General features: G+C 47.8%; 1 long non-coding RNA gene across 1 annotated transcript; it reads left to right on the top strand.

The window, feature by feature from the left end:
* Positions 1-18,126: 18,126 nt before the first annotated feature.
* Positions 18,127-66,637, top strand: LOC138526514 (uncharacterized). Its single transcript, XR_011283598.1, has 3 exons — positions 18,127-18,402; positions 23,593-23,667; positions 65,554-66,637. It is a non-coding gene; the product is annotated as an uncharacterized lncRNA (long non-coding RNA).
* Positions 66,638-72,089: the final 5,452 nt, after the last annotated feature.

The following is a 72,089-nucleotide window of genomic DNA, read 5'->3' as shown; positions in this document are numbered from 1 at the left end:
GGGGGTTGGGGTGCAGGGGGACATGGGTGGGACATGAGTGGGGGCCTGCTGGCAGGTGCCCCGCACTGTTGGGGGGTGGGGGTGCAAGGGGACATGAGTGGGGGCCTGCTGGCAGGTGCCCCTCAGTGCTGGGGGTGCAAGGGGACATGAGTGGGGGCCTGCTGGCAGGTGACCCTCAGTGCTGGGGGGTGGGGGTGTAAGGGGACATGTGTGGGGGCCTGGTGGTAGGTGCCCTGCACTGCTGAGGGTGGGGGTGCAAGGGGACATGGGTGGGACATGAGTGGGGGCCTGCTGGCAGGTGCCCCACACTGCTGGGGGGTGGGGTGCAAGGGGACATGAGTGGGACATGAGTGGGGGCCTGCTGGCAGGTGCCCCACACTGCTGGGGGTGGGGGTGCAAGGGGACATGAGTGGGGACCTGCTGGCAGGTGCCCCTCAGTGCTGGGGGTGGGGGTGCAAGGGGACATGAGTGGGGGCCTGCTGGCAGGTGCCCCTCAGTGCTGGGGGTACAAGGGGACATGAGTGGGGTCCTGTTGGCAGGTGCCCCACACTGCTGGGAGGTGGGTGTGCAAGGGAACATGAGTGGGGGCCTGCTGGCAGGTGCCCTACACTGCTGGGGGTGGTGGTGCAAGGGGACATAAGTGGGACATGAGTGGGGGCCTGCTGGCAGGTGCCCCGCACAGCTGGGGGGTGGGTGTGCAAGGGAACATGAGTGGGGGCCTGCTGGCAGGTGCCCTACACTGCTGGGGGTAGTGGTGCAAGGGGACATAAGTGGGACATGAGTGGGGGCCTGCTGGCAGGTGCCCCGCACAGCTGGGGGGTGGGTGTGCAAGGGGACATGAGTGTGGGCCTGCTGGCAGGTGCCCCTCAGTGCTGGGGGGTGGGGGTGCAAGGGGACATGAGTGGGGGCCTGCTGGCAGGTGCCCCTCAGTGCTGGGGGTGCAAGGGGACATGAGTGGGGGCCTGTTGGCAGGTGCCCCACACTGCTGGGGGTTGGGTGTGCAAGGGGACATGAGTGGGGGCCTGCTGGCAGGTGCCCCTCAGTGCTGGGGGTGCAAGGGGACATGAGTGGGGGCCTGTTGGCAGGTGCCCTGCACTGCTGGGGGTGGGGGTACAGGGGGACATGAGTGGGACAGGAGTGGGGGCCTGCTGGCATGTGCCCCGCACTGCTGGGGGGTGGATGTGCAAGGGGACATGAGTGGGGGCCTGCTGGCAGGTGCCCCTCAGTGCTGGGGGGTGGGGGTGCAAGGGGACATGAGTGGGGGCCTGCTGGCAGGTGCCCCTCAGTGCTGGGCGTGCAAGGGGACATGAGTGGGGGCCTGGTGGTAGGTGCCCTGCACTGCTGAGGGTGGGGGTGCAAGGGGACATGGGTGGGACATGAGTGGGGGCCTGCTGGCAGGTGCCCCACACTGCTGGGGGGTGGGGTGCAAGGGGACATGAGTGGGACATGAGTGGGGGCCTGCTGGCAGGTGCCCCACACTGCTGGGGGTGGGGGTACAAGGGGACATGAGTGGGGGCCTGCTGGCAGGTGCCCCTCAGTGCTGGGGGTGGGGGTGCAAGGGGACATGAGTGGGGGCCTGCTGGCAGGTGCCCCTCAGTGCTGGGGGTACAAGGGGACATGAGTGGGGTCCTGTTGGCAGGTGCCCCACACTGCTGGGAGGTGGGTGTGCAAGGGAACATGAGTGGGGGCCTGCTGGCAGGTGCCCTACACTGCTGGGGGTGGTGGTGCAAGGGGACATAAGTGGGACATGAGTGGGGGCCTGCTGGCAGGTGCCCCGCACAGCTGGGGGGTGGGTGTGCAAGGGAACATGAGTGGGGGCCTGCTGGCAGGTGCCCTACACTGCTGGGGGTAGTGGTGCAAGGGGACATAAGTGGGACATGAGTGGGGGCCTGCTGGCAGGTGCCCCGCACAGCTGGGGGGTGGGTGTGCAAGGGGACATGAGTGTGGGCCTGCTGGCAGGTGCCCCTCAGTGCTGGGGGGTGGGGGTGCAAGGGGACATGAGTGGGGGCCTGCTGGCAGGTGCCCCTCAGTGCTGGGGGTGCAAGGGGACATGAGTGGGGGCCTGTTGGCAGGTGCCCCACACTGCTGGGGGTTGGGTGTGCAAGGGGACATGAGTGGGGGCCTGCTGGCAGGTGCCCCTCAGTGCTGGGGGTGCAAGGGGACATGAGTGGGGGCCTGTTGGCAGGTGCCCTGCACTGCTGGGGGTGGGGGTACAGGGGGACATGAGTGGGACAGGAGTGGGGGCCTGCTGGCATGTGCCCCGCACTGCTGGGGGGTGGATGTGCAAGGGGACATGAGTGGGGGCCTGCTGGCAGGTGCCCCTCAGTGCTGGGGGGTGGGGGTGCAAGGGGACATGAGTGGGGGCCTGCTGGCAGGTGCCCCTCAGTGCTGGGCGTGCAAGGGGACATGAGTGGGGGCCTGTTGGCAGGTGCTCTGCACTGCTGGGGGGTGGGGGTACAGGGGGACATGAGTGGGACATGAGTGGGGGCCTGCTGGCAGGTGGCCTGCACTGCTGGGGGTGGTGCTGCAAGGTGACATGAGTTGGGGCTTGCTGCCAGGTGCCCCTGACTGCTGGGGGGTGGGGGTGCAAGGGGACATGAGTGGTACATGAGTGGGGGCCTGCTGGCTGGTGCCCTGCACTGCTGGGGGGGTGTGCAAGGGGACATGAGTGGGGGCCTGCTGGCAGGTGCCCTGCACTGCTGGGGGGTGGGGTGCAAGGGAACATGGGTGGGACATGAGTGGGGGCCTGCTGGCAGGTGCCCCACACTGCTGGGGGGTGGGGGTGCTGGGGGAGATGAGTGTGTGCCTGCTGGCAGGTGCCCTGCACTGCCGTGTGGTGGTGGTCTAAGGGGTAAAGCGTTGGTGATCACTAGTGCAAGGTGACATGTGGCTGCCTGTGGGACATGACCAGGGGTGCAGGGTAGTCCCCTGTGGTGTGGTCTGCCTGCAGGGGCCGTGGAGGGTGTAGACGGCACACCTGGGAGGACCCACACTGCCAATTCACGTGTAGGACTCCCCTGCACCCCCGGAATACAAGTACCCCACTCGCACAGGGCCTATCGCGTGTGAAACTTGCCCGCACCCCAGTAATACACGTACCCTGCTGTAATCACGTGTGGAACTTCCCGCGCACCCCAGTAATACAGGTACCCTGCTGAAATTGCGTGTGAAACTTCCCCGCATCCCAGAATACACACCCTGCTGTAATCGCGTGCGGGACTTCCTGCGCACCCCAGTAATACAGGTACCCTGCTGTGATCGCGTGTTACACTTCCACGCACCCCAGAAATACACGTACCCTGCTGTAATCGCGTGTGAAACTTCCCCGCACCCCAGAAATACACGTACCCTGCTGGAATGCGTGTGGAACTTCCCACGCACCCCTGTAATACACGTACCCTGCTGTAATCGCGTGTTGAACTTCCCTATACCCCAGAAATGCACGTACCCTGCTGAAATCGCGTGTGCAACTTCCCTCGCACCCCTATAATACACGTGCCCTGCTGAAATCGCGTGTCAAACTTCCCCGCATCCCAGAAATGCACGTACCCTGCTGAAATTGCGTGTGTAACTTCCCGCGCACACCAGTAAGATACCTACCCTGCTGAAATTGCGTGTTAACCTTCCCCGCACCCCAGAAATACACGTACCCTGCTGAATTTGCGTGTGCAACTTCCCGCGCACCCCAGTAATACAGGTACCCTGCTGAAATCGCGTGTAAAAGTTCCACGCACCCCAGAAATACACGTACCATGCTTAAATCGCGTATGGAACTTCCCACGCACCCCTGTAATACTGGTACCCTGCTGAAATTGCGTGTAAAAATTCCCCGCACCCCAGAAATACACGTACCCTGCTGTAATCATGTGTGGAACTTCCCGTGCACCCCTGTAATACACGTACCCTGCTGTAATCACGTGTTGAACTTCCCCGCACCCCAGAAATACACGTACCCTGCTGAAATCGCGTGTGGAACTTCCCGCGCACCCCAGTTATACACGTTCCCCGCTCGCCATTTGCTGTTTGGCAGCCCTGTATACTGGTCCCGGGTTGGCGCAGCCCTTTGCGATGAATTGTGAATTTTGATGGCTTTTCCTTGGTGTGGTGTTCTTGGGGGCGTAACTGGCGCAGCTGCAGGGTCACTGCGCCACTCTGTGCCACAGCTGGTTTTGGAGGCTGAAATCCATGAATACGCTGTGCGCGGATATCAATTTTAGCGCACGCGGCTGGCGCAGACATTCGCACGCGCACACTGTGCGCCAGCCGCGTGCGCCACTTTTGTGCGAAATTCTATGAATTACCCTGTATGTCTTCTCAACCTTTTCTCAATATTCCTCACACAATTGTGGCTCTTCGACACCTTAATTTACCACAGATACACAAACAGACAAACTAGTCGACTCTGCACATTAATCCTCAGTGATCACTCTATTTTTCCGCCCCTAACAATACCCTTCAACTAAAGTGTATAACAATTTCTTCTGAACGCCCTTTGGTTAGGACTCCCAGGCTTTATCTCCCGATCTCTCGTTACACAAAAAAAATCACTTGTTACTTTTCCTGTTACTTTCTAAACTACCCATTACTTTCCCTGTTACTTTCTAAACTACCTGTTACTTTCCCCTCAGTTTGCCATTCCCCTTAGTCTACTCACCATTTTTTCATTCAGCGCGACATCTTCAGTATCGAGCCCCCCCTCCAATCGACCACTTTTGCCTTCTGTCCGTAAAGCGCCAGTGTGAACAAGAAGGGATTTTTCAAAGAGGTACCCGTCCCACCGTCCCGATTTGCTTGCAAAAATTCTATATCGGCCGTTCTCCACAGAAACCTTGCGATCTTCCAGCTAGATGGCAGAGGGTGCCCCATCGTCCGAAGTACTAGAGTTTACTAGTCGATGGGTCTTTCTTCTGAACCATCCAACATGCTACCAAGTGAACCCTAATGGTTCTTTTAATTAAAGTAACACATCAGATGCAGAATAACTCTTTTATCAATAAGAACAGTGACTCAGGGAGTTGGCAAATTGTCTGTTTTATTTTCTGTTATCTAAAACAAGGAGTTACCACAGACATCAACAGACATCGCACAGCATGTCTCAACTCATTTCATAAAAAACAATACTTTTACAGCAAAAACTCATCATACGTGACTTCATACTACGTGACAAGCTAAGAAAACCTATGCAAGATTGTGATAGGACTAAGGGGAGTATCTAAGTATACTTTCTATAAGGGATCAGATTGTGATGGGGTCTCTATAGTCAGGTGGGCAACTTATGCCCTCCCTTAGTGCAAGTCATCTTCAACGGTTATTAAGTACACAGCATATCATTGGCTCCCAAACTATAGGGCCCTTCATTATATGGCCTTCTACAATTGGCTGGCATGCTTGCACCCTTCTGGAACATTTGATTCTCTAGCAGCATGTAAGCTGGTACCCCAGGTGCTGGTGGGTGGACTTCACCGTACCTCCACACCCAATTAGCCCAACATCTCTCATGCCTTCTACCATTCAGCTTGTCCTTGAACTTGGCCTTGTAATTGGTTTTCTTCTCTGGGGATATAAGGGAGTGTGAGCATGTTCTTATCAATGTTCAGGTCTACATGCCCACTTCTGTTTTCATCCTGGAATCACGTGACAGGAGACCGTGAATAGGCCCATTGTATAGCACTTAATTGTCTTAAATAAAGAAACTTGGCACTCATGGTGTTCTCTCTTTGCAACTTAACAAGGGATGCCTAGGCGTCTCACACTGTTCTTCAAGGACTGATAACCAGTTTCGGCTGGCCTAGCCGTTGATACCAGGCCAAACAGTCTTCCTTTGGTCCATCTTCGAGCCTTGGCTTAATTCTTAGCTGCGACACACACAGCTATCAATCCTCCTTTCTCCGCGAGTTGAGCTTACTAATATTGTGACATCAAATGTCCAGAATATATATATATATATGTATATTATATATACATATATATATATAGGCGGCACCGCCTGCAGTCTATTCACTGCGTATAGCCAGCCTTCATGATTAGTCTACTTGCGTTACAGCATCTGTACAGTTATAAAACGGCTTGCATGTACTGCAGTGTTTTTCACAAGTGCAATCTTCATTACGCACATTAACGTTTTCTCGATTATTTACTTCGCCATCAGATTCTATATGGTTTATGCATTCTCTTCTTTGGTCATCCTTCTCAGTGCGTCACACTCATTTCTTGTGATGTCACCAGCCTCTCCTGTTCACATCTACACACTTCTTCGGGGGGGGGGGTCTCTCAGGAGTCCATCATCTATTCGGGGATACATCACATAGGGTTTTCTCAGCGTATACCTTGTCTCAAAGGCTTTTCGTGTAATCAGCACCATTACTGGCGTTGCACATGTTGCAATTTCCGGTTTCCAGCATATAGGCAGAATGGGGGTGGGACTTCCTGCATAGGCATTCAGCTGCTCTACACAGGCATGTCCAGTTCCAGGCCCTTCCCTTTGGTCTGAAGACAGCTCCCAGGGTATTTACAAAGGTGTAGGGTCCGGTGGTAGCACTCCTTCATGCTAGAGGGATACAGGTGTTTCTGTGCTTGGACGAATGGTTACTCAAGGTTTCCTCCAGGCAGCTGATGGGGGAGCAGATAGCCATTGTCTGTGTAGTGTTGAAATATCTGGTGTTCTTGATAAATTGGAACAAATCTTGATTGGAGTCTTCACAGGATCTACAGAATATAGGGGCCCATTTCTGGACCGTGCAGGGGCGGGTTCTGCTGGCACTGGACTGGCCAGTCCATTTGCAGCAGCTTTTGGGGCTTTTGCTGTGCAAGGACTGGGATACGACTTGGGAATTTCTCCGGGTACAAGGTCACATGGCAGCAAGTTTCTTTATTTTCTTTATTATTTGTTATAGTTGTGTTACAACTTTTCACATTTCAATACATATAAATAACAATTATATACAAAACACAATGATATTCAATCTTACAAGGCTAAAAGACAACACATTCTTGCAATACCCATATTATCACATAATTAATAACAATTAATTTTATACAGATAATCACACAAATTCATACTATTTACAAGGATTCCACATAAAAGCTACTTGACTCAACTTTACTTCTTTCAACCAACCAGTTACCTAATAGCCTTTTAGATAATACATTACCCGTTATACGCCTCTAACCCAGGGAGCACAATTTGAAAGAATTGCACTATGGCGATCTGAATTGTCAGACGGGTACTAGAAAACAGCTCATGCCATCTTTCATCACTCTCCATTGGTCTTTGTACTACCTGGGTATGTGAAAAACATCTGGTTCGTACATTGAAGAGTGCTACACATTCCACAAGCAGATGTTGTAGGGTCTCTCTTTGTTCTGGCACAATACAATATCTACAGTAATTTTGTTCTTTTGCCAACTGTTTCCTTTTACAAAGGACATCCCTTGTGTACCATAGGTTTAACCGGAATCTTAGATATCCCATTCTTTCTTTAGGAGAAGGACTTTTCAACAAGTAGTATGACATCAGACAATATTTTTTTATACCAAATAAGAAGATGTCAAAGTCCTTGTATTGGGAGCACCTTGTCATGTTTGCTACCCAATCAGCCAGATATACTTTTTCCTTTGCTCTAACAGGCTTTGATAATATGAACTATTGTGGTATCAGCATGGGCTAATTCATTATATACATGTTTCCTCCATTTATCAGTGAAGGGATTTACAGATTTCAGCAAATGATGCGCAATCACTTTCAATATAATATTACTTCCTTTTTCCAGGAGACATTTGCGTAACAAAGCACACTGTTTCCAGGATACTTGAGCGTACATGGATGTCAATCCCGGTTCATAATGCAAAATAGCCATCGGCACAGAGTTAGGCAGGCATAGGATCTGTTTCAAGTAACTTGACTCTAGTTGATCCCAGTAGCCCTTTTCTCTTGGCAAGAACCCTTCGATGCCGTACAACAATATTGGGAGAACCTTCACTTTATAAAATAAAACAACATGTTTTATGGAAAACTTCCTGATCAACAATCGTGATTGCAAAACAAGCTGTTGCATGTTATTCTTCCTTACTAGGTCTTCCGCTTGTTTGCATATTACATTGTTGATTAACAATGGTTGTAGTCTCTACGCTTTCATTCTGAATTTTCCAGGGAAAGATATTACTCCTAATGGTTTGCTGTTTTCCACACTTTAGGATTTGGGTCTTTGCAATGTTAATTTCCAACCGATTAGCTTGCACATAAGGGCCCAACTTTGTCAACATATTTTGAAGGCCTTGTGGTGTTTGTGACAATAATACAAGGTTGTCGGCATATAGCAAATAAGCAATTTTTTGGCCTCCTAGTTTTGGCGGGTCACCAGTACAATTATTACATTCGAGCCCAGATCTAAAATAAATAAATTGAATAGAAGAGCCACAAGTGAACACCCTTGCTTTAAGCCTCGTTCTGTTTTAATTACGGGAGTTAATTTGCCATCAAGGGACATCCTGACTCTCACTGATGTGTTTGAGTGAAGTAAAATTATCAGTGAGAGAAGGGAATCTGGGCAATCATGTTTCTTCAATTTTTCATACAGCAAATCTCTATCCACTGAATCAAATGCAGCTCGAAAATCTATAAACCCCAGATATAGTGGATTATTTTGTTTTATTTGTTGGGCTTGAATCATATATATCGAAATAATATTCGGGATAGTACCTAGCCCAGCCATGAAACCTGCTTGAAAAGGGTCAATCATCCCTTTTTCTCTCACTCAAGTCTGCTACTGCTTAAGGAGGATTTTAGCAAATAGTTCCCCCGGAATGTCTAAAAGGGAGATGGGTCTATAGCTCGAAGGTGTCACTCTCTCTCCCTTTTTATATATCGGGACTATAATTGCTCGAGTCCAGGACTCGAGTAGGGACTGAGTCAAATTCACTGTGGAGAAGATCTTAAACAGAATTGACGTCCAAATATCTGGATTCTCTTTTAGGTGGAAATTGGACAACCCATCAGGACCACTAGCTTTTGAATTACTTGCAGATTTAATGAGATTTAAAATTTCCAACCATTCAAATTCTAAGCGGAAAGGGGGGAGTAATTTCATACTATCTATTAATATCTCTCCCTTCACCGGAGCATACAGTATGCTAAAATGTTTAACCCATAGTTGTGATGAAACCGCCGCCGACTGTCTAACTAACTATGGGGAAGAGATGGATTGATTTATCATATCCCACATTCTCGCGATATTCTTGCTGGCTAGCGTTTTTAACATACTAGATCCGTACTCTTGTAGCATGGAAGCTTGGTGCGACTTTAGCCAAAGGTGCGACTTTGGCCAATTTCTGTAGCGCATTTTATGAGTGTTTGTTAATTGCTGACATTGAGGTGAGGGCGCATTTCACAAATGACTAAAATCAGCTCGGAGTTGAGCTTTACGGACCTTGATTTCAGGGTCAAAATAGTTTAGATGGACGCGCTTCGGAGTTACTTTAGCTCTATGCTGTTTCATAGCTTGAATAACGTCAGTGTAGACATATTTCGAATTGCCCGACCATGTGTCAGGCTGCTCAGACATATATCTTAGCTTGCTGTCTAATTGCACGAACTCTGAATCTGACCATCAGAGGCGGTTCCCCCTCATATTCACCACACTAGTGCCCTGCATTAGATCTATTTTTGCCGCTTCCGCTATGCTCATCCTCCATTCAGTTTCTTTATAGTTTCTTTATAATCCCATGGGTAAGTCTGCACATGCAACCACTGTGTCCCATTTGCATCGCTCTTGGAGGGCGGATTACCAGATGTACGAGTCACAGATTGCCACTCTCCCAGATCTGAGGGTTCAGCTACAGCGGTGGGTGGATCTGGAGAATCTGTAGCAGTGTTTTCTGTTGGCTCATCCCTTACTGAACATTGTTACTTCTGATGCCAGTGGCCTCTGGTGGAGAGCAGTGTTTTGGGCCCAGACTGCTGAGGGGTGCTGGACGCTGATGCAGGAATCGCAGTCATCCAATTGGAGGAATCTGGCGGCAATATTCCTGGCTCTACAAACATTTTCCTGTGCCATCCGGGGGTCGGCTGTTCTGGACCGGACAAAGAATACGTCGACATTGGCGTATGTCAATCAACAGGGTGGTATGAAGTCACGCTGCCTGGAGTCTCTGGCATTCCAGTTGGGATGTTGGGATGTTGGGCGGAGGACAATCTGCTGTTTTTTCAAGCAGTTCATGTCAGAAGAGTAGACAACGTTCAGGCGGATGGCTTGAGCAGGATTTTCCCGCCATCCGAGTGGATCTTGCGCAAGTCAGTGCTTCGCGTGATCTCTCAGAAGTTCGAGTAACCAGTGCAAGCCCTGCTTGCATCGCCAATGGATGGGTCTGGATGCCATGACACTGGAATGGCCACAGTGGCTTTTGTATGCCTTCCCTCCAATCCCACTGATTGCCAGAGGGATGCTGAAGATTCAGGACTCAGGATCAGAGGTGATTCAGGTGGTGCCAGTGTGGCCAAGGCACTCTTGGTACCCTCTTCTTCTCGACCTGGCTGTAGCTGTGGGATGGTTCCTGCCCTTGTTCCCATGCCCACTCTGGATAGGGTAGGGTCTGCCTGCCGCTCGGATTCCGACTTGGAGGGTTTGGCGGTTGAGGGGCAGGACTACGCAGACCGGACTTAACTCCACAATTGGCATTTGCTATTCAGAAGTCCAGGTGTCCATCTGAGGCAGAAGGAGCATGAGGCACATTCGAAGAACTTCACTAGGTTGTGCGCTAGGAAGTCGGTGTGCACCCTGAACGGTTCTGTCCCTTTGAATTGGCAGTTTCTTAAAGATTGCTAGGACTTGGGACCTGCAATGTCTTCTCTTAGAGCCCAATGGGTGGCCATCCGGGCATTCAGGGAGCCCTGGGTGCTCAATTCTGGGGTGTGAGCCATAGTCTGCCGGCTGTTGAAAAGTTTCCTCTTGTCTAAACCCATGGTGTGCGCTGGTATTCCTCCTTGTTACCATCCCTTGGTTTTGTGTGCTTCGCAGGACTCTCCCTTTGCACCAGTGCAGTTCATTGATATTAGGTTTCTCACGTGAAAATCAGTGTTCTTGGTGGCCATTACCCCGGCAAAGAGACTGGGTGAAATTGGAGCATTGCTATGTACAGCTCCATTCCTGCGAGTTCTCCCAGATTCTCTGGTTCTTACATGTGATCCGAGTTTCCTTCCTAAAGTCCTTTCGAAGTCCCATCAGGCGCAGGATATTGTGTTGCCGTTCTTCTTTCCTAGTCCCATCTCACCTGATGAGGAGGGGTGGCATACATTGGACATGAGACAGGCCGGGATACCTACATTTCACTGAATCAAATTTCACCTAATGAGAAATCTTCAAATTTTATTTTCTACGAATTTGGTTAGATAAGTGGGTACATTTCAAACATAGATGGGGTGTGTGGTAAGGGGATAGGATAAAATGGGTGGAGGTGGGGGTCTCCCCCCGCATAATAAAATGAAAGATTTCACTTTTAGGTGAGGTAAATTCAGTGAAATCACAGACATTCAGACGAGCCATCTTGGCCTACCTAGAATGAGCAGTACTACTACAAAAAAATTGCATGCCTTCAAAGCGAATCCAAAAATGTTTCATTTTTAAAGCCCCATTTCACTGCATAGTTACTTGTGGGGATGGGTTAAGTTGATAATAAATGTGGGGGTTCGGGAGAATAACATAGCTCTCAACCATTTGCCTCGCAAAGGCGGGTGAAATCACCCGATTTTGTTTTTGGCGGGTGAGACGCCCATTTGAATGAATGGGAGTGCAGGAGGCTTGGCGGGTGAGTCAGCCCTTTGCAAGGCAGGTGACACCCGCCAAAAGCGTGTGAGTTGAGAGCTATGGAATAAGAGGTGACGGCTGTGGGGGGTCTCCCCCCGCATATACAAGTGGTGAAATGGGGTAAAAGAAAAAAAAAATCTTTATTTTCGGATTCAAAGTGTTTTATTCGATACTAGTTTCACATAGATCCATTCTGTCTGCATGTTTTTAGCAGTGTAACACGTGTTTGTGACATTTGGTGGTTTGAAGCCTGGCCTGAAGGCATCCATAGCTCCCAATTTTGGCGGGTGTCACCCGCCATGTAAACAGCTGACTCACCCACCAAGCCTCCTGCACGCCCATTCATTTCAATGGGCCGCCATATCTCCCAACCTTTTTTGTCAAAAAGGCGGGTGAAAACACCCGATTTTCTTTTTGGCGGGTGAGAGGCCCATAGAAGTGAATGGGCGTATGAGGGACTTGGCGGGTGACTCACCTGCTTTCAAGGTGGGTGACACCCGCCAAAAGCGGGTGAGTTGAGAGCTATGGGCCTCTCACCCGCCAAAATTAAAATCGGGTGTTTTCACCCACCTTTGCAACACAAATGGTTGAGAGCTATGAGGCATCAGTGACTATGATTAGCTGTTGGATTAGGGTATGGTAAGTAACATCTTAGTCGGAGGCCAGGGCCAATTCTGGAGATCTGCAAGGCAGCTACCTGTACAGACCTGAATATGCTTACCAGACACCATTGCCTCAATTTGCACATGCAAGAGTTTTCCTCCTTTGGGGAGTGTGTTGAATGTCGGGACTGCAACTCATGGGCACTTTGTTGTGGTGTTCTGGAATAAAGTTGGCGACAGGGTGTTGCCCTTGCACACTGATTTGTCTATGTTTTTTGTTTCTCATGGATCGATTTTTCACCACTGTCTCGTATGCCTCATTAGTAAGTACTGCGACGAGGAAGAGGGACGTGGAGGTAATGAAGGTTACCCGTAAGTAACTAGGTAATTTCTGGTCATTGCATTTAACGGCCTTCAAACACAACATTTAACGTGTGTCACGTATGTGAACTAGTTGAGAACTTGGCATGATTTCACCTAGCTATCAACGCCGTCGTGTAAAAACGTTCCTGTAACTTGAACAAAAAAGCATTACCTCCACGTCCACTCTTCCTCGTCCCAGTACTTAATTCATGAGGCACCCGCCTCCGACACAGGACCTTCTTCTATTTCTTTAAATCCCTATAACTCCTCCCCCACATCCATGTCACTCAGTTTAAATTTTTCCTGCCTCCGGCAGGTTGGACTTTTTCTTCCCGGTGCGGTGCGCCAGGGAGCACCGATTGCTGGCCCCCTGGGGGGGCTGTGTGGCGGGGCCCTCGGCTCCCTCAGGTGCGGCACTGCTCCTGGGCCCCCTGCGGGGCTTGGGGTCACAGTTGAGCTGGATTGCCTCGCTCGGTTCTTTGCTGGGCTCCGGACCGCAGCGTGAGCATTGTGTCCCGGGTCCTGCACGGCCCGGGGGAAGGTAAGGAGAGGGGAGGACTGGGCTTGGTGTTTTCCCCTCTCCTCCTGTTTTGGCCATCTTGATTCGACTTGGCAGTGTGGGCTAGCCTTCCCTTTTGTTGTGGGCCTCTCTGCTTCTTGTCGTGGGGTGACAGTGGCAGAGAGTCTTTGGGAGTGCGGGGGCTCTGTTCTGTCGCTGGCATGTCACACCCGCTCCTCAGACACACACAGCACAGGATGCACCGGATGTTGGCTGCATTATCTGGGGGAAGGTAAGGAGAGGGGAGGACTGTGCTTGATGTTTTCCCCTCTCTTGCTGGTATGGCCATCTTGACTCCTTTGAAAGGCCGTTACCTCGTGCTCTGTGTACACATCTTTATTGGAAATGATGGCAAGCACTTGGCAGTGTGGGCTAGCCTTCCTTTTTTGTTGTGAGGACTCTCTGCTTCTTGTCGTGGGGTGACTGTGACAGAGTATTTGAAAGTGCGGGGCTCTGTTCTGTCACAGACATGTCACATACCACCAGCTCCTCAGACACACACAGCCCAGTATGCACCGGATGTTGGCTGCATCCCTTGCGTGCTGCCTGTGAATACGGCGCAGATTTTGGACACATCTGCAAGCGGCCGGAAGGGTACCGGCCTGGCATAGTCTACACTTCGGGTTCGGGTCTCAGCGGTGCTGACTCGGTCCTTCATCCTTCCTAGACCGATGCATTGGAACGATTTAGAGCATGGGGCTACCAGCTACTGGATACAGGGCTCAAACCACCTCTCAGTCATGTGGTGTGTTAGTGGTGTGTTTGGGTCTGTGCTAGCTATGGACGCAGACTCCTTGTCCTGTCCTCTTCCTCTAAACTGCGCAAGGGAAAGTCAAAGGAGTTGATTTGCTTTTCCCTTGTCCGGCATGGGATTATGGAAAATGATCATGGAAGTAACGGCCATGCAGGGGGTTCCCAGTGTCTCTTCTTTTAGGCCCTAGGTCCTCCGGTGCTGACGTGTTGCTTTCACGCCTCCTCTCAGACTTGTGGGAAGTGATAGGGCACATGGTGGCGCATGTCTGTGCTTGGAGGGGTTCTCAGAGCCCCTGGTGCTGGTGGAGGGGGATGTCACTTCAGTGGGTTTTCCAGTATAGGCATACCTCAGGTAGGGGGTTGCCTTTGATGTCGGCTATCCGGGATGGATTGCTTTGCCCCGCTTTGTGACAGTACTCTGCCCTTTTGACGCCAGCCTGGTGGCTCCTCTGTCGGCTGAGGGGGCCATAGTCTGCTGGACTTCTGGCCTGTCCAGTATCTTCCTTTTGATAGGTCAAATCTTTTTGTGGGCTGACAAGCATGCTGTTATATTGTGGCGCAGGCCTGTTTCAACGTCCTGTGATTTCCCTCTGGTGCAAGTGCAGTGACTGGCGGTTTTCCCTGGCTCCTCGTCTCTATCTTCTCGGAGGTGTATGGGACCGGTGGGGTTCGGCTTCCTGGGTAATGGGCTCCTTCTGGAGGGGGTATCAGTTGCCGTTCCTGTCTCCTCCTGTCCAGGTTTGCATGGTTAGGACTTTGGTACCCAGCTCACGGTCCAAGTAGTTGCCCATGGGATCCGTTCTCTCCGAACGGTTGTTGTGGGTTATCGTCTTGCCCGTTCCTCTCCCTGTTCAGGGTCAAGTTTTCTACTTGCGGGTGTTCCTGGTCCCTATGCCTTCTAGGATGTGTCACCTGCTTATGGGTCTCAAGACCCTGCACTGCTTGTCCGGACGTCTGGGGAGAGCGTACTCTGGATGTTGTGCAGGGGGGGCGCTTGCTGGCTGTTCTGGGCTGGGTTCTCAGAAGGCAGTATGTCTCGACTCACCTGTTGCTGAAGTTACGGGGCACGTGGCGTCTTGCATGTTTTCCAGTTCCTTGAGCCTGTCTTCGGTTACGTCTCCTGGTGTCTTATACTCTCTCCCACTGGCTCCCGACATCTCGGCTTTCGTAGTTTTGTTTTCAGTGTCCCCAGCGCTGCGAGTGTCCCTGCTATGGTGGCGGGGGGTTTCAGGTCTACAGGCTGAGGTGTGCATGGTCCTTCCTCCTGTGACCTCTCCTACTACCAACACCAGCAGAAAGGGTATACATTGGGGGTCCTCTCAGCTCAAGGGTTGTGAGATCTGGGGAGAGCCGGTGATCATCCAATTGGCAAGAGTTGTGCCATTGTGCAAGCTCTGGTGTGCTTCGAGGAGTTGCTGGACGGTCGGCGGTTTTTGGTCCGATCGGACAATACGACGGCCTTGGCATATGTGAACTACAAAAGGGGTTCCGGCTGTTCCTTGAATGCTCTGGCAGCGCTGATAGGCACCTGGGAGGAATCTCATCTGGTGTATCTGCTGGCCTCACGTATCAGAAGGGTGGACAATGTTCAAGCGGATCTTCTCAGACGCCGGTTTTCACTCCTCTGCAGAACTGGTCCTGTTGGCGCAGGTCTTTGCGGTGACCTGTGTCAGATTAGGGTCCTTGGGTCTAGACCTGTTTGCATCCCCGGCCTCAGCAGAAGTTCCCCTCTTCTGCTCTCGGTTTCAGGTTGAGGGGATTGGGGGATGGACTCCCTCTCTGTACAGTGGCCTTGGGGTTTTCCTTTATGCCTTTCCGCCTATTCCCCTTCTGCCCCGGGTGGTTTGGCGCATCTGAGTGTCCAGGGTGACTGTGTTGTTGTTAGCTCTGTTCTGGTGCCGCCGGAGTTGGCTCCCCTCTCTGTTGGAGCTTCGTTCCTAGGAACCTTGGCTGGTTCCGAGGTGGCCGTGTCCCCTTCAAGGGGATCTGCGGTTAGAATTCCACCGGATGCAATGGGCGGTGTGGCTATTGCTCAGTCTAGGTTGATATCTCAGGGGTTCTCAGATCCTGTAGTTGAGTCTAAATGGATGCTCTTAGACCCTCCACTCTGAAGGTGTTAGGCAGACATTGGGGCCATTTCCGAGACTGGTATGGGCAGTCTGAGATCCCTCCCCTGCGTTCTGGCCTCTGATATCCTTCGGTTCCTCCAGGAGGGGTTTTGACAGGGGCCTGGCAGTTTTTCCAGGCTTCGCTCTCAGCGGGCCTCCATGAAATTCCTTTTGGGGGACTCTGACGGTCACTTGGATGGGGAGGTGTTGGTGGGGAAGTTGATCCAGGGTTTTTCTTCTTCCCTTCCTTGTGCTGATAAAGGGTTTTCCTTTTGGGATCTCCCTCTTGTATTACGGTTCCTTCACGGGCCTCCTTTTGAGCCCATTTCCGAGATTGATATCAAACATCTTACACTGAAATCTGCTTTTCTTATTGCCCTCACTTCTGCCCGTAGGCTTGGGGAGATTGGGGCTCTCTTATGTCACGCTCCTTTCCTGAGGGTGCTGCCAGACTCGGTGGTGCCGGGGTGTGGTCCGAAGTTTCTCCCTTCAGTTGTCTCTCGGGTTTCACACCTCTCAGGGTCTGGTTCTCCCTGACTTCTTTCATGATCCAAGAACGCCTGAGGAGGTGGCTCGGCTTAACATTGATGTCCGGCGGGACGCGTTGGAGTATTTGGCTTGGTTTGCCTTTTCCACCAATCTGATAGTCTTCTGATTGCTTGTGGTCTGGCTGGGGCTGGGCATAACGCATCTGTGGTTTCCATTTTCCGGTGGTTCCGGGTTGTGATCTCTAGGGCCTATGTGGCTTCTGGCCTGCCTGTGCCTGCGCACAATCAGGGGCGGTCTACCAGGGGTTTCGCGGCTTCCTGGCCCGATGTAAGGAGGGTTTTTCTCTGCAAGAGATTTGTATGGCTGCCGCCTTGGCTGGTCTAGGCATTTTCATCAACCGCTATGGGTTGAGTTTCTCCCACTCGGGGGTTGGTTCCTTCGTGGTTGGAGTTTTTTGTCTGTGGGGATGTGATTTAAGAGTTATTGTGGGTGTGTTTTGCTGCACTGTTTTTGGCTCTGTCTCATTGGGACCTTTTCCCCGTTGATGCTTTGGTATACCTCATGAAGTAAGTACTGGGACGAGGAAGAGTGGACGTGGAGCTAATGCTCTGATTACTTACCGGTAATCTTCATTACTCCTAGTCCTACTCTTCCTCGTCACAGTACTGACGACCCTCCTCACCCTCCCTGCGGGGAAGGTCCCATGCTCCGGCTTGGTAATATGAAACTGAGTGACATGGATGTGGGGGAGGAGTTATAGGGATTTAAAGAAATAGAAGAAGGTCCTGTGTCGGAGGCGGGTACTGTGACGAGGAAGAGTAGGACTAGGAGTAATGAAGATTACCGGTAAGTAATCAGAGCATGCCCATACTACGCATGCTGAAAAGTTGGTGGAAGCGAATACATGACTTGGTGCGTCACTCATCTCCCTCGGGGTTTAGGAGTAGGACATAGGGGATCTGGAACATTAGTCATTTCCCTGTCTATGCCCATCCCCCACGTCACAGAAGACTGACTTCTGTTGGCATCAACACCACCTCCCGCCCCGAACGCTAGTTGGCTAATTGAACCATCAGATTTTACTCATCCTTCTCTGCAAATGGATACTACTGTGATACGTCATTACACGGCGGCCCTCTACTATTGGTTGAACTTTCCATCCATCAATACCTCTCACGGCGACTGGGTCACTTAAGTTAACAGAAATAAATAAATAAGAGAGAAAATAGAAATGCGTATAAAGTAAAAGCAGCCGCGTCCAGCCTAACTTGCTAGCAGATAGGCACGCCAGTTGGGTGTCGTCATTAAAGAGATGACGATAAAGGTTAATGATTGGCTCCAAGACTCTACTGCTAGTGATGGGTATTCCATAGGGAGAGCTGAGAGGAGGACTAGGATGACCCTGGCGCAGCTGCCGAAAATAGGCGGGAACTTCCGTACTTACAGTCGTTTCTTCGGGCCAATCGCCTCTGCAAATAGACCGAATGGTCATGAATGCGCCCAATCACAACACGGCGATTGTTTTGACGCAGTTTTTATTTGGGAAGAATTGCTTACAATCGAAACTCGACCCCTTCCTTTATCTCATTGGACTAACCCACTCCGATTGACAATCCCAGCGGTCCAATTACGGGGGAAGTAGCGTTTTTTGGGTGAACGGGCTCGCCTATGGGCGAACTATGCGAGGGTGGAGTGACCGTTATGTGAAACTTATGGAAGGATTTCTTCGGGTAATTAAAATCAATCAATGAGTTATAACTAAAAAATAATAATGATCTTTCATATCGTATTTTTATTGGATACACGAGGCATACGCTGCTGCCTTCCCCTGAGTCCACGTATGAGCAGTCTGCCGTTGTTGCAAGCCATTACGTTGAATTTTTGTTTTGCCCAGTACGTTGGAGCACTCTCCTCGTCTTTTCGTCGGTGACTTCCAGTTTAATATTTACTCCACGTATTTGTCAACCCTCCATATTTAGGCAGAATACGCATTTTTTTACGAAGCCCTCCCTTTATGAATTTAAGGAAAAGGTCCTACCAATTTTACAATGTGTATGTACAGAGCTTTCGCGCTTGCTGTAGTTATGCCCGAAAAGGCCATCCAGTCCTGTTTTTTTCCACTTTGGATTCTGGGACTTGTAGTTTTCTATTTCCCATTTGAAATTTATGAAAACTACACAAGTCCCAGAATTGAAAGTAAACTGGATGGCATCACGCATGCGACGGTAAACTCGAGAGCTATGCATACAAAAAGATATCTCCTTGAATGGTCTGTGGAGTGTGTTATGGGCCCAGGGTAGGATGGACCCCCTCCTAGGTTGGCCAACTTTACAGAATGGGCTTTGCAGGACACTTTAGACGCGGTAGCGCATCACAAGCAGCCTGCAGTGCGCGCGTTTTCCTATGGTGTAATTTGTGTCCCTTGTTCCCCATCCACTTTTTTGGTAACATTAGTGGTAGATGGCATTTTTTTAACACATACACAGCACACACAAAAACGGTAGTGTTAGGTCTTAACATCAACCAGAAGTCAAGGACGATTAATGACACGGAATACCAAATAAGATGCAGAGCCAAATGTAACGTCGTGACAGCTTTACTAATTATCCGCAAACGGACTCCCAGAGGGGCGCCCCGCCCACACCATAGCACACGGGTCGCAGCCCACTCAAGCATGACAAAAGAAAGGAGACGGATCCTCATAGGGGTAATAACAATAGATATGGAACATTGCATCTCTCCTTTCCTTAACATATAAACTGGGGTTGTTAGTTCATCTCCTCTATCCATCTTGTTGACTTGCGTATTGTTCTCTGCAATGGGCTGCGTGCAGGTGGATGATCGCTTGTGATCATGCAATCACTGTCATCAGCGTCTCTGTATTCCGAGTCCATGTCGGATGACTCTTCTGCCCTTGTCAACTCAGTTCTTGCAGGGTTTCGGTCACCTTCAAAAGTTCGGAAGAATGAGGAGTTCCGTGTGATGGTGCCCTGTGTGCTTGCAGCGGTTATCGTTGACCCATGTATGTGAGTCACAGTCATTGGCTCTGGCTTGAAGGCTGGAGTATCTTTGGCATTTTGATTTTGCCGGGCCAGGACCTGGTCACCTATTTGGATGGAACTTGGTTTCGCATGTCTCCGGAGGTCCGCATATTCTTTCATCTTTGTTTTGCTCTCCTTGTCTTTTGCTCTTGCAGTGTCAATATAGGTGTTGGGAAGAGAGGCACAGGGATTATGGGCTAGCGTAGTTCTTACTACTCATCCAAACATCAGGGCGGACAGACATTCCCCCGTTGAGCTGTGAGGGGTGTTTCTGTATTGTCACAGTAGCATGCAGATGGCCTGCATGAACGATCCATTGGTAGTGGAGCAGGCTTGGAGGGCACGCTTTAGGTTGCTCATGAATTTCTCCACCATTCCATTCGCTTGTGGCCACAGTGGTGTGATCTTGCGATGCGGTAAGCCAAGATGTTACACGAACATGGCGAAATCATGCCCGCTGAATGGTGGGCAGTTGTCTGATTTTACTATGGATGGATGCCATAGTCTGCAAAGTTTTATCTAGAGCTGGTATTACTGCTGACATTTCGTCGACAATCACTAGCACATACTTGCCATTTGCCAGGGGCCCAAACATGTCAATGTCCACTTCGTCCCATACTTGCAGAGGCATCGATGATGTTTTTAGCGGCTCTGGGAATGTGCGTGGGGCGACTGTCTGGCATTCGATGCACATGCCCAGTAGTTGTTCCACCTTTTCTTCCATCGGAGGGAGCCACACTTTGGTTCTGAGTTGACGTTTGGTCGATACTATTCCCCTATGTCCTGAGTGTTCCACGGCTAGCACTTGTTCCTGCAGGCTGGCTGGGATAACGATTCTGTTTTCTTTCAACAGAAGACCACCCAGCGATGTCGATAATGTGTGTCTAAAGAGTTTGAATGTGGGGAAATCTCTTTCTTCACTTGGAGATAAGATTCGTCCATGGTTGAATCTGTTGTGCCACTGATCAGACTTCAGGCACTCCTGTATTTTCTGAAGTAGTTGGTCCTTCTCAAGGCATAAAATAAGCAGTATCGCATCGCAAATCGCGATATAATAATTATGTTTTGCTGTTTATTTTAACTGTCATGTCGCACTAACTGCGATATGATTTCCACAGCAAAAAAAGAAGAAAAAAAAAAGATTGTGCCTTAAAAGTTCTGCCTTTGTGCACAACGTGCACTGCAGGTGAGGCAGAAGCACCGGGCTGTGCTGAAAACATATCAATGTTTTGTCAGCCCTGCCCGGATGCGGCGTCATCAAGTGGTGAGAGGAGGTTCTTAGCCCCCCTCTCACACTCCGGCTCAACGTCTTCAGGTAAGGAGACCGAGGCAGTGCTAGGGGAGGTTTGGGTGGGGGAGCCGGGCCCTTTTCATAATGGTGCTGGGTATAAGTGTCTGATGATAAGGGCGGGAGAAATATTATTCTCAGCCACTTTCTAACACCAGCACTCGCCATAATAACGCAGCCTGCTGCTCGTAGAAGAGGCCTTCTACGAGCAGCAGGCTGCGTTATTACTGCAGGTGCTGGTGTTAGAAAGTAGCTGAGAATAATATTGTATATTATTATCAGACACTTACACCCAGCACTTGCCGCCATAATAACGCAGCCTGAAGAGGCCTTCAACAAGCAGCAGGGTGCGTTATTATGGCGGGTGCTGGATGTTAGAGAGTACCCCTAACACCCAGCACCCGCCATAATAACGCAGCCTGCTGCTCGTAGAAGAGGCCTCTTCTATGAGCAGCAGGCTTCCTTGGTATATTCCTAGTTTGGGCTATATAATTAGGTGGTGCTTTAGTGCTACCTAAAAGGCAAAACTGCATTAAAATGCAGATGGGGAGAAATACAATGCTTGTAGGTGTTGTTTGGCTATTTGCCCACCCATTGACTGCCAATGGTAATCCATATGGCCATTTCCACCCAATTTCTGGGCAGCACATCTCCTCGTGTGAGCTCTTTCAGCTCCTTTAATCAAACGCTTAACATTTTACTTCATTTGTTCAAAGCAAACTTCTGTGAGTTAACAAAAGAAATAAAGAACAGCGGTCTGGTGGGAGTATGGGGAAGTTTGCAGGGAAATGGTAGGGGATGGAGGTAGGGGATGGAGGAAGAAAGGAAGCAGCGGGCCGGGCGGCAGGGTGAAATGAAAAAATAATAAATATTAGGGCTCCTCTACGAGCAGCAGGCTGTGTTATTATGGCAGGTGCTGGGTAGAGAGCGGTTGCTCTCGAATACCCAGCACCAGCTGTAATAATGCAGCCTGCTGCTCGTAGAAGAGGCAGGGGTGCTGAATACGCAGTAACCTGCTGGTGGCAAAGGCCCTGGCTGCACTGTGGTCGCTGTAGTGCGCACATTTCAAAATAAGGCCTCTCCCCTAGGCCTCATATTGGTGTGCCTAGAGGGCAGGGCTTAGTCCTTCTTGCCTGGCCTGAGAAGTCGAGGAGCAGGTAAGTGCGTTTTTTCATTTCGCCCTGCCGCCCGGCCCGCTCCTTCCTTTCTTCCTCCCTCCCCTACCATCTCCCTGCAAACTCCCCTTTCCCCCACCAGACCCACCCCTGTTCTTTATTTCTTTTGTTTGTCTCCTCCTTCCCCAAATGGCATGCACACAATGATTAACTCCCGCACACATGCCCTCTCTCTCTTCTGGCCTCCCACCCTTGCGCCGGTAACTCATGCAGGCACCCATCTTTCACATCCCCTTTCTCCTGTCCTGCACATTTCGTATATTTTAACTGACCCTTAATTTCAACATTTCACCTTCCCTTGGCTCATTTTCACCCTCCCAGCACTCCACATGCAGGCACTCTTTCTAGCACCCTTGCTTTCCCTCATGCACCCAGTCACAAAACACATGTACCATGTCTTACCAGCACCCACACACCCCTTCTCTTGCACCCTGGCTCTCTCCAGCAACATCTCTCACACTCTTAACCCTGGCTCTTTTGAAGCCTTGCCCAAACTCGTCTCTAGCACCAGCATAGTTCTCACTCTTGCACCAAAGCTCTCGTTCTCACACCATAGTTTTCACTCTTGCATCCTAGCTCTCACACCTTAGCCCTCTCAACATGCACACTACTCTCACACTCACTTATGTTTTCAAATAATGCCACTTCTCACTCTAGCTCTCATTTTTACTCAAAACTAGTTTTCATGCGTTCTTGCATGATAGCTCTCAATCGCAGTCACCCACAGTACTTGCACCCGAGTTCTCACTCACAACTGTGCTCTAATCTTGCATATAACCCCCCACTCTCCCTTGCTCCCTGTCCCGTGTTTCTTAGTGTACATTCTCACTCTCACTCACCCCACACACCCTTGTTCTCTCACACACTGTCTGCAATAAAAGTCTTTCAGAGTTTTAAAAATGTTTACCAGAATCCAACTGCACTTATCTTGTCTGCTATCTCGCAGCCTGATTGATGCCTCTGTCCAGAAGCGCTTGGCAAAAGGTCCTGATCTCGATGTACATTCCCCTTTTGCGGCTAAGCCTACATATCAAGTCTTTTGAACTGTTATTTTCTGCGCCCCTAAATTGCCCACCCCAGCCCCAATTACTTTTTGGTAGCTGGCATTAGTGGAAGATCGCATTTGGACACATAACAAAAACAAATAAAACTCAGAATCATTACAGATGCAGCGAATGATTCTGCAGTTTTATGCAGGAAACGTAGAGCTCTGTACAGGCGCACTGGGGCAAAATACATGCAAACCTCCTAATTTGCGTAAAGGTGAAAGGCCCCAACGCTGTCCCCGATTGCTGGGCTGGGTGTTGGCAAGTGGCTGTACTGGCATTTGTTCGGCAGTCGATTCTCGAGGCCCTCCACAGAGTGAGTGTGCATTGTTGTGGGTAGGTAATGAGTTTCTTTTTGCTTATTTTGTAGGAATTGGTCTGCAGTGTAGAGGAAGATTAGGCAGAGAGGACCTTCCCACTGTGACCTAGCAACGTGCCTTAAAAGGTAAGCAAAGCCTAGCCCAACTTTCTATTCTAAAAATATCTTTTTAATGTAATTCAAAGGCCTTCTGCAAGCAGGATGTGTTATTGGTGCAGGTGGCCGTGCTGGGAATTAATTTTCTCCTGCCCGTTTCGGTGGGAGAAATATCAATACCAGCCACTTGCTTGCGCTCAGCCCCGCACTAAAACTGTGCTGCAACACTGACTGCATGACCCAGCCACACATCCTTGAACTGAAAAATGTTTTTAGAGCTTTGTTTGGCCATTCTTGCGGCAAACCTTTACATTTTACAGACATTGCACTGATGTTATACTTCAGAGGTACATAGAAATAATTTCTGCATTCTTGCTAATTCTATATCTTGGGGTACAACTAATTCTGGTGACATTCAATATTAGTACAAAATTGCTAATCAAATTAGTTCATTTGCTAATCAAAAAAAATTTAATTAGCAAAATCTCCTAATCAATTTTTGAAAACTAATTTATGCCTTGCTTCTTCAGGGCTTCTATTGGTTGAGCCATCGTGATGGATTTGGGGAGTGCATTGCTTATCAAGTAATTTATATATTGGTTCACTTTGACAGACTGATGTTCATCGTGAGCTGGCAGAGGGTACCTGGACAGGAAGTCCGTCGGGTTATTGTCCTTGCCCGGGTGATGTATGATTTTTAAAGAGTACTCTTGTAGCCTTAGTCCCCACCTGGAGATGCGTGGCGGCATCTTCGCAGTTGGTTTGCAATAGATGGTGGTGAGGGCCTGGTGGTCAGTGATGATTGTGAATGGGCGTCCATACAGGAACAGGTGGTAGTGTTCACATTCCCATACGACCGCTAGGCTTTCTTTCTAGGGTTGTTAGTATGCACATTCAGTTGCCGAAAGACTGCGGCTTGCATAGGCTACAATGCCTCTCAGGGATTCTGGTGATGCTCCTGGCTTGGATTGCGCTAGTATCGCTCCTAGCCCCCTTGGGCTGGCATCTACTGTCAGTTCAGTGTCAAGATCTGGATCATAGCATGCCATGCAGAATGCTGATGCAATGCGCTTCATAATTTCCTGGAAGGCTTCCTCGTCATTCCTTTGACCAGTGGAACTCTTGATGTTTTCCCATGAGAAATCTGAGCATCGTTCTTACTGACGCAAAATCTTGAATATAGCGCTTGCAGTAACTTTCCAGAAATGAGCGTACTGCTGACACAGAGATGGGTGTGGGTGCCTTCACCAGCGCTTGCACCTTTTCGGGGTCAGGTTGTAAACCGTTGCTTGAAAATATGTGTCCAAAGAATTTTAAAGTCGATTTGCTGATTTCACACTTGTCTGGGTTTAGCGTGAGATGAGCGTTTTCAAGGGCCAGTCACACTCTTCTTAGGGTGTCATCATGTATTTCTTGGGTGGTGCCGAAGATTAGAATGTCATTACTATAATTTAAGCAATTTAGGATGTGTTTAATAACTCAGTGAATTTCATTTTGAAGGAATTCGGCCACTGATGACACACCAAAGCTGAGCCTTTTGTATCTAAATAATCCCAAGTGTGTCGAGAATGTGGTGATGTATCTCGAAGATGGATGCAGTTCAAGCTGGTGGTAACTCTTGTTTAAAATACTTTTGCCCCATGAAGTAGGTGCATCATGTCCGTCATCCTGGGGGCAAGGTGATGTTCTCTTTCTATGGCTACATTTGGGGTCCTCATGTCTACGCAAATGCAGATACTGTTCTTGTTCTTTTTGGGCACGGGCACGATGGGTGACACCCAGGGTGTGTGTCCTGACGCTGGTTCAATGATGTCTTGTTTTAGTAGGGATTGAATTTCATCTTCCACATGCCTTTGGATGTTGAGGGGGATGTCCCTGTAGTGCTGGGCCGTCGGTGGAATGTATGGGTTTATGTGTAGCTTAATCTGTTTGTCTTTTAGCTTCCCCAGACCCTTGAACAGTGTTGGGAACATTTTCTGTATCATATTCTTCGGACTGGTGGTGTATGCAGACATCATTTGCTACATTATGTGAATGAGGCCCATTTGGATGGCTGAGTTGAAGCTCAGTATACTTCACCTTGCAACTTCTCCTTTTATGACGTAGATCTTGACCCTTTGACTTTTTTCCTTGTATTGGCATGTGGCCGTGAACATGCCTCGGCAGTTGAGGGGTTTGTTTGACCCGTAGGGGTAAATCAGGGTGTCTGCTTCACTTAACTCCTTTTTTGTTGTGAGAGCCTTATATGTGTCGTCATTAATCACATTTACTGTGGCAGCGTTGTCAATTAAGAATTCATGACCCTGGCCGTTTAGTTGTAGCAATAATGTCGGACTGTATTCTGCGGCGATGCTGTTTCCAATGGCATGGACGTATCTTCTCTTGCGGTGCCCACTGGTTGAGGATGAATGCGAGTCTCGTCGCCGTCGTGGCGATTCTTCCAGATATCTAATTTTCTGTCTTGGTTTCCTTCGTTGGGCGTCGTGCCTGCTCCTGTAGTGAGTAGAGTGGTCTCTCTTTTCCTCCCGCCATCTGTCGTTGCGTGATGGCTCCTGTGATGTGCTATGAGAACGGCGCCTGCTGGCGGTAGTTGATCGTCGCGCGTAGGGTCGTGGGCTTTCCCGCCTTGAGTGGCGGCCATCTTGTCTCCTGGAGTCTCTGCCGGTTTCTTCTGGTTGAAAGAATTTAATGTTTCTACAGACAGACTGGAAGTGGTTTTCCCCTCTGCATTTATCACACTGATGACCTATGGCCGGGCATGGACCAACATGTGGGAATTTGAATCTGTATCTGTAGCATTTCTTCTGTTCTGTAGTGTATCCTGGCGTGCAAACAGGGCACACAGTTGCTGAGGATACGGATTGTGTGATCGTAATGTTGCCAAGGGACTCAGTTTGTAATGATAGGGCCGAGTCCGCCCTTGCTAGTTGGAGAATTTCCTCCAGGGTTCTGCTCTTTTGAAGTTGTTTCTTTCTGAATTCAGGGGACTCACAGCCTGCAATTGCTTGCGACTTGAGTGGTTCTTCTGTCGAGTATTGATCAAAGTCACAGTATTTCGCTCGTTTTCTCAATCTCATCACAACATTATCCATGTTTTCACCCTTGTCTTGGGTGGTGGTGTGAAAAATATGTCTTGCATAGTCTACTTTTCTCAATGGTGCATTATAGTTGTTTAATGAGTCAATTACGTCTTGAAAGGTGTCTGTGTTGTTTTCCGGCATTTCAAATACAATGCCTCGTACCACCGGGCCCAGTGAGTGCATTAGAATTCCTCGTAGTCAGCATTCTTCTCGGACTCCTGATGCATCAATGTATATTTGCAGTTCTTTGAGCCATCTGGGCGCCAGACTGCTGGTATCCTAGATGTCAAAATGCTGCATGGCTTGCAGCCGTAATGAGTCGGTGCCACCCTCTTCTCTGGGCGTGGGGTGGTGGGCGTGGAGCTGGACTGCAGGCTCTGCAGACTGCTGTCAGTCTCGTTTCCAGACATGACGGTAGGGGGGCTTCGCCTGGGGCACAGGTCTCACTGATTCCCCTTTTTGCAAACTGACCTAGTTGGCTTTCTGCTCACTGGCACGGTCATGGTTTACTTTGTTGCTCACAGGCACAGTGGCTGGAGGCCTCAGTCACTTGGATGAGAAGCTTCCTGACCTGTATTGGGCTTGGCACTCTGTGCAGTGTGAAGAGAGAAACCAGCGCTGGAATATGCAGCTGTGTTGGTGGCATCCCAGATGCGTGATAGTGATTGCTGGTACAATGCGGCAGTGGTCAAAGTTATAGCATTGCGCAGGTTCCGGTGGGCTTGTGTATGTGGCAGGCCACATGTCATACGCGGCACGCATATGTTATAAATTAGTCATACGCGATACAAATTTCCTCCATGGCGGTGCCGGTTAATTTGTATGTTGCTGCTTTCCTTACTTGCAAGCGCGTGGAGCGTCGGGAGGTGTCCATGTGGATTTTGAGGCAGCACCACACTCAAAGGCCTCCGGCACACTGCAGCGTCTTCAGGGCGGCTGGATTCACCCGCGAGGCAATGTCAACGAAATTGTAGCCGGAGCAGACATGCTGCTTCAGAAGGTCTTTACCTCGTCGCCATTGTTAGGTCTTGACTTCGACCAGAAGTCAAGGATGATAAATGACACGGAATGCCAAATGTAACGTTGTGACAGCTTTACTAATTAAGCGCGAACTGAATCCCAGAGGGGAGCCCCACCCACACCATAGCACGTGGGTCGCAGCCCACTCGAGCATGACAAAAGAAAGGAGACGCGGCTCCTCATAGTTATAATAACAATAGAAATGGGACATTACATCACATTAGTGGTAGATGACATTTTAACAAATACACAGCACACAAACAAACTATAGGACCATTATACATGCAGGACACTCATCTGTTAGAGCTCTGTCCACGGTCTGAGGGACAAAGTATATGCAAACATTCAAATTTGCATATGCGTTGACAACATAAGTGACTTCACAGAAAGAGTACTGCAAAAAGCACCAGTCTTTGCTAGAGGCACCAAGGGAAGTGACATTACAATAAGTTGCCATGAGTTAATTGAGTGTCAAATAACTGTGGCGTGAAATGCACAAATGGCACTAATTATTATTATTATTATTATATAGGTAGCAACTGTGCAGCTATTAAAACCACAAGGGTTCTTTTTTTATAACAGTTTATAACATAATGGTATAATAATACAAGCTATGAACTGAATCACTTACAGGGACTCCAGATAACACACTGAGATTAAATGATTTGCCCCGGATCACATGGCTAGGGAGTGAAAATGAGATGTGGGCAACTTAAGTAGTTGAACACATAGCTTTCAAGGTTTACTTGATATACATATTTATTAAGGCTTTGTTTATAGCAATCCCTTGGAAAAAAACACAACATAAAAAACGAACATCTCACAATAAAATAACCCTACACTATATAAATGGTCATAGAATATGTTGAGCAAAATGAGTATGACTTTAGCTTTATTTTCCCCATCGTGCATGAAAGGTCAGAGCAGCACCAGGCACACTAATGTGAGACAAAACATTCTCACTTGGGGTTCAAAAGCATAGTCTTATTTCAAACACAGCATTCTGCCTTATGCACCCCTCGCATTTATAATCGCCCCCAATTCACATTTCTTAATGGACAAAAGTCCCTGCTAATATTTCCCCCTATTGATGTCTAATTGCTGCCGTTGTAATGCTCTGTTTACACAGAGAAACATGTTAAGGTGCTGAGAAACCTTGGAGAGCTTCAACTATCACTGCAAAGTGTAGGCTCTGGGCAGATAAGGCTTTGATCAGGCCCACGGTCGAGGCAGTCGGGACTTTAGGCTTCCAGAAGAGGGTGTCTGGAAATCGCGGCCCAAAACCCATCAATGTGGGTAAGACCTGCAAAATACGGGACGGTTGGCCACTCTACGCCCTCCTGCATGCTTGCTGGACATAGAGCCAGCGATTTCAGTGGGTAACTGGCACACAGCCCGCTGTCTTCCTGCTGATAGATTTGATCCATCAGCAGTGATTCATGCACCCCTTTTATTGAGACGATGACATGGTGATGACCTGGTGTTTGCCACATGTCTCTTAACACGTGACATTGCACAAGCCTTAGGCAGGGCAGCCAACCATAACAGAGTGCAGGTTTAAAATTGGCAAATTCAAGAAGTTGGTACAGGAGGGAATTTTAGTAAAGGCAACAGAGGCGTAGATTTTATATTCAACTTCTTTACTGAACTGCCAGCAGCAAAGTATGTAACTGATTGAACTTGAGAAAAAACAGAGGAAATCACTCTACAATGTGTCCCAGGTGAATATGACCACAATTAGCAATCTATAAATATCTGAGCGTCTAAGGAACATCCTTTTCTTTGTCATGGTGCAGCATCTTCCACCAACAACAAGTCGTAGTAATACCGATGTTGAGTAGAGATACACTCTAATCATCTGTGAAGTGTATTCAGCAGGCCTCGCTGAACGCACCGGGAACAGAATGAAGGCACATACAGCTTTCTGTGTTTGGAGGGCACTAAGTGCCTTTCCCAGACATTCACCCATATTTATTACCTTTCTGGTTATAGGCGTCATGGCGCTATTCATCATGTGCCATCTGCATCACCTGACACCATCACATCCCTGCCCAAATTGGATGAAAGTTAAACAAAAATAAAAACAGCCCCACAACGGAGAGGCATGACCCAGACGTCAATACGGTTTCCTCCCTCACTAGAGACTTGTCCCGTTTGCCAGTGGCTCATAGTCACTCACTGTTCTGGGATCAGTGGTATATCGCATGCAGCACATTCCATCAGAGCTTGGTGGAGAGCTGCGGCTTGTTTCGGATGCTGTAGCGATGGTTGTCTTCTCACTTCTGGGGTTGCTGCCTGCTCAGGGCGTCCTTGTTCAGCATCGCTATCCTGCTGGGAGCTCCTTTCCTGGTCTTGGGCGTACACAGCTTCCTTTTCTTGCAGCTGTCCCTTTTCTGCCAGCCTGTCTTCGCTGGTTGTGGGGACCATGTCTGTTGTCTCTCTCCAAATTCTCTGGGTAACTTTCCTGAAATGAGACGAGTTCCACTTCCTTGTGAGGCGGTCACCATGCTAAGAGCTTTTTCCACAATGGTCCATGGCTGCGGTACATCCATAAGTGCCAGTTTCCTCGGCGGTGATCTGTTCTTGAACAGGGCCATGTCCCCCACTTGTCGGGTCTGACTTTCCTGTTCGTTATGGACTAGACGGGCCCATTCTACCCACTTGTGGTTCACGGTCTGAGGCAACCAAGTTTGATGGAGGGGAAGTCCTACTTGAATAGTGTCCCTAAACTTGAGGGCTGCCGGACTCCCCTGCGGCGACAAGTGGGGGGTTCGGAGGTACGAGCAGAGAAACTGGTACACTTTGGGCAGCCATGGTCGGTGTTGGATCTTGGCAATTCGAACAACCTTATTGATAGACGTCATGAACCCCTGAGCGTCCCCATTGGATTGTGGCCAGTATGAGGTTAATCAATGGTGGCTGATGGGAATCGAGGAACGTCTGAAGTTCACGTCCCTTGAAGGGAGACCCATTATCACTCTTGATCATGTTTCTGATTCTGTGCACCGCAAACATTTTCTCGAGGGCTGTAATCACTGATGTTGCATCCTTGGATCTCACTGGTTCCACCTACGGGTACCTGGTAAACTCGTCAACAGTTTCCAAGAGATAGGCCTCTTTGGCTATTGTACAAAAGTTGATGCCACGGCGTCCCATCGTTGCTGACTGCGAGTTGGCCTGGTGATGGCCTGGGGTGGGCCCAAGGGTTGGGAGGCTTGGCGCACTGCACATGCTCCTAATAGGGCTAGTACATTTTGTTGAATCTATGGCATCCAAAAACCGGATTTTAGTAATGCCTGTGTCTTGACCACTCCTCGATGTCCCTCAAAGGTCAAGAGTAGCGCTTGTTCTTCTGGCTCATCAGGATCATGATCCAATGTCCCTCCAGACCTAGTCCTTCTGGTGAAATGGACAGTGCGTGGCAGATGCCAAACAGGCTCTCTAGCATCTCCTTGCGCTGGCATCTTGCGGTTTGAAACTGATGTCACGTAGGTCCGCCATTCGCAACGTTACTATAGCTTCTTTGGCGACTTGCAGGCACGTGTCTTTTGCTGTTTCATCTATGATATGCTGGAGCTTCATTTTGGGCCGCGCACACTCAATGATGTGGCAGAGGTGCTAATCAGTTTTGCTACACATTTCCTCGGTGTTGCCAGCCGTGGGTGTCGGGACAGGAAATCTGCCGATTATCCTCTCCTTCTCTGTAGATGACTTCCATGTTGAATGGCTGAGGTTGCAGCATCCAGTGCTCTATCCGAGCAAGGCAGTGTGGTGCTGCTCTCTTGAATATTGGTATGAGCGGCTATGGTCAGTGAACATTTTAGGTGCCCCACAATGTATAGATGAAAGTGCCAGCACCCCCACAAGATGGCAAGTGCTTCCTTTTCTATATGGGCATAGTTCTGTTCCGTTGGTGTCAATTCCCTGCTGGCAAAAGCAATGGGTTAGACTGTCTGTTCCGAATCCGTCTGTGTTGGAACTGCACCTAGCGCTACTGGACTGGCGTCCACAAGCAGTCCTGTGGCTCTGGTGGTGTCACAGAATGCCATGGTGGCGTTGCCTAGCATGGAGTCTTGGATGTGCTGAAAAGCCGTTTCTTGTGGTTCACTCCGTTCCCAGGTGACGTTTGCATTAGTTAGTTCCCTCAGTGGAGCTGCTGTCGTGGCCAGGTTCAGGATAAATCTTCCACAGTATGTTACCATACCAAGATAACTGTGGACTTCTTTTGCGTTAGCCGGTGCTTTTGCATTTTTGATGTCTACAACCTTGCTCGGGTCCGGGGAGACGCCATTCTCATTGAATACCCAAAGAAGGTAAGTTCTTTCTTGCCAAACTCACATTTTCCAGCGTGTAGAGTGAGCCCTGAGTCTTTCAGGCGTTCTTTAGTCGCTGCTAGTCTGGCTTTGTGTTCCTTTTCAGTCTTACCATAGACGAGGATGTCATCACTGACGTTTGTTACGCCAGGTAAGTCCTGATCTCGTGTCGAAACACCCCGGCAGCCAAGGACATTCCAAAGTTGAGCCACTGGTACGTCTGCAGGCATAGGTATGAGGAACATTTTGTGATGTACCTTGATTCTTTCGCAAGCTTCATCTGATGGTACCCAGATCGCTGGTCTAGCTTGCTAAAGATGGTAGCTCCGGTTAGGTCCACGATGAATTCATCCATGGTGGGGGTGATGTGTCGTTCCCTGCCAATGGCTATTCATATCAATGCATATTCGGACCGCATGCAGTTTTTTGGGTTTGGCAGTTAGCCATTGGCGACACCCATGTCGTGGGACCTGCCGTTTTCTCAATTAGGCAAAGATCTTTACATTTCTTTAGTTCGGTCTAACTGCTTGCCGCTCCACCGTTGGGTCAATATGAAGTTTGACGGTCTGATTTCTGATGCACCCGATGCCCTGGAAGAGTTTTGAATGCGTCTCCATCAGATGTTCCACCTCCTGGATGTACCCACTAAACGCAAAGTAAATCAGCTATGGCCACTCTGCAGTTTTACAGCTCAGAAGCGTTTCAATGCCTGCATCTACTACATAGATTCTGGAGGTACACTTCTGTCCATGGTATGCTAGTTCTAATTTGAATGAGCCTTTCACCAGCAACAGCCTTTTACACCTGTATGCATACAGCTGCACTGATTTATGCTGCAGCGGCGGGCGCGGGGCCAGTCTTTCATACCTCGTTACCGACATTACCTTTACGGTGGCCCGGTGTCGATCATCAGTCTTGTTAAAGTGACGTCCACTGATATCATACATATGGGTTTTGAGTGCCTTCCGACTCTTTCTTCCATGTCATGGCTTGATGGCAAAAATTATATGTACCCTCTCTCTTCTTACTTTCCGATGACCTGCCACTCATTCAGGGGAAGAGTCCTTGCCAGATTACTCATCATCCTTGCTGTCACTGTCATCTTGGCCATCTTCCACTGCCACTACCCGTGCTCTTCCTCTAGTCTCATAGTTGGTATGATTCTGTGGGGTAACTGCTGTGTTGTGCGTTGTTATTCCTGTTTTCTGTGCTGTTGTCTGTGTTTCTCTGTTCCGGCAGACCTGATTACTTGTTCTCAGGGTACACACCCACAAACGCTCATGCCAGAAAAACTACAACCTGCTAGGGAAAAATGGCCAAGAAATTCTTGCAAGGATAACACGTTTTAATCACAAAAAACTAGGTATGCGAGCAAATAACTCTGCTTCTCAAGAAAGTTCTGCCAAAAAATTGTACAAGCAGAATGTTATAAGGAAACGCATTGTCATCAGTGACGTAAACATATACAGTAAAAACCCAAGTGTCTGGTTGGTGAGACCTTATACATGGTCAGCCTGCTCTATAGGAGATGCCAGGCCATTGGCCTCAGCCCTGTCCATCCGTCTTCCATCACACATGGTCCGCTGGGCTTGTCATTTCCAGGGAACCAAGGTTGAGTTTGCAATTAGTTACTATGTAAGACAATGCTACTCTATCATTATGGCATGCACCTTGGAGTCTTAGGGACAGGCACAGGGAGAGCCTTACGATCAAGCTGACCCACACATTCTTCACTCATTCTTTATAGCACCATCTGCACCCTAGGCTTCCACCCTCACTTTGGACTATAGTTTATTCCACCCTGTACCTCGCATTAGAAATGCGGCGGCCAGACTGCTCCTTAAACTACCTCGAAGAGAACACATCACAGCAGCGCTGAAAACGCTACACTGGTACCCCTCAAACAGCGCATCAAGTTCAAATCAATGTACATAACCCACAGAGCAATCCACGACCAAGGTGCAGAGTTCATTAGAAGAAAACTAAACGTACATCACACTGCAAGGCCACTCGGATCCAGCAGCAACATCCGTTTACAACAAGAGAAAACTTGGAGGATCCTCTTTTTCTCACCTCTCCCCAAAATCCTGGAACGAACTACCAAAGAACATACGGAACACAAGAGATCACCTTCAATTCAGGAAACTCCTCAAATCATGGCTCTTCACCCATAACCAGAAAGAATGCCCATAAGGACATACACAGAGGAACTAGGCAGAGAGAAGAGCCTACCCTGACTCCCTTAATCATCAACCCTTATTAAAATAAGGATATACGGACATGTAACATACCCACTTATCAATTAAAAACAAACCTCAACAATCATAACAAGAACACCCACAGATCAATCGGAGGAGAGAGCAAGATATTAGCCAGAAATTGCACCCGGCAACCCTTGAGGGCACAGGCAGTAATGGACCACAAACGGTAATACATAGGAAAGAACGGGGATAGATAATCCATACCTAAGCAGGATTATGCCCGCCCCCGGGGTGTACAAAGCTCAATAACCTAGCTGGAGGCCTCATCCCCCGGCCATGATACTAGACAGTCAGGAAAGGGAAGAGAAGTTATACCACCCAATGGACTACCAACAGTATATAGATAGAAAGAAGCTGGTTAATGATAATAAAACTCCACTATCAATCAAGGGACTCACTGAAAAAGGGGTACTATGCCAATTAATCTGCTGAACTAGCCACAGTATCACCATAGAAACTAGACAATCAGTAAACCTATAGAGAGAATATACCAACCCAATATGACTGCCTGATACATAAACTAAACTACAGCGATTATGAGACATACAACCCACTAACCAAAACCTTTCATTTCTGCTTACTTAATGCACACAAAACCCACACAACCACCTCTCTCATAGCAAACTGCACGGACTTCAGCACACCACACCGCAACAACAAACAACCAACACATAGATCGCAACAACAGCACGCGAGGACCAGCTTCGATCCTATTTACACACACAAGCTCAGCGCAAAGTGAAAACCAAACTGAAGTTGCCAACAGTACACCACCTCTCACTTTCCTATGCCCTCTTCACCCACTAATCCACCCCATTCACCTTTTCTTTACAGATCCGCCTGAGCGCCTGGTGACCAACTCCTTTGGTGACGGTGCACTATATAAATACCTTTAACATTAAAAATATGAAATAAAGTGGAATGGTCTTCTCCTTTTAGATCTTTGGTGGCTGGGGTCACTTAGTGGGACAGTTGTGGGTGCCATAACTCATGGTTGGCTTGGTGGGGGTTGGAGGCCTGCTTTGGCTTGGCTGTAATGAATGTGCACTGTGAGGCATTTGGTACTGTCTCGCGGCCTTGCAGGGCACATTCCTTCTCGGGATAACACGTATTGTCAACAGTTATGGAACAAAGGAGAGTTTCTATGGAGGCCATGAGCGTGGGTCTCTCTATCATCAGCGCTTGGGCCTATTCAGGTTTCTTCCTTAGGTTTGTGGTCTGTGTATAGCGTGCAACCATAGGCCAGCATGTTGCTAGTATAACTAAGTCTAAGCATATACATTTCGCATAGTATTGTGTTCCTGTGGGGTCCCTTAATATGCCCCTGTGTCCCCTGGCACATCACACGTGTATTTATGGGATTCGCCTTACTCTATAGCGCCTACAACATTCCCCCGTTTAGTTACTTCTACAGTAACTAATTCCTCCACATACATGCGTTCATTTTCCCTTCTCACTAAGGCCTCATACGGTGGGGTTCCCTTTATTGGCATCCGAACTCTGAAAACTGACCAAAAACCTTCTCCTGCATGTGCATATTGTTCTGGTGTGCATGTCATATAAATACATCCCCAATCTCCAGCTAAATGTACCCAAATTGCCTTATAATGTTCAGGGGGTGGGCAATGATGGTGTGGTATAAGCGGTCTACTTCATCTCCTTAGTAAATAGGGAGCATTTGGGGAATTGCATGGTCAGTTTGTATTTCAGTGGCCCTCATTACGACCCTTGCGGTAAGTATGCGACATTACCGCCATGGCGTAATCATCGTTTACGCCATGGACCGATGGCGTAAAGAGCGCCATATTCCGACCCATCGCGCACGAGCATTACGCCATGGCGGTAATGTAAACTACGCCATGGCGTAAACAGGCCTTACCGGCATCGAACGCCGCGTAGGGTGACCTACCGCCACCCATCATTGCGGCGACCGTAATTAGCAGGCCCCGTAATTAGCGAGCCCCGTAATTAGCAGGCACCGTAATTAGCGGGCACTGTAAATAAGCAGAACCGGAAGTAGCGTCATCGCGGCGGAACGGGAAAGAGCACAGCGGCCATCTTTAAAAACACAATCCATTGCCATCCTACCCAACCACACTACAATCGACCCTGAAACCCTGTGAATCCCATTACCCACCCATTTCCTCACCCAACCATGCCAAAAGTTGTTAAAAAAGCCTGCGACAGGCAGCGGCAGGACCGCTTCAGTCGCGAAGAACTGACTATGCTTGCAGAAACGCTGCAGGAAAAGGCAGACGTCGTCTTCTCATCAGAGATGACGAGACCAGCCATAGCCCGGAAAAAAGCAGTATGGGAACTCGTGGCACAACGCGTCAGTGCCGTAGGTACCACCCTACGCACCGCCAGACAGTGCCGCAAAAGGTGGGATGACCTCCGGCTCCGAGTAAGGGGCATACTGTCAGCAAACCGCAACCTGGGACTGGCAACTGGCGGTGGAGCAGACTCCCCGTCGGCGGCATGGAGAGAGGAGCCCCGACATCAGGTGACACAGGTAGGTGCCACCAATTCAGCCTTGCAAAACACCCTGAATCACACTTACATGTGAATCACAATGTCGCCCCATATGGCAAACGCAACACATCAGCAGAAGACCCACACCCTGCACACATGCAGCATGCACACTCTACAGCAGGCACACACATTCCTGCATGCTCAACCCACCCAAAAGGGAGACAACCTGTATGTCACGGCCTACAAAGTCCACCATCTATCCATCTAAACCATGGCACTCATCACAATGCCTGCTCAATGTCCGCTGAACCTCAATAACTCTTTCCCTCCTCTGCTCCACCACAGGCTCACACTCGGACACCGGCAGGGACGAGAGTGGCACCACCCCATCCAAGAAGCCCAGTACCGAGGGAAGAGGCCACCAACCATCCACCTCTGCTGGACCCATGGCCAACCCACAGCAGGCCAGATTTCCTGTTGCCAAACAGCCCAGGGCAGCAATTCCCCCCGAGGAAAGGGACATGATGGCACCCACGGCAGACACACTACCACTGCTGCCCACTGATGGGATTGTGTCTGCGGGGAGCAGCACAGTCGGGGAGACTGCAGCCATCGCAGCCTGTTCTGACAGCGATGTGGCAAATGTGGATGATGACATGGAAGGTCCCCCCAACACCCAATTTACCTCCCGACACCTGTCCCCATGTAGCCTGCATGGACAGGACACACAGGGGCAATCCCCTGGAAATTCATGGCCAGCCACTCCAAGCCCAGTGGGAGTAGGGGAAGAGGGGAGTAGTCCCATTGGGCCTGCAATTGCAACCCCCATTGTGCCTGATTTCAGCCTGGTGCTGGACCAAATATCAGCGAGGCAAGAACAACTTGGGTCACTCCTAACGCAGCATGTTGCTGATTGTGGAGGTGCCAGTTCAGGCATGGAGAGGTGTGCCGAGAGCATCAAGGCAGCCATCCAACCAGCAAGCACGAACATAAGCACAGAACTGGCCGCAGTGCGGAATATGATTAGTGAACTGATACGGACAATCATGGACACACGGCGTACCGAGCAGGCCAGTACCTCCTCAGCTGCAAGTTCGGCCCCATCCAGCCCCGTCCGCAGGTCAGCCAGGACCCGGAGGAGTACAGGCAGGGGGGCCCCAGGTTCTGGGACAGGGGGCTGGCAATAGTGCCCGCCCAGTGCCCGCCCAGAGGACCACTGAAATATTACCCACTTCACCATGGGCACTGGCACTCCTTTGTAGGGATTTCTGGGGGAAGGGGGAGGTGGGATTGGGTGTGTTGGGGGTTTTCAGGGGGGAGGGGGGATTGGGTGTGTTGGGGGTGTTCAGGGGGGAGGGGGGATTGGGTGTGTTGGGGTGTTCAGGGGGGATTGGGTGTGTCATAACTTTTCAGGAGCACAATACACTTTTTCGTTTATCACATACCAAATATGTGGACATTGCTCATTGTGTATGTGTGCTTTATTGTTGTACAGTCTACAGTGTGCATATACCAGACACACACAGTGCCCCAAGTGCCGTCCACATGTTACACCACATGCTGTGTGTGCTAGAAGCATTGCTCAATGAGATTCTGACGCATTTCATGCCCCTCCTGTGCATCGCTGCCCCCTTGAGGTGCTGCCCCATCCCCACCCTCATCATCCTCATCATCAGGTGGTTGCAGTTCTGCGTCAGGGGGCAGAGGCACGTTACGTCTGACGCACATATTTTGTAGCATGACACATGCCATGACGATCTTCGCAACCTTCTCATGGCGGTACAGGAGTGCCCCGCCAGACCTGCTGAGGCAGCGGAAACGTGCCTTCAGTAGGCCAAAGGCCTGCTCTATCACCACATGGGTACGTGCATGGGCACGGTTGAAGTCCTCCTCATGCTGGTTCTGTGGGTTCCGGACTGGTGTAAGGAGCCACCTCTTCAGGGGATAGCCTGCATCACCTGTAAATGGGCAACAATGTATGTGTCAGGAATGAGATTGCTTTCTGAACATGACGCATTCAACTGTTACTTTGCACCAAATTTAGTTGTGCTAATGGATTCACACTATGCAACCGGTATATGTTCATGGCTCTCATGTACTGTTTTGCATGCCAAGACACAATGCAGGGGGGACAATTGCCTTGTGAGTGCCCATCCACTGTGTCCGTTCAGGCCGTTATTTTATGTGACATGGCACGTGTCCTGTGAGGTCAAAGCTCACATGATTGCAACATTGCTGTCTGGCTCATTATGACCCCAGGGAACAATACTGGTGTCAATGGGGACAGTTTGTGGGTCTTGCTGTCTGTGTAGTGGTGCATTGATGTTCCTGTCCGACATGTGCCTCCTTTGTGCACACTTATGGGGGACAGCCCTTTCAGTTGATGGTGTTTGGTGACGTGCATGTAGGTGCGTTCTTTTGGAGTCAATGTGGTCACATTTCGTACAATGCACTTGCAGATGGTTGTGTCATGGTTGGGGTACACTTTCATTCACATGTTAGGGCTGATTAGATCAGGCATCATGTATACAGTTGTCAGATGACGTGAGTACTGCCTCAGGGTATGATCTGGCTACTGCTAGTCGCAGCCATGTGACGTATGCATCATTCCCCCCCTTTCTGCCAGGTGAAATATGCATTGGTAAGTCGATCACCTACACACTTTGCATTTCCATGCTCATGACATTAGACTCACCGAGTAGGCAGGATCTTGGGCCTGCATGTCGCTCCATGTAGCGTGGTATTGTGGAGTTCCGAAGGACCATTGAATCATGGGTTGATCCGGGAAATCGGGCACAACAATGTGTGAAGATCCTGTTGGAGTCGCAGACCATTTGCATGTTGATTGAGTGAAATAGTTTACGGTTGCGGTATGGTACCTGCATGGCATGTGGGACCACCAATTCAACATGGGTGCAGTCGATGGCACCAATGCAACCAGGTATGCCAGCTACTGCATGGAAACCCACTTTGGTGTTGGCAATCTCCTGGGCAGACCGTGGCAATGAGATGTGGTCGTCTATGTGCTTGAGGAGGGCATCGAGCACTTGGATCAGTGTACGTGAGAATAATTGTTGGGATATGCCATGCAAGTGGCCCACTGTGTGCTGGTAGGTGCCTGTGGCCAGGAAGTGGAGCACGGACACTACCTTCAGTAGGGGCGGGATGGCGGTGGGTGTTTCTATCATGCTGACAATGTTGTTGTGTATCATGTGCACAATGTTGGTGATGGTGTCCCGGTCTAGTCGGTACAGGGTGTGGATCTGCTCTGCGGTGAGGTTGAATGGACTGGCTCTGATGCGTGGGATTGGGGGCTGCCTGCGTGGTGCCACTGGCTGTGCTGGTGGGGCTTGCGGGCCCGGCCTTGCCCTCCTTCTCCTCCTGCGTCTCCTCTGTGCAGCCTGTTGTTGTTGTTGTTGTTGTTGTTGCAGTTGTAGCACTCGCATTGCTATCAGGTCCTCCAGCCCCAATATTGCTAGTCCTATTGGTATCATTGTGGAGTGTGACTGGGGCTGGTAGGGGTGGGGTGTGCTCTTTTTGCACTGGGAGAGTCTGTATTGCCTCCACCTGTGCTGATTCTGTGCACCTGTGGCAGCTGGGAACACCGCACATGGCCATTTACGGTTTGTACGCGATGGCGGAATTAGCGCCATGGCGGTAAGGTACTTAACGGCCTTGGCGATGGCGTTAGGGGCATGTCCGCTTGGTTTGTGATCTACGTAGCTTTGCACCATGCCGGTATTTACGGCATGGTGGGTCGCGCGCGCAACCTTGGTGCTGTTTGCGCCACCGTAAACTACGATGTCGCTAGTTGCACTTTCGCGGGTCATAATCGGACCTAGCGGAAAACGATGCCGGTATTCATTTACCGGCATCGTTTTCCGCTTACCGCTGGGGTCGTAATGAGGGCCAGTATCTTTTGTATTGCGAGGTACCTTTGAAACACTGATGATGATACCATCATCATTGCACTACTAGGCACTGCTTTGCCACAACAGCGGAGTCGCATTTGGCAGGTGCAGAAGATAACCAGGATGAACACAATAACAGGTACCAGCATCTTCACGATGGTGTCATGATCTCTGCTTCCAAAAGGTCAGGGTTTTCCCAACTCCCTTGGAAGCAGGTCCATAACCCAGGTTCCGAGTGCCAACCAGTCCCAATTGGGACCTTTTGGACCCAGTCCTGGCGCCAGTGGCACCAGGCTCATAAATATGCCCAGTCCCAGCGCTGGAAGCGCCGGGCTCATAATGCTTGGGTGGACTTACCTGCAGCAGACCATGCTGCTTACTTGCCTGCCAGTTGAGTCTCTGATCCTCTTCTGTTTGGAACTACTTTTCCTGTTGGGTGGGGCAGGAGCCACTCCCTAGATTCAGAACACTGGAACTCTTCTGGAAAGCAGGAACTCTTTTCTTACATAGGCGTTGCTGTGGAAGGAGACACCTAAGCACTACAGGAGGCTATTTGAACCACACCCGATGGATGAATCTTGCTTTGCGTTATTCTGCATCCTCAGCAGCAGAACGCTCATCGTGACTTCTGCATCTGATCCTGGGCCTAAGGAAAAAGGCTTACCATTCTGAATCCAGTCTTCAGCAACACCTATAAAGACAAGAAAGAACAGGTTAGCATTACGGTCTTCAGTGACAGCTCTTCACTTACCTGGTCCATCGGCTGTCACCAACGCCTCGCGCTGCATTCCGGCATCTGAAAGACAAAGGCTTACCTACTCTTCGTGTGCTCCGGAGGTCTTCACACTGCATTCCGGCATCTGAAAGACAAAAGCATACCAACTCTTCGCACGCTCCGGAGGCCTTCGGCGCTGCATCCCGCATCTGAAAGACAAAACAAGGTGCGTTTAAAGACATTGGGGAACTTTAATACTCACGTGCCATTACTCCTTTCCACATCTAACCCAGTGGGTATTCCGGCACCCTGCAGCCGCCCCGAACTTGTACCTGCAAAATAAAAAGACAGTTAGAGCGCATCGTGAAGCAGGCAACAAGCGCTTACTTACGTGCTTCCAGGCGCTTCTATTCATCACACGGGCTCCATCTTCAACTCACTTCAGCCCGCCATCCGCCATCGCCGGAACCCTGCAAAACAAGAGACATCATTACTAAAGACTTTAAAGACATTAGAATTACTCGAAACTTACCGTTCGTGCAGTAAACGACGGACAGCAGTCCTCTGAAGTCAAGAGGCCTGCTCCCCTTATCCAGTGAAGAAACTGGTTACAGCACCCTGCCTCGAGGCAGATGGAGAGCACGGCATTCACTTACCTAAGGTGAGAGCGTTAACCTTTGGGGTTCTACAGGAGAAGAGAAAGGGAAGCAGAGAGAGACATTCAATAACCCAGTTCATTTATCCCACATTTTGTATCTGCAGACATCTTACCCTTCGAGCCAGACATACAGTGCACAGAGGTCCAGCCCAAAGAGCCAGCCATGTGTTACACATCACCTTTGAAGATACGGTATACGCCCAGTCAAGACCGGCGCCTCTACGGGAATCAGGTGAGCGTTACAGATGGCTCCTAACCAGGACATGCCCTTCTTGCTGTGGCGATGGGTGTATGGATGTGTCTGCCAGTTATTATTTCGTAGGGTGACAGGTGCTGGTCTTTACTTGGTTGTGTGCATAAACTAAAGAGGGCCAAGGGCAAGCAGTGCACCCAGTATTTCTTTAATGTGGTGCAGCGCTTGGAGAGTTTGCTGTTAAGGAGGCCATTGATCCAACAACGCCGTTTGCCTAGGGGTGGTAAATTGAGCACATCTGGTGTTTAATGCCATGCAGCGCTTGGATCTCCTTGAAGAGCTCATTGAAAAAATTGGTGCCGTTGTCGGACTGCAATACATCGCACACGCCCCATCAAGGGAACACTTTGCGCTCCAAACATTTAGCAGCACATTTGGCATCCTGATGTGCACAAGGTCTAGCCTCAACCCAGCGTGAAAATGTCATATTACAGTGATCAGATATCGGGAACCATTGCATCTTTCCACCATGTATGCATATGTGTAGCTCACAGAATGGCCCAATGGGGCAGGGCATAGTGCCTAGTAATGTCCGGAGCGCAATGCCAGTGCTGAAAGTTTGGCAGGTGGTGCAGTGTACAATCAAGCTTGTGAGGTGTTGGTATAAACCAATGTTCTTGTATGTCTGCTGCAATGTGCTGCTTGGAGCTGTGGGGTGGGTGGTGTAGCTGATTGAATGCAACTGCCAAGAGTTCTAATGGCATAACTGCCTTACCAGTGCATTGTTGTCTCCATTGTAGATCAGTAGGGGATTGTGTACACCCCTTCTTTGACCACAGTTCCTTCTCTTCATTCGGTGCCTTGCCCTGCAGCTCAATGAGCTGGGTAATGGGCAGGACTGTGTATGGTGTGTTTTGTTGGATTGTGTGTTGGTGTCGTTTTGACGTACTCTGAAATTAGTGGGACAGGGAGATAGGCCACCATTTTAGTTGCAGCGTTCGCCGCAGTGTTCCCTAATGAAACTTCGTCAGTGCTACTGGTGTGGGTGGCACATTTAACGACTGCCACCAAAGAGGGTTGTGACAGTGCGGAAATCAGTGTATCTAGTAGTGCAGCGTGTTATACTGGGGAACCGTCTGCACTGCAGAAACTTCTTCTTTTCCTCTGTGAAAACCAGGCATGCACTGTTGTAGTGACATATGACGAGTCAGAATAAATAGTCACGGTACTTCCTTGTGATGCATGTAGTGCCACGGTAAGTGCCACAAGCTCTGGCGCTTCTGCTGAATAGTGCATTGGTAATCTCTTCATCACTAGTGTATCAGTCTCCTCCTTCGAGGCTGTGAGAAACCAAAGGGTGTCTCACTGCTCAATGACTTGGGAACTGTCATCCATGTGGCCAGGACACGGCTATCGCGTTTGGATCTAGTTCCTGGTGGTGGACGAGTGCGGGAGGGTCACATGAATGAGAGGTCCCTGGGGAGTGGAAGTGGGGCACCCGGAGAGAGACGCTGTATCCCCTTTCACATTTCCCTATAAACCCTCCATGTTCCATGTACTATCTAGGAACTTTACTTCCCCCGGTTTCCTACACCCACTCTGCTGCACAGACAAAGTGCTTCCCTTTACCAGTACCCTTTTCCGGACCTATGTAGTCTGAGTCGCGATACCAGTGTTACTGGCATAGCCAGGGACCCACCGTGCCCGGCCACTCCGTTGCCAGTATCAGCGTTGACATGCGGCAGCCGTACCAATGATACTGGCATGGCGTAAGTAAGCAAAAAAAGGGGGTGAACCACAAGCTGCCTCCTGCTCCTGTTTCTCTTGCGACTAATAATAGTCAGATCCCAGCAAAGCAGATACCTAAGGAGGCTGACTGCCTGACTGCTATCACCCCAAACCAATCCACTTCACATAAGAAACCGCCCTGTTGCTTATCCAAAAAATCTATTTTATTCAAAAAAGATATATATATATATATATATATATATATATATATATATATATATATATATATATATATATATATATATATATAATTACTCTGGTTGCCTATACACATTAATTCATGCATATATACAAAACATATAAACAAACCAATCTACATAGTACACAATAGCATTCATTCTGGGTTAGTTAATTTTTAGCCTATGATATTCTACCATAACGTTTTTCATACCCATGGATCTGTTTTTATAGGAGGTCATATAGATGTATGAGCCTCACTTTCGGAGCGGTGTCTTACCACAATGTACCTGGATGACAAAAAACGGAATCACATAATGTCTTGTTGCCTGGAATAAACTCAACTAAGGTTATTTAAAATGGTCACACCTCACAGTCGTGTTTGTTACGTTTTCTGAGAGTTCTATAATGTCTCTGTGTTCCTTCACTGTCTTTTCTTTTGGTACCTTGCACCGTCCCCGTAGGGAGCTTGTTGATTATTACCCTCCTATTCACTAAAAGTGAAACAATGGATAAACAAGAGTGATGTGGACGCACTGAGTTTCGGCCTATAAAAGTGAGACAGTCCACATCCATGCAGTTTTCTTCACTTTTTGTTGAAGCAGGCCTTCGTCAGGACAGAAAAAGTTTTTGTACGAGTATTAATCTTCTAACCCCATATTTGTAATCTACAATTAAAAAGAGAAAGGGCAACGATATTAAAAAGTGGTCTGTGTGCTTTAAATCACTAGAGACTGTGGGTATTGATGCGGATCGTGAATCACTAACCTGATTAGATGAACCAAACAGGGACAGGTAACCAAATGGAATGCATCAAGAAGTACGCATGTTGAAAAAATGCCTGTAGGTAGAAATCACAGGAAAATGCCATTTTAAATACAGCATTGAAAATAGATGTGTGCATAGTCTGCGCTATTGCATCTGTAGTTTTGATTTAGCAAAAATGAATGAAGAAAGGACAAGTAACAGTGTCCCTACCTTAATACAGAAGAATAAATCTGCCTCTGTATGTGCTGATGGAGCCAGGGAGCTCCTCATCTGACAATCTTGATATGCAATGTTAGCTGAAAAAAACAGATACAACACCGTGAGGAATTCTCTATGTGACTGCCACAGACACAATTTGATGCATAGACACTGGGACTATTTATCTGATAAAGCAATAGTCCTGATGTGGATAGCGAAATGGACGTGTGTGTTGGGAGAGCTTAAAAGGCCCTAGTTGTAATGCCGCCAATACCTTTGTGTCGCAATACGAGAACCGGTTAAGAATTTGCAACATTGGAGAAAACCATCTGACTATGACTGTCATTTGAGGTATAGCCACCATATGCTAACCAAAATGGACAGCAGAGTACATAGTCCCTGTATCCATAAAGAAACAGACACCCTCAGTTACTTCAGGGGCTGCTGTACGATTATCAAGCAGTGATTTGCTGCGGATCTACCGGCTGCAATGTGCCTGATTAAAGGTTAAAAGAGGGGGGAGAAAGAGAGGAGTTCTTACCTAGACGCGCTGGGACAAGGATCTATCCTGTTGTTCCTTCAAGCCCGCGGCATCCGTGTTTTTCGCCGTGTGATTATGGCTTTTCCGGCTATGTGCGAGTTCAAACACAAAGCCACATGATGACAGATTTAATGGACATAGAGATGGGACTCACTCGCAGTCCTCATCTGGCACGTACCAGGAGTCATGAACATAATAGACGGACTGTGTGAATCGATCTCGTACTCCATGGTTCAGGGAGGCAGCATGTCAACAAATGTTCATGCTTGCCAACGCCAGTGGTTAATGTCACGTCGCGTGGATAGCGCATTCTAATTGTAAGACTTCCACAATCAGTGTGTGTTGTATGAGGACTAGATGGACTTTCAGGTGTCAGTATTAACTACACTTTATGTGCATACTTGGTATTGAATCTCATACTCTGTGTTATATAGACAGTGATATTCGTGCCAGTCAACAAATGAATGTCGTACAGATCATTTTGCATGGATTACACATTCTAGTTACAAACATTCCATACTCTATGTATGTCATATACCCCAACTCGGTAGGCTCTTAGGTAACACAATTTTAACTGAAATCTATAAGCATATAGACTATTCAGAAACACTTTTTGTTGTTGTAACCATTCACAGATCACTAGAGTGTTATGGCACGAGCAACCTCTTATAATGTGTGCACATTAGAAGTTTTGGAAATTACATAGACATTGATGTGGCACCATATTTGTTATTCCCGATGGACAAAAAGTCTATATTATACAGCATGCTAATATAATCTGATGTATGCTCATCCATCTGACCTCCTGCTATACATATACAATAAAGTGACACATTTAATGCAAAACAATGTTCATATTATTCCAAATTAGTAGACTTGGAGACAATGTTAACAGACCCTCTTGTCTATCAACGGGTGGACTGTGGAGATGGTGTTTGTTCAAGAACGAAAAGGTTGAAAAGATGTTCTTTACAAAACAAGGCTCCATTCAATATTGGTATTTAGACCTTTTTTTAACACTGTCTACTTTTTTAATCCATTTTTGTTGAAGTCTCCTGAGGGCCAGATCTCTATCCCCCCACGTGTCTTTGCCTGTACCGTTTGGATCACAAACCATCTGATGTCCAAATGTGTATGTTTCTTGGTCTGAAAATGTTCAACAAGGGGCTTATCAGCTACCTTCTGTTTTACACGGGAGCGATGCTTGCAAATGCGCTGTCCTACCTCTCTCTTAGTCTTCCCTATATATACCAAATCGCAAGGACATTTTATGCCATAAATTGCCCAGGTAGTTTTACAGTTGGTGAATTCTGTGAATACCAGTTTGACCTGGTTCAAAAACACGCTCTTCATGGTCACAGTTAGCGAACAGACAGGGCACTATCCGCATTTAAAATGCCCGATCACTGGGGGAAGGGCCCACAGAGTGGATTGGTTGTCTTTCTTTTTTTACATTTTCTTCAGAAGTGTGGTCCAACATTTGTCTCGGGTTTCTTGTTTTTTTTAATGCAAACCTTTGGATTTCGTAACTGAAAATCTGGAGTGGATATTAGCGACCAATGTTTCAGAATTGTCTTTTTTAAGGCGTTACTGATCGGGCTGTATGTGGTTACACAGTTCATCTTTTCTTCTATTACTTTCATTTGTTTTGTCAAGGTTACTTCTCGTGGAGTATTCCTAGCCCGCTTTTTTGCATGTTTAATTGACTTTTGTGGGTAACCCGGCTCCAAGAGTCTTCAGGTCATCAGCATGTTCTTCAAATTTTTCCTTGGTGGAGCAATTTCTTCTTATGCGCAGAAACTGACCGTATGGCAAATTGGTCTTCAAATTACTTGGGTGATAGCTACCGAAATGAAGTAGCGTGTTCTTGTCCGTTGCTTTACGGTAAAGTGTAGTTTCTACCTGACCTTGAGCATTCTTTTGGATCATAAGATCTAAAAAAGGTAACTCCTGCTTGTTTGCTGTCATAGTAAATCAGAGATATGGATCTTGTGTGTTGATCCATAATTTGAAAGCTTCAAGTTCTTCCAGTGTACCCGCCATATGGTGAACACATCGTCGATATACTGATGCCAATTCATCATCTGATGCCTGAAAGGGTTGATGTCATTATTGATGTATTTTATTTCAAAAGCATCCATATATAAGTTTGCAATATCCGGTGCGAATGTCGCACCTATGCTGGTACCATGTATTTGCTGAAATAACTTATCTTCGAAAATGAAGACATTTTCCGTGAGGGCCAGTCTAATGATTTCCAAAATGAAGGCAGTCGGTGGTTGGATTGGGTCTTTTCTCTAGATATTCGCTAAGGACCTCGAGGCTGGCTGCTTGTGATATGCTAGTATATAGCACCTCTACATCGAAGCTGACAAGGATATCTTCGCTGTTCGATGTTATATTGTCAAGGATGTTAATCATTTCCATGGTGTCCTGAACGTATGACGTCATCTTTATGACAAAAGGTCTGAGAAACACATCAGCATATTGTGATAAAGGTTCAAGGATAGACCCAATGGCTAATAGAATGGGCCTACCAGGTGGTGTCTTGCTATCTTTATGCACCTTGGGGAGGATGTAGAAAGCAGCCAGAGGTGGATGGATTTTATTCAAGAATCTTTTTTCATGTTCATCTATACATCCTTCTAACGCTGCAAAGGTGGTCAGGCTGTTAATTTGCTCTTTGAGCCTCTGAGTTGGATCAACCGCTAAAGGTTTATAATGTTGGCGGTTGGACAGTAGGTTCATCACTTCGGTGCGGTATTCATCTTTTCCCCAGAGCACAATACTCCCACCCTTATCAGCAGGTTTTATTAGGAAATCAATATTGGAATCTAGATTCTTAATTGCTTTCCGTTTTTCTTGGGTCAGATTATCTCTGGTATAGTATTTTGTCTTGATGTTTCTTACTTTGCATAGGACTTTATTTTCAAATGCTTGTAATTCCGGGCTGATGGTGCCCGGGTGTGGGGGGTAGTGGAGTGAAGGTGGATGGAGGTTTAAGTCCTGTTTCACTGTCCTCGCTTATACCCTGGTTTTCTTGTCCGTCCTTATCTCGAAAAAATAATATGAGCCTCATTGTTCTGAAGAAACGTCTCAGTTCCATTTTTGTCTCACAATCATCTGCCACTTTCATCGGTATGAAACTTAATCCTTTGGAAAGTACCTGTTCTTCTGTGGCAGTCAATTGATGTCTAGTGAGATTGAAAATGGGGGTTACCATGTCTCGTCTTGTGGGTCGCTCAACTGACGGGTGCGCATCCCATAGTCTGTTTGGGATCTTGGTCTTCTTGTGCGCCCTCAACGCCCCCCCCCCGTCCACGAAAAAAACATTGCGGGGGGTGCATTTGGTGCATTGGAGGTCGATGGTGTAGGGTCTCGACCTTGTTCGGATTCACTTCAACTCGTTGTATTGGAGGTATCGGAGAAGGTCACAAAATTCTTTCTTTGACCCCCATACCGGTTTGGAAATCTTTGTGCTGCATTTTTATTTTGATCTCGATAGAAATCACTGTTTAGATACGGGTATGTCCGTTCTTCCTTGTAGGTTTCAATGTCTTTTTTTCAGTTTCCATACCTTTTTATTCATATTGAATTATTTTCTCTCATAATAATTTCACATCTTTTGTTATCAGATCTTCAGCAAGCTTTTTCTCCATTGTTTCTAACTCTTCAGTGTGTTTCTTTGTTTCCTCCTCCGCAGTTTCAATGACTAAGATGTCCAGTCCCTACTGCAGCGGTTTCCCACACCGCTGAAATTCAACTTGAACTTGGCATTATCAATGAACACCCTTGAGATGTTCTGTACTTGAAGTCCCTCCTGAATCACACCTGCCTTTAAGTATTCAAGCATTAGCTTCCCATGTAATTCCGTGCGTACCAATTTTTTCTTTTTTTGTATGATCGCCTCTGCGTCAGTTTCGCCTGTTTCTTCTCCTGTCGCGTCAGGGTCATTCCTGAGCATTGAAGGTAACTTCATGAGGCGTTCAAAATGCTCATCTGAGAAAGAGATTATATTTTTCTCCATTTTTTATTTTCACTTGATTTCACTGGGTTATTACTTGAACTCAGTGCTGTGCATGTGTGTTACTGCTAATGTGTGTAGAAATCACACTGTTATCGCCTGTAGAGATTGGACCTAACAACCGTGGGTTGTCAAAACATGTGTATAATTAGGTCGTACCTTGTGATTTTATATTTCCGAGGGGCCTGGGGTCTATAAGGTACTTGTCAATGAACAAAAAAAGGGGGTGAACCACAAGCTTCCTCCTGCTCCTGTTTCTCTTGCAACTAATAATAGTCAGATCCATATAGACCACAGTCCCCTCGGAAATATAAAATAACAAGGTACGACCTATTTCTACACATGGCGTAAGTAAGTCCACATTAAGAGGTGCATGGACACGCAACCACTGGCAAGTACATGCCGGTAATAACGGGCGCAATGATGCTGGAAACACTGGCATCACAGAGCAGGCGTTAAGAGGAGACTGATGTGTAGAAACCTGCCACAGGTGCTCACAATCAGCACTGGTTGAGCTAATGGTCTGTGGCACAGCACAAAAGGACCACACCCACACCCCTTCCAAATCCACAACGCTACCATTAGCACTAGCAGTACTGGAGCTGGAGGACATGCCTGCAGAGGCAGAGGACGCAGTGAAGGCGCATGAGGAGGAGGGCCATCATGGCCCAGCAGATACCCAATGTGCAGCCGGTTGTACCCCGCAGGCAGCCACCAATCCCTCACCTAAGAACCACCCCATTCAATCTCACCCCCGCTCAGATCCACACCCTGTGTCGGCTGGACAGGGACACCCTCACCACTACAGTGGACCTGATACATGATAACCTGGTGAGCCTAATAAATATCCGGATGTTAGGGAGAATTCTCCTTCTAGGGCTAGTTTCCTCACCTAGTGAGTCCCCCAGCAGCTTTGCTGGATTTCTGGAGTTTATTTTTTCCACCTGGTAAGAGTGTACATCCTTTTTCCACTCTTACATGTGTTTTGGCCTATGTGTTTTTACTCATTGTGTGATCGTGGGCACTGGAGCACACCACTCCAGGTGCCCCTGTTCTTGTATGGGTTACACCGCACCCTCAGTGTAGTAACCCTGGGTTGTCTTTAAGACTTCCCTCTGACTCCTTTTTGCTGGGGCTGACTACTGTCCCCCAGAGAAAGGTGCCATTTACTTTACATAGTCATTTTTACCACAGACCCTGTACACCCCATCTTACATGGAGTACTGGAAAGGGCTAATCTGTACCCCTTTTCTGTCTGTACCTCCCTGAGCATTGTTTCGCTCTTTTAACATTTAGACTTGGCTGGTGGCAGTGGTATCTACCCTAACTTTTCTACCGCGATTATATTACATAAACGTGGTACTGTTCTTGGCTATTATAGTAGCCTCGAACATAAACCTGCTTGACCAAATCGTCTTTCTTTTGGCTCTGGTTGGGTTTGTTCGCCATTTCTTTTTGTTAAAGTCCTTCTTGTGTTTTACTTTGCACGGCAAACTAGGTTCGCCCTCTTTGTTCACTGTCTTTTGCCGGGCATCTGCAGAGAAGCCCTCCTCAAGGCGCCTGGGTGTCTAGGTGGGCTGAATGTGAGGGAGGGGTGTAGTCACTCCCTGCACAGGTATCCTAGGAAACCCAAGTCGCACTTTGCCATGATTGGCTGAGGTGGTTGTCCCGGCTGGACAACCCCCCCTGCTGTGTGAGTTGACAGCCAGGCTGTGTGAATGGGGGTTTTGCGCATAAAAGGCAGGTCTCTTGGGCTAGAAGTCAGAGTCGCCTCTGGAACTACAAGGAACCGAAGAGAAGCGGAGAGAACGAAGGCTGCTGCAACATCCCTGTCCCGGTGAAGCCCTGCTGCAGTCCTGAGCTATCTACCCTTCGACGACTAAGAGGAGATCCAGTCCGGAGTCTTCTTCCCTTGAGCCAGGTGGGGATATCCAGCTCATCTTCTTCAGCCAGAGATCTCTGCCGTGGTCGAAATCGCTGCACACTGCTGTAGTTGTCCGGATAGCCACCTGCCGAGTCTCTCCTGTTTTTACAGAGCAACCTTTTATTCATATCGCTGCTGCCGGCTTCATCCCTGTGTTGTGCAGACCCCCTTCAGACGTCCTCCTTCCCAACGAAGCTCCAGGAAACGTGGATCTGCGGGAAACCAACAGGAACAACTGCCAGGGCACCAGCTGCATTGTTGAAATAAGGTACTGTGCTCTACTCGAGAAAACGGGGTGAATCCCTTTTCTTCATCCTCAAGTCTCGTCCTTGTCTTCCCTCCTTCTTCTAACTTTGGCTTCTGAACATTGACAATATCAAAGTACTTCTTGGGCTACGTTGAATTGTGAACTGTCTAACGGTGGGATCTTCGGCAACAGGTCTGCGGTGCCACTTAACCCTGGCTCCGACCCTTTGACTTTTGAGCTCCTGTTTCTGAGTGTTTCTCGATGCTGTCTGCCTAACATAAATATTGCCTGTGATTTTTGCCTCCAACTTCTTCTGGGTATCTCAGGTGCTAAGTGTGCTTTTGCCCCAGTAGCATTTCATGTCACGGATACGCGTTTATTGAGTAGACCGATCTGTCAAAAAGTGATCTCAACCGTATCCTCGGTATCGTGTTTTGTCCATAACACCGGTTCATTCCAACACAGGGTACTTACCTTGAGACATACTGTACAAAGTGAATTGGTTAGTTGTAGTATATTTAACGTGTGGTTTTGTTTAAAGTTTAATAGAGGTGTTGTGTTTATAACTGATGGTCTAAAAATAAATGTGCTTACATTTTTTACCTGAAACCTTGAGTCAGTGTTTGCTTTAGCCACAGTAATTGTGGTCCCTTTGTGTAATCTCTGGTACTGCTCATATACCCTTGAGATTTGCCTGGCTGCTCTGCTACTGCTACCACTATAACTTAGTAGTACAGGCTTATACCAAAGGTAAACTTGTATTGCCACCTGTGGTCTTAATTGTGTGTAGTGGTCCCTAAGGGCACTGCACAGGATTCTGCCTAACACCGGACAACCCCCCCCCCTTGCTGAAGGTAGTGTCTGTGCTACACTTCATTGCCACAAGCACTTATCAGCACACAGTGGGGCAGCTGCATGGAATCTCCCAACTCTGTTTCTCCTGTGTGCTCTCCCAGGTGCAAGATGCACTCCTGTCCCACATACGCGACCACATCAGTTTACCACGGACTGCGGAGGAGGCGAATTCAACAAAAATAGCATTCCATGCACTTGCAGGCATGCCTAATGTAATAGGTGCGGACGACTGCACACATGTGGAGCTGGTTGTCCAGCATGTTGTGGAGGCAGTGTACCACAACAGGAAGCTCTACCATTCCCTCAACGTACAGATGGTGTGCGATGCCTGCAAAATAATCACACATTTCTGCGCAATTTTCCCTGGCTCCACACATGACTCCATGGTGCTGCACACTCCACGATGCCCTGCTACATGGCATGACACGCTGGACATCGTACCTGGCTGCTGGGTGAGTCTAACCACAAAGCCATGGGGAGTGTTGAATTGGTGTGTTTGGGCCTGCAGAAAACGCAAACCACGTGTACCAGAATGCCCCACACATTAGTGACAATGAATGACATTCAAAAACACAGTAAAGTAAATACACAAGTCATGATGGTCAGCCAGAGATAAAACTATCTGCTGCACTGAAAAGAATTGTGACTGCACACACATTTCACAGGTACATCGCTGGTCAGTACACTTGTCATTTCTCCTTAAGGGACACCCTCAAGTAGAATGCGTTTAGTCCAATTTGCTAAATGCAACAATCCTTGACTACCACCAGTACATGATTGAGACCCTGCGGCCTCGCCCAATTTAGCTTCGATCATCCATGCAAACACCCACCCAGCCGTAATGTTATTACATAACCCTTTACCCCTCACACATACTATCAATCGATATGTGACCTCGTCATGTGTTTTACGATGTAGATGGATGTGTACATGAAGTCTTGTAGATGTAGACTGCATACCGTGAATACCACTAAATAACACATTTAGATCATGTGAATGTCTAAACTCCCACTGTATAGGCACAGTCCGCTTTCATTGGTAACACATTAATGACATTTACATCCATTTGTGTCAGCTATACGGGATTAGTCAGAGGGCAGGTTGACAGTGAATGGTCCATGTGACAGCTACTGCACAAAACCCACCACCCACATGCATCTGGCTTAGGTTCCCCTAGATGTACGTAGGAAATAACCTATGCCATGTAAAGTAATGATTCCCTGTGCATGGTAGTCTCAAATGAACACTGGACTGACCAAAGAAATAACATGTACCCTTCCCCTTGCTCCCGTGCAGGTGATGCCGGAAATTCCCTGATGGCATTGCTCATGACCCCCATCAGGCAACCCCACAACAGGCACAAACGGGCGTACAACCGTGCACATGTACGCACTCGCTGCACCATCAAGCAGACGTTTGGCCTGTTGAATGCCAGGTTCTGCTGCATCAGCAGATCTGGGGAGCCCACATTTACAGCCCAGAGAAGGTGGGCAAAATTGTGCTGGTATGTGCCATGTTGCACAACATGTGCATCCGGTGCAACGTCCCTCTGCCCCCTGACATGGACATGCTGCCACCAGAGGCTGAGGACAAGGATGATGAGGATGGGGATAGTGCACAGCGCCACAATGGCAATGATGGACGTACCACACGGCAAGAATGAATTCAACACTACTTCTGATGAACTATTACAGACACGGCACTGGGCATGGATCACACTGGGCACTGGACACTGTACATGAATGAATGCACTCACACTGAATAAGCAATGCTCAATCATGTTTCTTTGAAACACCAGGTGTATTGTGACATGAATAACTATGTACAAATGTGATTGTCATTGCCTACCACTGCACTCCCGTACTGCTGACCCAACAACCCCTCCCCAACTATCCCCACCCATCCTCCCAAACTACTTCCTCCCCACACGCACAAGAACCGTGACCTATTTACTACCCTTTTAGTAGGAGGGGGTGTCCCTGTGCCGTGCGATTGAGCCGATGAGAACGACACACAGGGCTGCTTTGCATAGAACTCGAGGGTGTTGTGCTCGAGGATGGGGCCAGTGGCGTGGTGATGTGGCGTTGTTCGGCAATTGCCCGAACCAACACGTTGATTGACTCCACCAGGGATGAGATGGTACCATTGCCCTCCCTCACACGCCTCGCCAGGTGGTACACCCCCTCCGTGGCTCTGCCCAGCATTCGTGCAGTGTTCCATGTGGTGTCCTGCATCATCTGCGCATGAGTTGTGCCTCAGCAAGGTATTGCTGCCCAATTGGGTGCATTGCCTGCTGCCGTTCCTCCATCCTGGTGAGGCGCCCCTCAATGTCACGTACATTAAGTAGTCGAGGTTGTGGTATGGGTGGGGGGCTCTGAGGGCCCATGGGACTGAATTCAGCACCATCCCCATAGCTAGGGTCGCTGTGTATGTCATGCACACTTCCCTCCACAGTGCTGTCGGCTCCAGACCCTCCCCTCCACAGTGCTGTCGGCTACAGACCCTTGTGGTAGTAGTGCTGGCGGGGCTGCTTGGCAGCGTGTCTCTTCCAATGGTGGGGCTGCTTGGCAGCAGGTGTCTACTGTTGGCGGGGCTGCTTGGCAGTAGGTGTTTCGTGTTTGCGGGGCTGCTTGGCAGCAGGTGTCTCCCGCTTGCGGAGCTGCTTGGCAGCAGGTGTCTCTTGCTGGAGGCGCTGCTTGGTAGCAGGTGTCTCCTGCTGGCAGGGGGCTGGGCCAAAGGTGTTATTACACGCTCCGGACTGGTGGCGGATGTGCTGGGTACCTGGCTCGGTGTGCTGGTTTCCATGTGGTAGGGCCGTTCCCTGGTACCCCTGGATGTGGTTGCCTCTTCCCCGTCATTGTCAGATGTTGTGCCTGTAGGGGACAGAGAGGCAGGGCATCAGTGATGGGTATGGATACATCAGACATACATCAATGCTAGTACTTTCAGATTCATGTGTATTACACATGCATGTGTGGGGGATGCAGTTTGGGTGCATGTTTGGTTTGCGGCCATGGTGTGCGCTGTATCTGTTGAGTGGGGTAGTGGTGTTTACCGGTTTGTGTGTTATGGCCATGCCACTCAAGCTGTGTGACATGTTGTGTTTGATTGTGAAACGAATGTGTTTCACTTGTGACAGCTGCCTGTGGCTGTTGCCGCGTTGATGGTGATTCAGCGTGATGGAACATGGTGGGTGTGACACGTTTGCCACATGTGTCATTGAAGTGTGCATCTAGTATTGACATGGCTTTGGGCATGTGATAGCACGGTGGTGACGACAGCAGTTGGGCATTGTCTGGGTGATGTGTGACTGTGCATGCATATGCTACTTGTGTGGCCGATACAGTGTCAGTGGTGTTTGTTTTCGGGTGGTAGGTAAGTACATTGTGCATGTGTGCAACAAGGTTGACGATGGGTGGAATGGCAGCAGGGATAAGGTTTTACAAACTTGACATATTGACCTAGCCATTTGCATTGGGCCTACAAGGTGTGTGATGTGACCTTGGGCTTACAGGGACTCACCGGCATCATCAGATGTCACATCTCCCACCTCTGCCTCTCCAACCCCCTCTATCGCCTCCATGTGCAGGATGGTACTGCATGTTTCCTCCCACGCCTGCAGTTTGATGGGGGATGGTGGTCCCCCTCCTATGGTATGCCCTGGCTGTGCTGTGCGGCAAGGAGGTTGCAGACACAGAGACGTAGGCCGTCCCACTTCTTCTTACAGTCTCTTACAGTCTGGGGTGTTGTCCCCACCGTCAAAACTTTACGGGCAACCTCCTCTCATATTGCCTTCTTACGGATTTGCGTTTGGTGCCGCAGATCGGTGCAAAACACTTCATGTGAGTGCTCAAACAGGATGTCGGCAAGCATGTTGAGTTCAGGTTCACTGAACCTTGGCTTGCGACGACGGACTGCAGGTTGCCTTGCAGACATGTCTATTGGTGTTGGTAGCTGCTCCGTTTTTAACTCCCACTCCTGTGCAATGGATTGTGTTTTTGTAATGGCCGCCAGTGCATTTTCTGTTCCGGCGATGACGTTATTCCCGGTACCAGTAATACCGGCAAAGGTAACACCGGTGTCCTCGGAGTCAGAGTCACCGAGGATGCCGGTATAGGGGGTTTTTGGGCCGGAATGCGCGTGCACGCTGACTCGGAATCTACCGTTGACTCCGGTAGCAGTGCTACACGGACACGATAGCACCGGCATGCCGGTAATTTTGTTTTTATACCGGCAAACTCGTAATGAGGCCCCAAATCATCTTAGAAGCTGGCTACATGTAGTGAATAGACTACAGGTGCAGCTGCCATTGTATAGAAGCTGGACATCGGTGTCATAAATTTAGTGAGCCCGGACCCATGGAGAGAAAGGCCGAGAACTTTGTTGCAGCAAAAATTAGCTGAGATTGTGGATACAAATGGCGAGGCTGTTTGGCCTGGTGTCAAGGTGAAAGCAGTCAAGGCCAGTTATCTATTCTCAAAGGCGGTGAACGTGAGAAGCTGAATCATCCCTTGTTAAGGTGCAAAGAAAGAACATCATGCTTGCCAAGTTTTATTAATTTAAGACATTTAAATGCTGAAGAATGGTCCAAATCATGGTCTCCTGTCACGTGAGCCATGGATGGAAATAGAGTTCAGCTTGGAGTTCTAGAACAGTGATAGTGCGTGCTCGCACTCCCTTACACAGACAAGAATACTTTGCAAGGCCAAGTTCAAAGACAATCTTAATGTCAGAAGGCATGGGTGATGAAAGACGATGGGCTAATTGGGTGGGGAGGTAAAGTCAACTCCACCTCCTGGCACCTGGGTCTGAGCTCACGTGCTGCTAAGTGAACCGAATGTTCCAGACATGGCACGAGCATGCCAACCAATTGTAGAGGCCCATAAAACGAAGGGCCTTGTAGCTTAAGAACCAATGATATATTGTGTACTTAATAGTGTTGAAGATTACATGTTTTAGAGGTAGGCATGAGTTGTCTACCTATTAGTAGACATCCAATCATAATCCCACCTCTTACAGAAAGTATGCTTAGATGTTCCCCTTAAGCCTATCACAAATCTTCGTAGGTTTTTCTCATTTGCCACGTAGTGGGACGTCACATATGACACATTTTTAGTATATCAATGTGTTTTTATGTGATATTTATGAGAGCTTGAAGGAACATCTGTTGATGTCCGTTGTTTTAGACAATTGATATGAAAACAGTAAACTTTGCCATCTTCCTGAGTTGGTTTGATTATTTAGTGTTGGAGTTATTCTGCATCCCCATCCATTGGCTGCTCATTCAACTTTCGGTCTCTAAATACCTCCTATAGCTCCAACTCTCTGCAGATCAGACTTTTCTTCTAACAGAGAGTGGGGGGTAGCTCACTTTCTTCGGCAGGTGCTTTGCTCTTGGATGGCCTCCCTACCCCGCTCTGACTTTTGCCGGATCTCCTTAAGTTCTGGAAGCTTCTCAAGACCTTCTTTTTCTCCTGCTTCCCTATCCCCCTCTCATGCTAATCTCCCCTGCCGCTGTGACTGGTTGTTGCGACCCTTATGAGTCTTACTGCGGCCAAGCCCTCCTTCAATCAGTCTTCCCCTTCTCCCCTCACCAGCACCTGCCCTCGGGTACCCTTCCCTGACTAGCCTACTGAGTCTGGTCCCCCGACCTCGCACTAGTTGCCTCCTACCCCTTGCTCCCTGGGCACTTGCCCTCCAGGGCTCCCCTTAGATCTTACCCAGCTCCTCCTGCACTTCTCCCTCTCTCCCTATCCCAAACCCCTAATCTTCCCCCTCCCCTGCACTTCTTGTTACTGCACTTGCACAATCCGAATGCATACATGCCAACATTCTGTGACCAAAAATCTGTACAAATCTTAAAGGTTCAGAAATAGTACATAGCATACTGATGACATCACAGGAAATTATGTCACATCAATTTTACCCAATGAAAAGACAAATAAATACATCTAGGAATTGACAGTCACCGATTATCACGAGATGGCCAAGCAGTAGGGAGCTGAAACAAGAAATACCCACTGAAAGCTATAAATCCTTCTATGTCAGCAATGGCATGCTGTGGAGGAACGGTGTGAAAAGGCAATGAGGTGATAACACTTCTGTATACCGCAAGGGAACTAACTGCCGCAAGAGCTCCCGCAAATGTAGCTTGTAAGGCAAGCCCCAGAACAAAAATAATATAGAGAAAAATATATTGCAGTGTTATAAGACTGCTAACTTGCAACATGGGGCAGTTACGGGGGGCATCCCTGAGGCTCATGGAACTTTTCAACTGAAAAGGTTGAAAAGCCCTGATGCCGTCCCTGCACTTGACACATGAGCTTCTCGTTCCTCCCTTCCGGAATCCGTTCATTAGTTTAACTTCTTTTTGTGCAACAAATTTTTTTCACGTAATCTGTGGCCAGGCATACATCCATCAAATTAATGGACCTTTTAACACGTCCACCTTCTGAATGCTGGGCTCGCTGGGCCTGAGGCAGGTAGACTTGAAAATTGGTAGGATTGGACACTGAAATCTGTAGGCGGTAGGACTGCCTGAAAAGCAGTAGCCTACCTCCCAAATGGGTAGGGTTGGCAAGTATGTGAATGTCACAAGGCCTAGATGGACTGTTATTTTTGTTTTTCTTATCGGTCCCCCTCAGCCTTTTTGTCTCATAGAACCTGGAAAGCCTTTTTGCTCTAGAGGCGCTATACAAATGTTCAATAAAAAAGAAAACAAACTTAAACATTTAACCACAGAGTTGGTAAATTGGTTGAAAAACGGACATATGAAGTTTCCAGTTGGTGGAATCCCTCAGATGTCTGGAATTCCAGTCTGCTACTGTGTTGTGTAGCCCCGGAGAACTTTCTGCTTGAATTGCAATCTCCCTGTCCAGGCAGAAATGCCAGAAATATTTTGCTATTTCCACTAACATGTACAACCTCAGCCCCTCCCATCTTGTTGACATACCGAACTGCTGAGACGCCCATTCTTAACAGAATACAACTATCCACTCTGCCCTTTGTGTAGCTATTTAGCGCGAAGGAACCCAACAATAACTAGGCAGTTGAGTCCCCTCTCTAGCAGAGTCCATTTAATTTACCTCCCCTGGACAAGGAACCACAACGAACCTCCCAGCCTAGGAGACTGGCATCGGATTCAATGATCAGATCTGGAGTCAATGCAAAAAATTGACATGGAGTCATTCCAGGCCTGCATGTGGTTCAACCACCATAGTAACTCTTTTTTTGTTTCTTGAGAGAATGCGATCGGATCCTCATACGCCAACCCTTTTCTGATATGGAGAGCCTTCTCTGAAGAGCTCGATAATGAAGTGGCCCTGGAAAAATTACCTAGATTGATGCAGACAAAAGACTTATGATCCATGCTAGTTAGTATGCGCAAGGGAATTGTATAAGCTGCATGGACCTTCTTGATGTCTCTCTTGATGGCACTGATCTTGGACGGAGGTAACTAAATCAGTGCCTGAAACCTGGAGAATCTACTATTTCACATGACTGAATCTGAGATTTCTCCCAATTTAGGATATCGTAATCTGTAGATGATGAGCTGCTCTTTCCATGAACTGCGACACCAACAGGATATTGTCTAGGTAAATGATGAGTTGGATCCAACCAGCCATGAGAGCCATTACCACCGGCTTCATCACTTTGGTAAAGCACCAAGGGGCTGAAGACAGCCTGAACGGAATGGACGGGATACCAACTCCTATTTCTTGTTCCAGCTAGGTATGGTCAGATATGCACCCTTGAGCTGCAATTTCAACATCCAGTCCCATGGAATCAGAATATCTCTCAGAAGATGAATACCCTCAATCTTGAAATTATTGCATTGGAGGAATCCAATGAACTCTTTAAGACTGATGACAGGTCTTACTCCCTCTAAAATTTTTTAACCAGAAAAATATTGCCGGCGAATCTCAGGGAATTCAAGGGCACCTGCCTATTCCTGCTTTTTTTTATAGAAGGTTCTTAACCTCTAGGTGCACTAAGCGTGCACTCTCTGTGCTGAAATAAATTGGATGAGGGGGTTGTGTAGAACTGAATGTGAAAACCTTGTATGGTCTGAAATACCCAGGGATCGTGAATGATGGCGCACCAAGAATTCAAAAACCCAGCCAAGCTGCCCCCTATTTCTCGCCGGAGAAACTTGTGTGTTGGATATGGCAACAGGCATGCCTCACTGCTATGACCGTAACATCAAACAAAAGTACTTTATTGCTGGTTTGCAAACCATATAAACAAATAGCACCCTATCCGGCCACCGCCCAAAGTAACCCAACCCGCCTCCAGTTGGCCTTCCCCTTATATTCCCTACTGGTCTGGCCACTCACAATACTCATCACATCCATTTGACCGACCCCCAAGACATAACCATAATGTTCATTGTAAACATCTGCAACATGTCGTCTGCTTTCATTTCGTCTCCCGTTATCAGGTGTCCTCCGCTTCCAGGTCAGTCGATCTAGTCTGACGATATCTGGCATAGTCCTCCTCATGTGAAGGGCATGGGACCAACGCCTCTTTATGCTTTTAAGGTGGAGAATAAGTTTCTATTCTCCTGGCTGGTTTAGGCCAGCATAATCCAGGATGGAGGCTCAGGTGGCCTTCACCCAGTGCATCCGAGACATTGCCTAAAGCCAGTGAGTGGTGCTTTCCCTATCCATTGTCCAATATGATCAAAAGGAAAACAACAAACACTCAGGCACATATTTAATAAGAAATAACACTAAGGGTATCCACCACTATTCCCAGACTCCCATATCGTGGTTTATTATCCTTTATGGTCATAGTCGTCTTATTGCCTTTATGTCGCTACTACAACATGAATTGTATTCCCCTTCTCCGGGGATCATCAGCGTTCACAGTCCCCCCTTTTGTGCTTACCTCGCAACTAATGTGGCTGGTCTTTCTATACCCCCGTGCTACATGTCCCAATTCACCTGGTTTTCATTTGCACATGGAATTCTGTTCTAATCCCACCTACCTATGGCATACATGCCAACCCTCCCGATTTAGGCAGGAGACTCCTCATTTTTAGATAAAAAAGATTATTTTTTTCTTACTCCTACCTTAAATAATTAAAACCCCAATGCAAGCCTATGGGGAAATTCTGCTCCCGAAAGCAGGAGAAAGAATCTCCCTCATAGGTGGTTGAGAATGTTGGCATGTATGCTATGGTGCATTCCTGCATTTAGTTTGTGCAGGTAAACCATCTACCTTTACCACAGTGCTTTTACAATACATACAATCATCCTCATGTGTTTATAGAGTTTGTAACAATTTCCCCAGCTCCTTATGCAACATTTTGCTTTCTTTTTGCATTTCTAGCATGACAAAGGAGGGGCTTAGATTGTGGACAGGCTGAAGAGGAAGCGAGCGGGAGGGTTTATTTTGTATTACCACGGCTCCTGACTGGCAACAACACTGCGTACAACACCAGATTACCCCTGCCAATAGAAGAGAAAATGCTGTGAGACATACTGTGGTGGTAATGTAAGGTTGTCCAGACACTTCCTTATTTACTGCACATAAAACATCGCCCTCTATACATATTCTGGCTATTTGATGGGCCACCTATTGTACACCATCTCTAACACCTGCAAACTCTTGGTCACTTCTGTTGCATGCCTTACTGCTGCTTCTACTTCTAAATCCCTAAATCTCTGTCGCACCAGCTTTGGCCACACCCTCAAAAACCCAATATACACCTTTACTATCCTCCTCTCTGTAGCTGGCCAGAAAACAGTAAACTGCTTAGTACATGTAGGAATAGTGAAATGTACATCAGATTCTGGTGAAGTAATTCATTCTATGCATTGATTCTTTCCTCAAAACAACCTTCTCCCTACCAAACTGTATCCTGCTCCCTCACCTTCCCAGCACACTCTATTCCTACCAACACTACCTGAACCTCGCTTAATCTGCTCAAGCATTGCAACAGTGGGGGCTGTAAAGGCCATAACTCCCAATATGAAACAAGACTAAACCACAGATCAGGTGTCATCCCAGGGCAGAGATCAGGTATCTAGAGGCATTGTTTGATTTCCCAAACTTCATGGTGGGTCACCCATTCCCAGTTGCATCCTGTCCAATGTCCCAGCAATATCCTTCTGGCCAGCGCCCTAAATCCTTATATTGCCCCGTGTGCTATAAACGAATGCTCTTTATCTCTGCAGTACCAACCACTGTATTTCCAGAAATGTCTCCATGGCTATAGGCGTTCAGGTAGCCCAGAGTAATTATTCAACAACCATGGGCAGCTGTTGTTTTACACATCTCCTCTGATCAATATCAGTTGGGTGTTCAGATAATCTTGCACCTCTTTGCACACCATATCAAACTCCAAGTTTCGTCCTGCTTCCAGCGCCCCATCAGTCATTTTCTGCAGGGCCCGTTTGGTAAGCTGACTCAAGAACCCTACCACGTGGAGCTCACCGATCCATGCCTCAGTACCTGTCAGCACCGCTCCAGACAGAGCCCTGTTGCCTTCTAAAGTCGGTCAATTCAATCCTCTAAATGTGTGCCTTTATATACACACCCCAGGTTGAAAGCGCAGTATTCACACCAGTCCACATTTGATCTAATACTTTCCTTTTCTGTCAATCATCCGACAATGCCTCTTGTTGCTGAGCCAATCAAATTGCAGCCCTCCTGGGACAGTTAGGGTAATGGGTAGTCACCTAGGAAGCAGACAAAGGACAGTAAACAAAACAGTGGCCAAAGTTGCATTTAACACCATATATCTGTATCCGGCTCTATCCGGATTTGACACAGTATTATGAGACAACTGCTTGACAAATTGATGCTGAACTGGGTTTATGTTGCACAGTAATGGCATCCCGTCTGATTGGGTTTGCATCCACACTTAGCTTGGTATGGAGGTCTAAGTCAAACTAAGCCATGCAACTAGCAGAGGCTATGCATGTTTTGATTTGGTCAAAATCATCTTGGCACTTGCACCACCATAGAAAATTTTGCCTTTGCTTCGTCAGCAGGCATAAGGGTGTGCTGAGAGCGGCAACATCCTCTATGTACTGGGTACAATAACTTACCATATCAAGACACAACTGTAGTGTTGGCAATCTGGTGGAACATGGTGTTGAGTACAGGGTTTGCGCCTTGTTGGGATCAGGCTGAAACCTGTCCTTGGATAGATGTAACCAAAGAAATTCAATGTGTTCTTGTAGAATTCACATTTGTTTTCATTTAGCGTTGGGTTTGCATCTTCCAGCACAATGATAACTGGTATAAGGTTTGCACCATGCAACTCATTGGTGTTCCTCAAATTGAAATGTCATCCCTATTGTTAAGGCAATGAGTTATGTGCCGCATGACTTTGGGGATCCCCTGCTGGAAAATCTCAGCTGCTGATCATACCCCAACACTCGGGAGCCTGAAGAGTCCCCGAGGGGATTCAAAGGTTATGTACCTTGATGATAGATGAGGTTTTAACTGACCGTATGCTATCCTATAGTAAGATAAAGCTTTCCAAAATATGATGGCACCATGTAGAAGGTGCATCAAATCTGTCATTCTCTGGACATTATGTTGTTCCTTTTGTATTGCCTGATAATGGGTGTGCATGCCATCAGATATGTAAATGCACCCGTCTGAACCTGCCATGTGATGGGTGTTTTGGCAGGTTCTATGCTGTCTTGATCCAGAAAAACGTTTCCGTCTTCATCGTGGAATTGAATAGAAAAAGGAATTATGCTGTATTGTTGACCAACAGGTTCTGTATTTTATTTCAAAGTGAGGTTATTTTTCAGTTTTCCTGGTCATTGGAACAGAAAATGGAATAGTTTTATGATCATGTCTTTCTCACTGGTATGATGGAAAGTCTTGAAGCTGAGGATGCAACCAACTTCGATGTCTATTCCAAATACATATAGTTCCGTTTTCGCAAATCATATTTATAGGCACACATGACAAACAACATGCCCAGCATGGAAATGTAGAGGTGTACCAGAAAAATAAAGGTCTTTTTAAGACCGGCCTCAGCCTAGGAACTGAAGTATATTCCTTTTTGCCAGTTACACTTACGGTGGCTTCAATGTCTATAAGAAATGTAAGTGGGTCAGCATTTATTTGTAGTAATATAATAAGGCTGTGTTCATTTGTAGTCATGCTCCCTTGGGCTAATACATAGCCTTTTTGACATTCTGGGTCACTGCACAAGGTTTGTTTGGAGGGTCGGTAGGGGATCTTGCCTCGTCTACGCATGGTTCTACGATGAGGAGAGCGTCAGCCATGTTCTGGTAAGTGTCTGAGATGGTCAGGGGAGTATTTGTGTGTTCTTCTAAGTGTGAGTGTTGGACTTCTTGCAATCGACCTTTGTCATGTTCGGACTGGTAGGTCCATTTGTGTTCCCTACATACAGCATTGAGGTAATTTACTAGGCCACATGCCCCACGCTATTGTCTTATTGCTGTGTAAGTGCCTTCATGTGGGAAATTATAGCTGCAGATGTAGCATGTATATAGCAGTTCTGAGAGTATAGACCCAAATAAAACTACATGTAAATGTCCAATGTGTACAATCTACCCATCTAGACAGGTTGTATTCTTGCTAATCACGCTGTTAAAGGTGGCATTGACTGGGGAGTGTGTGATGAAGTGGTAATTCCGAAAGGCTAAAATAAGAATAAAATATTTGGAAAGCAAATGCCTTAGTATTATCCTATGGCGAAAGGTTTATGCTTAGTAAACGGGAAGGAGTTCCTTAGGTTCTTTTCTTTAATATGGACATCTCTGTGTTTGTTGCTAGGTTACCGCTGAGGACGGGGATTCAGATAACGCCCATTATGAATGGGTTTATTAGCTGAAGACAGGAGTTTGCGAGGAGTCCGGAGGGAGACTGGTGCGCCGTTGCGCACTGAATCTGTTTTATGTTAAAGTATGGTTCGTGAGTTGAATAACGTTAATTGTTGATGTACGACGCTCGACTGAGGATCGAGCCGAAGCGAGTGTTGCTTCCACAAAGTACGTCTGGCCCGCAACATCGCAGAAGGCAGAGTCGAGAAATCAGGACGGTGGCTTACCCTCAACCCCTGTAGAAGACAGAGTTGAGGTAGCTGAGTTTTGCTCAGCCGCAACGTCTGAGAAGGAAGAGGGTCGCTGGTGCCGAGTCAGCTGTTCTACGCAAGACAAAGCAGAGAGAGTGAGTAATGCCCATAAGGGGAGTGGAAGTCACACTAAAAGAAGAGAGGGGCGGTTACCTTTGAACGAATCGTATGTGTGTCATGCCCCAAAAGGAAGTGGAAACCACACCAGTAGAAGAGAAGGACAGTTACCTTCGAACCAATCATATGTGTGTCACGCCCCAAAGCAAAACAGACAGTTTCTAGTCGTACGGCTTACGATCTAGGAGCAATAATAATAAAAACTTTTATAAGCCGCCTTTACAAACAACGAACAAATGTTGATAAATGAGCGCATGATTCTTCTTCGCCAGCCCGTATCCGAATATACGGACATCAATGAGCTGAGTCTGGAAAACAGAAGCAGGCTTAATGAATGTAAAGACTGTGAGAGAAAAATACAATATTTATGTGTGTGGCATGCCTTGCAACGATGTGATCGAGACTAGTCTTAAAGGAACAGTGCCAGTAACTTTTATATATGGAACTCTTCTAAAGATCGAAGGTCCAAACGGGCGAAGGAACCTTAAAGAGACAGTAACCATCTTCCCTGAAAGAAAGATCAAAGAAACAAGAAACATCAGAACACTTACCTTAAGTTGCTGAAGCACTTGCATACGATCGGAGGGGCTCTTCAGCTACACGTATCCTTTACTCCTGTGAAAGAGAAAAGATTTTAAAGTTAATAAAGTTAGTTTGTTGAGAATTGGACATTGTCTCTGTTTTATCAATTTATACAGCAAAAGAAACGGTTACAGAGTGATGTAATTACTACAAGTTATTCCTCCCAAATGCAACGACATAACATAGTGGATCATTCTCCTGTAAAATGTTTAAAGATATGGATCCAAATAGAATTCTTCATTCATCCACAGGGGGGCCACTGCATTTGTGATATTGTGTGGTGATTGTCCCAAAAATACCTATAGACAGGTGATTTCATATTTGCCATTCTTATATTGGACTTGTTTTCCATCCATCTGTCTTTAGCTTTACTTATGGTCTTTCCTACGTTATATTTCCCACATGGGCAACGAAGTGCACAGAGAAGCCATGCAATTTAATTTTCTTGTCCGTGTTGGGGTGCCTAATATGGTTACTTTGTTTCTAGAAACGTAAGGTGTGAATCATTTTGGCTTTGTCCTCTTCCAGACCTGGTCTCTCTCCTGTGTATTTCTGTTCTTACGACAGATTTGTCGAGTATGTCTGTCTGTTGGATAACCACGATTACTGAACCTCTCAGACATGATGTCCTATTATCTTTGTAAGGTATCTGTACTGGAGACTATTCTTTTCAATCTCAGGAACTGACTGTATGGAAGGCTCTTTTTAAGTGCTTGGGGTGAAAGCTCTTGTAGTGTAATGCATTGTTCATGTCCGTGGGCTTCCTGTAAATGTTGGTGAGTAGTTCTCCTCCTCTGACATCTAAGAAATGTAAGCTCTGGTCTCCGATATGCTCATGCCGTCTGTCCATATATTGAAAGAACTCATCAAGTTCTAATCTGGTGCCTTTCCAAATTCCGAACACATCGTCTATATATCTTCTTCAAAAGATTATTCTGGATGACCACGGTTGTGTTTCCAAGATATGTTTCTTTTCAAAGAGAAACATGACAATGTTTGCATAGGTGTGTGCACTGAGCAACACATTGATATACCTGCTATTTGTATAACATTTGGCATTATATCTGAAATAGAAATTTTCGAAAATGGGATGTATCTTTAAAGGATAGTTCCGGGACTTTTTTTTTATTGTTCCTATGGTTCGGCCATGTGTTTTTAAGCATAAATCGGTAGATCGTAGAAAACTTTCCTATGGACCTTACCCGACTTTTCGTCCATTAACGCACTCGAAATCAGCCGCCATTTTCTGATAATCCTATCATTTCCCCCCATCGCCCTGGCTCACCTGCTTTTGCGGCACTAAATCAAATCCCCCACCCGAGCCTGACATCAGCAGACGCGTACCGCCCATTTCCCAACGCCAAAGCACGTTTCGTGTCAACAATCGCTGCGCCTCAGCTAATGAAGTGTCGCCATGGAAATGGCAGGACGCCTCTTTCCTCAATAAGTATAAACACACCGTTTCACAACACACAGCAGCAGATTTTTGATTCCATTCCTCTCTCTGTGTTACTTTGAGTATTCTGTGACTCGTTTCTGTGCTCTGGTCAGCTACCTTCGCCGCTTCTAGGCCTTGTGAACACCTGTACCATCTCTGTAAATTATTTTACTTTCTTTACCACACAATGGCTACAATAATGCCGTATATGTACGAGCCCGAGTACACCGAGGAGGAACTACTGGAAAGGCAAGCACGCGGAAACGATGGGGATTCGGACGGCAGTTGGGAGGACCAGTCAACGGATGAAGAGCCTGGACCATGTCGCATGGACGGCGTCTCCACCTGGTGCACGTGCAATCGGTGCGAGCTAATGCCAACTGAGGAGGAGAACTGCTGCTGCCGTGAAAATTCCGGGTGCTTCGCCTACATTTCGGAAGGCGAGCCAAGTCCGCAATGCATCACCGAGCTGCCAGAGTTCAGGGAAGCCTGCCTCTCACGGACCGTGTTGAGGATGATGATGGTGCTTATGCACGAACTTCGCGGCACTGTTCGTCCGCGTAATCCGAGTAACGAGTAAGTATACTCTGGTTGTGATGTCAGTGATGCCACTACTATGTCATGGTCGTCTCCCACATATAAAATTACATCTACATATCATTCGAATGCATGTAAATTGGTTCCATATTGTGCATTTTCTAGATAGAATTTTTTTCAAAGCAGAATGACATTTTTACCTGAATCGACAGTGATAAGAAAGTTTTGTCATTTTAATACAGTTTGCATCTTTCATTTTCACAGGTGGTACAGGCTGGTGGCCTATCGTTGCTTCACTTGGTGGCTTCACGGGAGGCTCGGACACCGCGTTCGGAGAGTAATACCTGCCTGTGCGGTACTTGCCATTAGACAACATTTCCCCAGCGACAGTGGACAATACCGCGGATTTTCCCTGGATGTGCTGCAACCGGAACTTTACAATGTGTAATGTTTATTATTTATGTTCAATTGAAATTAAGATCTAAAATAAAACCCAACATATATTTTAACAATGGTTGTTTTGATTTTTTAAATGAATCTAGTGTGTCTCCATTGAATAGTCTTCAGTGCCTTGTCTTGTCACACCACATGTCTCCGGCCAGCATCCTCCCTCACGCAGGCCGCCCACCTTCAATCCACATAACCGTTGAACCCATATGCAGCAGACATACATATGTTATTTTGCGGGTTGGCATCAAGCCTCCCGGCCTTTCCTCCTCCCCCAAAAATACTTACCACACCACTTTGTTCAAGCGTTGGCAATAAAAGGAAGGCCGTTGGATTTTATTGACACAAAACATGGTTATAGGTAAATAATCAATAAGGTTGATCATAATAAATCATCCTTTTGGGCATCGGGTACAGAGATGACCCCCTCTTGCCCGTGCCGCCTTGCCACCACAGGCCAGCCTGCTGCTGACTAACTGCCTAGGCATCCAGGGTCTCCAGGGTGAACTGCACCCATATATTCTCCTGGGAGGGTGAGGTATTTATAAACTCACCCCCTGCCTTCCATGTACTAGATCCTGCAGCCTGCCTCTTACATGCAGTTAGATGGCCTCTCCTTGGTGAGGCCCTGCGGCAAACGAGTCTTGTCTGCACGACCACCGCCCCAATCCACACCCCCCCCCGCCCTATCAAAGGCAGTTCGCACCGGGGTACTTGCGCTGGCAAGTGGAGCTGTCAGGGAGCGATAAAGGCCAAGAGGTGCCAAAGACCATGTACACTTCAAAGTGGTCTATAGAGCATGGGTTGTTGTTCCCATGTCTACCTCCAGACCCCGTGTCTCCTGCCAAGCAGCCCCACTCACGCTGGACGCCCCCCTGCAAACCGCATAATGCCACGACATATACACGTCATTCATTCACAAACACACCCCTGTTTCGAATCCTTTATAACCCACTTCATATTTCTAATGAGCACTTCTTTGCGCTTTGCTAGTCAACCCGTGAAGGTGCTGGTTATCTGCTCTTCGTCTCTGTGAACTTCCGTGACCACTTCGAGGAAACTCCTCAGTTTGCAACCTGTGAACTGCTCCCTGTCCTACGACAAGAAACTACTCTGATCCCTGCATCTAACTGTTTGTTCGTCAAGGTAAGGCCATGTACCATAATCATTTTGCGTCCAATTTCTTTTCGTTCAAGACAGTACATGCAAGGAACTAGTCACATGTTCTGAGTTTACATTGGTATTCATAGAGAATTGTTGATCTTTACTTTTCAGAACTTTCCACAATGCCTGCCTGTTCCATTGGCGGTTGCCCTTCGAAGACCCATAATAAATCTGAAGGTACTATAATGCATGTTTTCCCTAAGACAATAGATCAGATAAGAGAATGGGTCCGATATTGCGGATATCCACCGTCTGAGCTTGAAAGTAGAGTCCTAGAAGTCTTTGCGGACAAGAGGGGTGATCGATACCGCATCTGCAGCAGGCACTTTACCTCTGACATGTACTCCACATCATTGCTAATAAAGAAGAACACACCGCGAGCGAGGCGAAAATTGCTCTCAACCGCTATTCCCACTCTATTCGTCCACATCCCTCCACTGGTGAGTCAAGTTTACGTATTTATCTCTCGGCCTTGCGGTAGTGTGTAGCATTAGCTAACAATAATTTCCCCATTTATGTATCCACTCAATATGAAGGCGGAAGATTCTCCATCCGTGTCGTTATTGCAGTCATCAGCCACTTCAAGCGCCTATCGGGTAATCTTACTTGGCTATTCTGCCACTGACTTGTTTTAGGCATGTAAATCAATAGTTTTAATTTATCGTGTAATTATTTTACCTAATGGTACACCCTTGTACTCGTCCTCTAGTCTTTGTTTTCAGTTATAATTATTGTTATCCAAAATAATGCAAGTACTGTCTTTCAGGGAGATGCTGAGGAGTCCAACGTATTGACGACTACCGTTGATGTCACTCAGATGCTCGAGGTACGTTTCCGGACAGTTCCATCGATGGAGATCATCAGATCTTGCATTCTTGTAGCGTGATTGTTACACACAATGTTTCTTTCGTTTTTAGCCATTGATATGTCCTTCTGTCCTCACCCTCCTATGTGTCTTCTTTTTTCAATATTGTGTTCATTACTAATGAAAGTCCTATGTTTCAGGGAGTCGATGGAGCATTAGTCCAAGAAGAAGGGGGAGCATGCAGTTACGGGTCGGCGCAACAGCTTGCAGAAGTGTGCACCGCAGTTACATCGTCCCTTGATGTTCTTATGCATTTCGAGGTATGGATACTGACAGTTCGATCAAGCGAAATCATATGACGTGATTACATCCGCTATACTTCCTTCTTTATTAACGCAAGTACTATGTTTCAGGGAGATGACGGACCTTCTTCTACAAGAACATCACCCCTAGTAGTTGATGCAGATCTCTGGGTGGTGACACTTCCAACGATCGAGCAAATCGAATCATATTTACATATCCATTATTTATTTTAGACAACTGATCATTTGTGCAGGTCTATTTAGATGAGCCGTTGACGCCTGCACAAAGTTTCTGTTCTTTTTATCAAAATAGAAAACCATACTAATGCAATTACTGTGTTTCAGGGAGTTACTGAAGCATCATCTTCAATATCATCATCAATGGAAGTCTATGAGGAGCACAAGGTATGGATCTTGACAGTTCCATCTAACTAGATCAACTATGCATGAATAATTGTCGTTTGAATGTTCTACACAAAGCGTTCATTCGTGTTTTGCTATTGAGATGTACGTGGGTATTGGTCCCCAAGTACATTTTGTGTTTTCGATATTATTATACATACTAATGAAAGTTCTATGTTTCAGGGAGTCGATGGAGCGTCAGTGCGTGACGGATGTGCTTATCATGAAAATATAGTCGTTACAGCGCAAGAGGAAGTGGAGACATGCACACACGAGTCGGAGCAACAGCGTCCTGATGTTGAAGTTCGAGGCAAGAAAGTTTCAAAGAAAAGAAAGCAAAAGAAGGTTAGTGTCCTGGTCACTATATTATGTTGTTTTTCACTGTTAATAGTTCAATACTGTAAGTTGTGTTTAAACTGAACATCCCTTTTCCAATCTGTCCTC

This window comes from Ambystoma mexicanum, chromosome 7p, assembly GCF_040938575.1.
Source record: "Ambystoma mexicanum isolate Mex_15411 chromosome 7p, UKY_AmexF1_1, whole genome shotgun sequence".
NCBI lineage: Eukaryota > Metazoa > Chordata > Amphibia > Caudata > Ambystomatidae > Ambystoma > Ambystoma mexicanum.
Note: the sequence above shows the minus strand (reverse complement) of the source record. Positions and strands in the feature narration are given on the sequence as shown.